At 34.1% G+C, this 60948-nt stretch overlaps 2 protein-coding genes across 2 annotated transcripts in view; both read right to left on the bottom strand.

The window, feature by feature from the left end:
* Positions 1-5952, bottom strand: part of Aspm (assembly factor for spindle microtubules) — a 54717-nt gene extending 48765 nt beyond the window's left edge. The window contains exons 1-3 of the mRNA XM_015483791.2: positions 5117-5952; positions 3346-3489; positions 1723-3187 (exon numbers count right to left, since the gene is read on the bottom strand). Coding sequence (XP_015339277.1) covers positions 1723-3187; positions 3346-3489; positions 5117-5413 — 1906 coding nt within the window. The 5' untranslated portion in view covers positions 5414-5952. The remainder of the gene's footprint in view (positions 1-1722; positions 3188-3345; positions 3490-5116) is intronic.
* Positions 5953-14378: 8426 nt separating this feature from the next.
* Zbtb41 (zinc finger and BTB domain containing 41) lies at positions 14379-58729 on the bottom strand. The gene is made up of 11 exons (XM_015483794.2): positions 58607-58729; positions 56745-57978; positions 51067-51274; positions 50288-50357; positions 48359-48506; positions 42506-42635; positions 39282-39377; positions 37659-37765; positions 36077-36182; positions 35023-35111; positions 14379-20221 (listed from the first exon to the last, which is right to left on the bottom strand). The coding sequence occupies exons 2-11, from the start codon at positions 57859-57861 to the stop codon at positions 19566-19568; spliced, it is 2727 nt and encodes a 908-aa protein (XP_015339280.1). The 5' UTR covers positions 57862-57978; positions 58607-58729; the 3' UTR covers positions 14379-19565.
* Between the last annotated feature and the right edge of the window lie 2219 nt (positions 58730-60948).

The following is a 60948-nucleotide window of genomic DNA, read 5'->3' on the forward strand; positions in this document are numbered from 1 at the left end:
TACCCTATAGCAAAGTCAATAAGCCAGGAAAATACAGCCATAAAAAGAGTTCAGGGATTACTTGGGGTTTGTAGTCATAAAGAACAACCAAGCAAGGTTCAGGCATACAGTAGGCAAAGTTAGACTGAAATACAGTTGGAATTTGCTGCATGGACAATGAAGGGAAGGAAGGCAGAGGAAGTGCTTATGTTGAACCATGGAATTCAAGCTGAATTAGGAAAGACAGATAGGTCAGAGATGAGGGCCATGGAAACAGTGGTGGATTAAAGAACTATGTGTACAGTGGGGTATAAACAATGTTGAAGTTGGGTTCTAGAGGAAATGTGGAACTTATAGAGATAGTAACTGGAGATTAAGATGCTTTTAGGAGAGCATGACCTAAGGAGGTTAGAACTAAATTCCCAGAGTATTAGAAAGATATTCTAAAATGATTTTGAAATCATAATAGTAGTAGTTTTAGATAAAGTATAATAAGCAAGATTCAAAATTTTGAGAGTGAATCATTCTCTGCATCAAGAGAGGACAGAGATGAGAAAGTCTGAAAAATGAGCTTTAAGCTATTTTGTTATTTTCTTTTTGCTTGTTTTTAAGGGAGAGAGGGGATATTAGTTTGGAAATAGATAAAAAATAAAAAGTAGATATTAGAAGATTCCAGCAGGAGCTCCAAAATCATAAAAGTAGGAGAGAATGCAGACAGAACTTGAGAGGGTTATAATGAAAGCACTGTTGTCAAGAGAAGGTCAGGCTGCAACAGGGTAACAAGGTAGGAGAATGTTTGCAAAGAAGTGCTAATGAAGAACAGTGAGTCCAAAGGATATAGAAGGATTTACAGAATAGGAGAAAGAAAACAGTTCAAATTGAGGGATGTTCAAATGAGAGATGTGTATATTTCTTAGGAGGCCTAGAATTCTTTCAAATTATCTGGTAAAATACATAGTGTGGGTTACTTTCCTGCTTGGATCTTGATTGTCAGAAGAGGTATTTTGGGTTAAAAGTGTGATGGGATTAATCCTGTCTGCTTCTGAGGCAGTGTGATAAAGCTGTGAATACTAGAAAAGGAAAAATATTCTTCTCTAAGAAATGGAGAACTCTAGGGACCTATCTTCATTTCCAATAAGTGGATGGGCAGAGGCGAAGACAGAGTAAGCTTATTAGGAGCACAGGACATGAAAAGGTCTTTCCTACAATCTTTCCGATGCTAGTATGCGGCCAGGAACTTCACTGGGCCTTCTAGTTAGGGCGTGGACTAAGGCAAGACATGTCAAATACATTCTTAGGGTGTAAAACTTAAGGAGGTACCAAAAATATCAAATTGAGATAAATATTTGGATATAATATTTTTTAAAAAACAGAATTATTGCAGAAAATTCATGAGTAAAATATCAAAAGTTTGGGCTGGGGTTGTGACTCAGTGGGAGAGTGCTTGCCTCACACATGTGAGGCATTGGGTTCAATTCTCAAGACCACATAAAAATAAATAAAAAATAAATAAAAGTATTGTGTCCATCTACAACTAAAAAATAAATAAATAAAATTTTAAAAAATATCCAAAGTTTAACAAACAAGATTGCAACAATTTCAGAAATTAGTCCCACACTATTTGTTCTGTCTTCCACTGAGCAATTTGACAAATGGAAAGTACAAGTTAATATAAGCTTATCAATAGCAGATTCACTAAACCAAAACAGAAAATACACTAGAGATTTTATAAATAATACTCACCAGTTTTCTTCTTAAGGCTTAATTTCTCTCTGTTGCTAGTACGTTTTGAGATTGGTGTTGTCATCTTTATTTTTTTAACAGTTGATGTTTTCGATTCCAAGGGAGAAAAGTGGATTCTTTTGATTTTGGGTATATCCATATGTTCTATAATAGCAACCTTCACATTTGTATCTTCCATGTTTCCATCACTTTTTCTTTTACAAGCAACTAAAGCTGTCGTAGAATTAGTTACTTCACTTTTATAACACTTAGGTTTACTTAATACTGAATCGATAATTGGAAGATGAGAATGTAAAGTTTCTGTTTCTTTGGGGTGATCTATTACTTTTTCACATTTACCTACTGTACTGTTGAGGCATCTTTTTGCTTTTGGTTTATTAATCTCAGTTTGATTGTCTCTGGCAATGGTGGTCTTCCTTTTAATAACTGTGTTAGAAAGTATGGGGCGTCTCTTATGTTGCTTATTATGGCTATAACGAGAAACATCCTGAACTGCAGAAAATTTAAGGTGAATTTGTTTTCTAAAATTGTAGTAACTTGACTTCACTTCTATAGGATTTAGTTCTTCAAAATTAGGCTTGGGTGTTTTTGAACCCTGATATTCAGGACTACATGGCAAAACTTCATTTTTTCTCCAGTGCTGAGGAGACCGGGCAATCTGAGAATTTTCATTTGATAATGATAATATTTTACATGTTTGCTGAGAGGTATATATATGTGCCATGTTATCTTTTACAAATTGATTTGGGGATAAAATAGGATTAACTGAATCTGACTCTAGATCCTGATTTGCTCCATAATTATCATTTACGAAAGAATCTGGACTTAAAATTGTTCTGTAAATTTCATGTATACTTTTGGATTCCAAATTCACAGACTCTGAATTATCTTTTTTAAGTGTATCTGATGAAAGAAATGTCATTAACCCTACTTCATTATTAGCTGTATGACTATTACTTACAAAAGAATCTGGACTTAGAAAATTTGCTTGACTTTGCATAATGTTCAAAGTTGAAGAACAGTTTGGGGTCAGAATAAGTTTACTATTCTCCTCACTTTGAAAGGAAGTTTTAGTTATGACTTCCTCATTAAAATTAAAATCTTTTGAAATGGTGGCATCTTCTACTTTTAACTGTTCCTCATTTTCACATGCAAGAAGAGATGAGTAGGTAGTAGACCGACGTACAGAAAGTGGCAAGCAAATTTCACCATGACATTCTTGGAAAGCAGGGCTAATAGGTGATATAGGTATTTTATGTTCTTCAAGGGTTAAAGAACTATTTTCTGTTGGAGAACAGGCTTCATTAATAGCCAGATTTTCACATGCCTGTAGTGGGCTCCTAATTCTGTCAACTTTTTGAGAAACACAAAATGTTTTGTTAACGTTTTGATCATTTGAAATCTTTTTGTTATAACTTGAAGAGGCTGAATTTTTCTTTTTATTAATGGTATTCCAAAGACTCCTCTGTAAAAACAAACAAAATATACTGATGAAATTAAAAACCATTGAATATTATTTTAATAAGCAATTTATACATGTTACTTCAGGCTTGTCATCAAAACAATTTTTACACATTATGAAACATTTTCTTGGAGTAAATTATAGAATGATTAAACTATTACCTTTTTCTTTTTCTGCTCTTCTGCATTTCCTAGCAATATGGCTTGGTGTTTCAGAACATCATTTACAAGAAATGTCACAATCTCTCTTATTCGGCCTTCTTTCAATGGTGTCCAGTTAACAGAAATAACTAGTTTTTCTTTAGGCTACAATCAAAAGAATACATTTTAAATGATTATGACAATATAATTAAAATAATCAAAGCATACCATACAACAACTATTATTCATGAACACTCTAAAATCCTAAAAGCATTTGGTAAGTCAAATATATTTTTCCCACCACCTGATCTGCTCATTTCATTATAATGAAAATAGTCACCAGCACTAACAGGGTTCATAACAACATAAAACTATAATAAAATCCAACTGGATGAGGGCTGGTGTCCTGGCTCAGTGGTAGACCTCTTGCCTTGCATGTGTGAAGCACAGGGTTCAATTCTCAACACTACATGTAAATCCATTGACAACTAAAAAAAAAAAATTTTTTTTTTTAAAATCTAACTGGATGAAAGCAATAGAATAGTCTCCAGATCATTTTAATTGAGTGGCTTTAAAAAAAAATTGAAATGTCTACTCCTTTATCATGTGCAGTACTTCTATTTCAAATATAATGGTCCTGTATTATAAAGATTTTGTGGAAAAAGAAACATAAAGATGATCAACTAAATTTCCTCTTTCTCACAAACTCCTCTACAGTCCACATCATAAAATTGATCTTTGTTAAACAATCTGTATGTTTCAGGAACAATTGCAGGTATCTCATACAACTGGTTAACTATGAAGTGACCAATGTCTATAAACTTTGTCAAAGTCATACGGCTAATAATTAGAACCCAAGTAGTCTGGCTCCAGAGTTTAGACTTTAACATCTATCTACACCATACAGCCTGTCCAGTAGAATCTGCCAAACCCTGACATGACAAAACAACAATAACAAACAAACAAAACCTCGGTTGTTTGTCAGAGGAAAAAAACAGTTTTTTGTTTGAAAAGTAAATCTATATAACATCATAAGCAGTTTGTAAACAAGAACTTTACTTCTACATTATAACAACAACAAAAAAAAAGTAAAGGTATCACTATACAGAACAGAAATCTAACTTTCCATAGGAAGAAAAGCAGTCATTTATAAACAAGACCAGCCAGGTTCTGAAGTGCAGATGAGCAGTGACACAGAAGGCAATGGACCTCAGATTTGAATTACTACTGCCTTATGAAGTGGTTATTAGCCATCTAGACTCCCCCAGTTAATGATTTCATGCTTTCCAAGGATCTACTCAATTAAAAGGACACATCAGTCAAAATAAGAACCAAATTTTCTCTTTTGTGGTGATGGGAATGGGACTAGTACTTTGGCCAAAGCAGGCTGTAAAAGCTATGTGGGAGGTTCTTGAAACAAAAGTCATAAAATTAAATTGAATGCACTCTTAGTGCCAACTATTAGTTTAAAAACACCAAAAGTATTTAAAAATACCCGGAACATATTTTTAAATGCCTGGTTTTTTTTGTTTTTTTTTTGCATAAAGTTTACTTAAAATGCTGTTAAAGATAAGTAGGCATGCCTTGATGCACTGTCACCGCCCAAGTAACTGAGTGCCCTAACATTATATATGTGCGTGGAAAAATGTGTGTCAAGGGCCACCACACTCTGCTTTTATTCTCTGAGGGTATTTTTGTCATTCCTTTCCCAAGCTTCATCCCTACGGAGGAAGGCGGCGGGAAGGACAGGGTAGAAAGCGCAGCCCAAGACACGCCCCGCCCCACCACATACCTGCAACACGAAACAACGCTGAGACACGCTGAAGCCCAGGTCCGCGGCCGGGAAGTGGGAGATCTCCACCTCAGCCACCTCCTCGTTAGGGTTGTGCAGGACCAGGGGCAGCGTCCGCGAGGCGCCCAGGCGGACATCTCCGAAGCAGAGGAAAGGGGACCTGCAGAAGTGGCTGAGAGACAGCGTCGGCGGGGAAGCCGCCTCCTCCTGGGCCGCTGGGTCCCGCCGCCCCGCCGGCGGCCGGCGTTCCGTAGGGCTCAGCTCCCAGCAGGTTCGCCCCAGTCGCCGGTTCGCCATGGCAGCCTCAGACCCCGACCCGGCCTCCTTCCCTACCCCCTACCAGGCTGCTCCGGAGCAGGGACCTCCGACCGATGCTGACCGCTTCACCGCGCGGCCGTGGAAATGGTCGGAGCGAATTTACCCCGCTTTGTTTTCCAGAAGCCGACACCCTAGAAATAAAAAGGATACCAACCCCACAAACTCGCAAACTCAAGTCACGGAGCAAAACTAGTCCTGCCTTTTGCCTCCGTTTAAATTTTTCGCCTCCGCCAATGGGCACCTCCGCGCTCCGCCCACAACACCAGGGGGGCCAATCAATGAGCAGCAGCTTCTGGCCAATGAAACCGCAGCGCCTCGTTTAAATGATTGCATGGGACCCGCCTGTCGTTCTTTGCAGAGGAAAAGAAACGGCACAGGTTTAGGATTGAATTTGCCTTTAGAGTTTGTAAACAGGTTATGATAAAGGAAAGATAGTAACAGCATTTCCACAGTAAAAGTAGGAATCATTGCGGTTGCCCGGCACAACCATAGATAAAACCGTTGAGTGGGCAAAATAGTTTGTCACTCCACTCATCTGATCCACCACGCCCAGAATTACATCGATGAACTTTACTTCCGCGGTTTTCTGAGCTGAATTGGAAAAATATAAAGACAATTAAATTTACAGTTTAGTAAACATGCTTATTTTAATGGCTGGCCATTGCAGAAGCTCACTATATGTACACTCTGTTTCTTACCTCCAGATACTGGGAGCAATACTAGATAAATAAAACCTAAGATTCCCAATAATCCATAAATGATGGTTTGGATAGAAAATTCTTTTTGACAAACAACCACTGATTTTTATATTAATATTTTTATAATAATGATTTTAGCTCACATATTACTGTATGTCAGGAACAGTTTCAAGCCCTTTACATAATTATCTCAAACTTGAATCCTACAAGATATCTCATGGGACATAATTATCATTATTTGCATTTTATAGATGAGGACTATAGAGCATACAGCTAATTCGAAAGTAGCAAGCCAGGATATGTATCCCTAGTTTGGCCACAGTCTTGCTTTTACCCTCTAAAATGTACTTCCTCTAAAGGCAGCAGAAACTTAAAAAACAGTAATAATGTATAGATGTATGGTTACACAAAATCTATAGAAAGAAAAGACTGAGAGGAAAAACAAAATGAGGAAGATAATGTGTGAAATTATGTTCATGACACCACATTTGACCTGAGTTTGAACAATTACCTTAATATGTAAACAAAGTTGTTCAGAGGGCTGGTGTTGTGGCTCAGTAGTAGAGTGCAACACTGTTGGCTTATATTTTTAAAAAAAAAATTAGAATGAACTGTACTGAATATTTTTTACTTGCCTCTTCCTTTCTACTCTCCAATCTTTTCCATTCTGCATTTTGCTTTAATATGCTAATCTCTATTGGCTAAACCAATAGGTTTTCTCACTTTGTGGTTTCTCATTTGCCTCAGAAGAGGAAGGTGAGAGTACTTCTCTCTCCTAATTGCTCCTCCATGAGTGTTAGCTGGCTTTCTCAATATTAAACCTCACACATAGCTTTAGAGGTACCCTTTCCAGATGGGACTTTCCCTTCACAACTTTGGACCTGAGGGTCAGAATACCATTTTATTACTAGTCCTAAGGTATTGCACTATCACTTATGATGTCCTTAGATCTGGTCACATGTTTGCAAATAGTCCCTTTATTAAAATTTCCTTGAATTATACTACATTGGAGTAGAGAACTTTGTGACCCTGATTGATACAATAGTGGCCTCAAGGAATTCTACAATTGAGTTGATCATATTTGAAGAGCACAGGCATAACCTCTTCTAGGGGAAAACATCATGATAGTCTGAGGTATGTGATGGAATCATGATTATTCAAATTATTGCTGATGGGAGCATGAAATGTAGTATATATGGAGAGCAATTCATTCAAATATCAAGTGGCAGTGACATCTAGTTGCTATGCCAACACTTTATAAATGATTATAAAGATTATAGTGTTACTTGGTTTTGCCTGGCTACCCTAGAGAGCATAGGTAGGGAATAAGATGAAAATCTATGAAACAAACAGCTAAGAACATTTTCTGAAAACAAGAGGCATCTATGAAACTCTGAAGAAGTCCCTCACTTTCTGTATTCTTAAGGAAAATATGGTCAAGAATTAAACACAAATATCTGATAGTAAATCCAAGGATTGGATAACAAATTTAACAACACTATTTAAATGGTCTACAGTGTTAATTCTTTTAGACTAGGTAAAAGGTTTTATGGAGAAGGAGGATTTCCTTGGGAATGGGTATGATGACTATCATATTTTGGATCTGGAATGTTCATCCAACAGTCCATGAGATAAAGACATGGTCCCCAGTGAGGAGCTATTGGGAAGTAGTGGAATCTGTAAGATATGGTGTTTTGTGGGAGGTATTCAGGTCATTGGGGAGCATGTCCTTAAAAGGAATCGTGGGTCTCCCATCTCTCTCTTCCTGTCTTTTGCTCACTGATCATGAGCTGAGTTGTTTTGCTCTACCACAGGCCCAAAGAAACAGGGCCAATTGGACCACAGGCCCAAAGAAACAGGGCCAATTGTTCAAGGACTGGAACCTTAAAAAAAAAAAAAAAACTGTGAGCCAAAATAATCCTGTTCTCTTTTTATATCTCACAATCTATTATGGTGGCAGAAGGCTGACTAACAGTGACATGTGGAGAATTGACAAGGCTAAGAACTGTAATCCTCTTTATTTCTGTAAACTTCCCTTTCCAGCACAGGCAGCCCCCTTCACCCTATGTCAATTTGAGGGCTTCCTTATTTTCTAAGAATTGCACCTGGAGCAGGGACTCACAAAGTCAATGTCAATTTTCAGCATTTTCCCCTCCCCATGATTGCTTATTAACTCAGATTGCAAAAAATAAAACATGGGCAGAAAAAGTAAATGTGACAACTACTGTGAGAGGAAATAACCTGTACTGCATACCTAAAGAGTTACAAGATTTTGATAGTCTAAAGTGGATTATAATGGTATTAAACCAAGGGGACAAATCTTAAGAAACAATCAGAAATAATTGTCATGGGTACACTTTGCCATTTAATGCATTGGAACAATAGCTTTACAGGGTTGGCTTTACTACTTGTGATTCATTGATTGAAAGTTGAACTCAGTAGTGGTTTACAGTGAGTTACCTACCATTTTGTAGAATAAAAAGTCCAAAGGTTTAGGAACATGGAAATGTTGTAGAACATCTATAAGTGCAACCTAGCCACCCCTAAACATACATATTCCCCCCACCTCAGAATCCTTCCTTCAACTGAGGCTTTAAGAAATGCATTGCTGTGAGACTCGAGCATTCTTGAAAACACATATGAAGAACAGCATCCTGTTCTCTATATGACAGAAATGATGACAGAGGATGCTACAATGAAAACAGCCTCTCTGATCTTCAAGTGGATGATAGGACCCACAAGTGGCCAAGACTTGTTGGTACTTAACACAGCAGGTGTGATAGAACTTACCATAATATGCCAAGGTCTAAATGGTAGAGGTATGGATTTGTGGCAGTAGCTAATTGATAGGGAATCCCTAGAAATAAGATAAGCAGTGGATTATGCTGCTGCTTGAAATATAAATGTGTGTGTGTGTGTGTGTAAATTACAACATCTATGAAGGAAAAACTGAAGTTAGTATTGTGGCGATTTAGAGCCTCTTGCCCAGACACAAACTACTTGACTAAGGAAAGGTCTTGCACCTATGAGAAAGAACCATTCAAAATGAATATAAGTATATGTCCTAAATCACCATTTAAACTTTCCTGAGAGAGAACTGCAGCCATTTATCAATGTGACTATGGATGGAGGAGAGAGGAATAACCAGACTGTGCTCTGGTTATGAAGTGATGGCTCTATCTTTCCGATACACTTCACAAAACTTAAATGCTACCATGGACCAGAGCTCATAAAAGGAGCTTCTAGACATCAGGAGATAGATAGCATCTAGGCCTGAGTCTGTTTCACAGAGTGTCCATTGGATCCATCTAGCTCCAGAATAAAAATGGGAATAGTTCCTGACAGCATTTTAAAGCTAGGTCTTAGATCCAAGAAGCAAGTGATATTATGATAGTCAAGTAGAAGCTTCTGACCATGCCTCCTCTTCCTTCCTTCTAATCCAGAGATTATTGTCAAGACTTGAGGGATGTTGGATTAGTGATTATATCCATATACCCACTTACCTTGCTAATTTTGCCAGTGAAAAAGCTAGATGGGTTACTGTCCAGGAAATTTTTTTTTTGCCCTGTTCATTCAGTACAGAAAACATGAAGCAGTTTATATTTAAGTGTTTGTATAATACTAACACTATCTTACTTCAGTTACAGTCAAATCTGTTGCCTATACCATAATATTGTCTAGAGAGACCTGTACCTTCTTAATAGTTCCCAAATGTCACACTGGACCATTATGTTCATAGCATTTGTTAATTAAACTTAGTGAAAAAGAAGTAGCCGTCAAGAACTGTGAGGGTCTGAGATTTTTATCTCACTTGCCAGTAGGAGATATGATATGCCCTAGATTAAAGACAAATGACTTTTAGTTACAGAAAATCATGAGCTAGACTACCAGCATGTTCATTCACACTGATTTCCCCTATCCCTCAAGTCTCTTGGGAGCAATGCAATAGGATTATCCATAATGGATGTCTGTATGTACAGTGGATTTTTTATAAATTGCATTATAGGGCAGGAACACTAAACTGAAGATTTGACTGTTTGTATAGCATGGAGCCCAGGCAGGGAAACACATCATCTTTCACAATTGCTCTCTGAAAACACAATCCTGAGAAATGGCCTGGGTAAAAAATTAGTCAGCGTTGTTGAAGTCTTGGCAAAATCAGCAAGAAGGGTCCATGGTGCTTTGTATCTCCCCAACGCAGCAAACACTCTAAATGCCAATAATAAAACAAACATAGGCCAGGTGGTAAGAGAGAAACTATGACAAAGCTCAGGGTTCCACTGCATCAATAAAGTATCCAAGTATCTAGTGGTCTAGGACATGTCAGGATATCCCCTCTAAAGAAAAAGGCAGCTGCTGTACATTTGTTTCATTTGGAAGGCCTCTTTAGATTTTGGAGGCACTGCATATCTTATTAGGGCATGTCTCACCAATCCATTTATCTAGTGAACTTTTTTTTTTTATTATTGGGTCCTGGAGCAAGGCCTCTGCAGCAGGTCCACACTGCAATATATGCTCCCTTGCTAACTGTGAAATGTGGCATTGCAGGAAGCCATCAATGAAATACACGAGGACCTTCTCTCAGCATGGAAGCCAGGGAGGGATAGGCCTGGAATTGGGAACTTCGCATGGCTCTCCCAATGCACATGACTTTTCCCTTCACTCTGCTAGAAAGATTCCTCATAGTAGCAACAGAGATGGGCATAACCCATTAGAAACTAAAAAGCCCACCTTTTTTTGGAAAATAACAGTCTGTAGAATCTCTTTGATGTTTCCTGATATAAATAAAGCGGCCCAGGCTCCATTTTGTCAGAAGTTTGATCCCTCTGGTCAGTTTGCCCGTCCTGCCCCCACTTTAAAACTGCTTTCTGTATTCCTTTTTTTTTTTTTTTCCACAATTGTAGTTTTCCTAGCTTTTATTTCTCAGTCAGCCCATTCCAGTGAGGGGAACCCCATTCACACTGCCTGCGCGGAACATGGCATAAAAGGCTTAAGTGTCCATGACAATCATGGATATGGAATAGAAGCTCTGGGAAATTTCCATAGAAGTATCATGGCACAAAATTTTAGGTTTGCCAATAAGGTTATGCCTTCTCTGCAAACATCTGCTATTTGAAAAACAGATCTTAGTTTTGCTACTAGATTATGATAGAGACTGAATATGTACTCATAGGATAATAAGGAACTATGTGATCCAAACTGCCTATTGCCAACTATCACCTAACACAGGATCAGCGAACTAAGTCCTGAGGCCCAAGTCTGGCCCATTGTTCTCTTGTAATAGGTTCATTGGAACACAGTCATGCCAATTAATTTACATATTGTATATGACTCTTCTACACTACACTAGCAGAATAGTCGTGACAGAAATCATATGGCCTGCATGACCAAAAATATTTAGCTTCTAGTCTTTTACAAAGAAGTTTGCTGACCTAAAATCGATTTAACAAGCAACATTCCATTATCAAGCAAAAATGACACATACCCACTCAGATCTACACAGGCCTTAAAAACACACAAGCTACACAAACAAGTGACTGAAAATTTCTATAATATATGTCTTCTATGACTTTTCTGCCTCTCAAACTATGCCTAGGTAAAATTGGAGATTTCATGAAGAAAGTAAAAACTCTGGTGTATGGAGAGATCTCTAGGGTTGATCGGATGAGAACAAAGCTATATTGTAGCTTCCCCTTAAGTATGGATGAAACATACTCTTTGAGAATTTTGGATAGTACATTTAGTAGTCTACTTCATAAGGAAGACAGTCTAAGGATTTATGCAGATTCCTGGATAATAGCTAATGGGTTGGTTAACTGGTCAAAGTTTTAGAAAAATCAATACGGAAAATTGGTGTCAAGACAGTCTGAAGAGGGGCTGGGGATGTGGCTCAAGCGGTAGCACGCTTGCCTGGCATGCGTGCGGCCCGGGTTTGATCCTCAGCACCACATACAAAGATGTTGTGTCCGCCGAAAACTAAAAAATAAATATTAAAAATTCTCTCTCTCTCTCTCCCCCTCTCTCTCTCTCTTTAAAAAAAAAATTAAATTAAATTAAAAAAAAATTAAATTAAATTAAAAAAAAAAAGTGGGTATGTGTCATTTTTGCAGTCTGAAGAGAAGCGTGTAAAAAGGCCTGCCAAAATAAGTACAGGATGTTAAAATTAAGTTGCATGTAAATGCCTATCAGAAAACATCCATGGCAGGCAAGGAGATTAAGAACCAGGTAAAAACAATAACCTTGTCCTGTGGATGTCAGAATCTTTCCTAAGGAAGGAATCCATTTGCTTATTCATGGAACCCACTTACCATGTGGCCATAGTAGCATGGGCAGAGACCAAGAATAACTTCACACATGGTCTACCCTTACCAACGCTTATGTGAAAGGCCACTGTTGCGTGCCCAACCTAACAAAGATCAATGCTAACTTCCCCCAAATAACTTCATTTTCCAGTGGCACCAGGCAACTTCCTATGGCATGTTGTTACACTAAACCTTTTATGGAAGGGGCAATATTTTTTCTCTCTGAATATACATGGTGGTACTAACTGCCATTATCCAAGGATTTATAGAGAGCTGCATCTATAACCAATGAATCTGTGACGGTTTTCAAAATATCTCAAAAATTCCTTTCTACTCCTTACTTCAAGAGGGAAAATTTGTGTCCCATGCATGTGGACTAGAACTAGTGACTCACAATGTACTGCAGAAGTGACGCAATATCATTTCCAAGATTAAGTTAGGAAAAGACTGAGCTTAAATCCTAGGTATACTCTCTCTCTTTTTGGATTGCTTTCTGATAGGGTGTGTGTGAAGAGTGGGGTGTGGGGGTTGGAGTCAGCTGCCATATCATTAAGCAGCCCTGTGGGGAGGCCACATAGTAGGAACTTAAGCCAATGGCCACGTGAGTGAGCTTGGAAGTATAGCTATCCTGTTAAGAGTGCAACCCTGATTAACAGTTTGCCTTCAACTTCATTAAAGACCCTGAGCCAAAATCACCCAGCTAAGCCTCATCTAGATTCCCGACTCTCAGAACTGTGAGGCAATAAATGTCTGTTGTTTTAAGCCACCAGGTTTGGTATCATTTGCTAGACAGCAATTAAATATTACATACAATGTTGCCTATCATCAGCAAACTCACTTTGCTGAAATGGGATTCATGCCTGGAGAATTTACTTAGTCTTGTAACACTGAAAAGCTGCTGCCTTGATAGAATTTATGGTCTATCCACAAAAGGCTGTTAAGGGGCCAGATGGAGCCAATAGTTTGTAAGGCTGGGGTACTATCCTCTGGCATACAGTTTATGCCTTTAACCAGCAATCATTTCTCCCATGACCAGAATGTAGAGTTCTGTTTGTGAGGGGTTTAAGAGGTTAGAGTCTCCACTGTCACTATTATACAGAATAACTGATTTAATTAATAGAATGTTGCTACACTTCATAGATTTCTCTCCAAAATAAACACCATAAAGCTGAGCACAGGGAGAATCTGAAATAAGATTACAAGTTTTGAGGACAGCCTTGGCAAGGCAGAAAGACCATATCTCAGTATAAAAATCAAAAAGGGCTAGGATATGGCTGAGTGGTAAAGTGCCTCTGAGTTCAATGATCAGCACCCAAAAACAAAACAAAGTGCAATATGACTACTTCAAACAAAACAGTCATTAATATATTTGCATTTAGACACTTATGAATCATTGGATTGTTTAAGGTTTACACATTTAATATTTAAATTTTATATTTAAATATTTAATATTTAAATTTTAAAAAAATTTAAAATGATATGTAATTTTTAAGAAATAAAAGTAAAAGTGTGCCCCAAGTAGTTGGTTTTCCATTTGCTCATGGTCTTTGAATTCAGTTTTACAGAGGCATGCAGAGTACTGCATTTTCCATGATGTGGAAATATAATTCAATAAAACCTAGATATACTTTATTAGGACCAAAGAACTTTCTGTTTATTTTAAATATCAAAATAACACAAAGAACTAATTCAATATACAAGACATTTCCTATTCTTCACAGAGAACTGAATTTTTCTATAAAGACATTATACTTAAGAAACATGAGACAAACAAAATATCTATTAAACTCACATTTTATACAGTTGACAATCATGAATTTTGATATTTCAGATTTTTCTTTGTAATTTTTCTTAAAAGTATCCTTAATTAAAAACAAAAATTATTATTTGAGACTGAAAACAAGTCCAAAACCACTTCTATTTTAATGTACATCATAAATCCCCTTAATTAGAACATTTATTACACAACATGGAGCAGTTAAATATCCAGATTTGTAATTTTTTTTTTTTTTGGCAGCCACACTCATCAACGGTTATTACAGTTTTAGCTATAGGGATAAGAGTGATTGTTGAAAGGAATAAAATTTTTATAATTACTTCATAGCACAGTGTACATTGTCCAACTTTAACGCAAGCACAGGTAGCAAGCAGAGGCTTAATAATGAGATGTGCACATGCTCTTTATTCAAAACACGCTTCTGAATCCCCAACAGTAATGCAAATACTGAATTTTTTTTAACCTACTTTGAAAAAAAATAAAGGTTAGGTTCATCTTTGATAACTTCTATGCTCTGAATATAATCCTTAATTTCTCTTTATAGAAATGGCTGCAGAGACTAAATTTTAATTATTTGGGGATTGTACAAGTCATAGACTTAAGATCAATACACAGCAAGTTGAAACATGAAGAGTAAGCAAAATGTAAGTACTCTCTCTCTACAAAAACTTTCTTGCTCCCATTCTCTACACAACCTAATCCTATTACTTCTATCTTACTAATGCTACTTTCAAAGAGAAAGAGCAGAAAGCATGCTAATGGTAGGAGGAAAGCATTTTAGGTTAAAAAAAAATTCAGAGGAAATAAAGGAACATCCTAAAACACTATGGACTATAGCAAGGGAAATGTGCAAAGAGTAGGATCTAAAAAATTGCCTAGTTCCTAGAAATTGAATAGAAAATTATTCTCACATTATCCATCATTCACTAATAGCAAGTAATATTTACCATTACACTACTCAAAGTTTTAGAAACTTGTTAATTGTTCCTTATTAAAAAGAATACATTTTATTTTCATTTAAAATTTGGCACTAAGTCTTAGAATATCCAAATATGACTTTAAAAATCCTGATTTTTCCTGAGTTCATCAACTCAAGTTATATATTGGTTGGGATATTGCTGCTTCTAATGGGAATCTTATCTCAAACTATCACCTCTTGTTCAGTTTTAGGCAAATTAAAATAAGAAGTCACTCAGTGCAGAACAGTGTGGTTATGGTAACTGCGTGGTTATGATTATCCAAAAAGATAGAGAGAGAGACAGACACACTATTCATTTTATTTGTCAGACTCTTCTAATAAGCATTTAAAGACAGGCCCAGGAGTGACTTCACAGCTAACTATATAGGCTACAATACAGATTTTTTAAAATGACATATAAATCATAAAAACAAATGTTCACACTAGCGCTTAGTGCCAATTTTCCTACATAAACATAAAACAACCTAAACAAGTTGTTGCCTAACCAGCAGGCAACACAAACATAAGACCCATAACAAACAAGAACTCAAAACAAAACAAAATCATTTATTAACCAGTACAATCTAGCTAGCAGAATCAACTAAGCAAGTATAACATTTTGAAAAGGCACAAAATAGTCAAGAAAAGATGGTATAAAATGACACTGTCAAAGAGCTAATGCTTAAAATCTGACTTTTCATCAATTATATTAGAATGATATGGTAAGAAGAAAATTCAGGCTTATAAACATACCAGTTCAATTGTATTGAATTTGTTAACAATTATAGAGTGAAAAGCAATGAATGATGTTTAATTATTTTTAGCCCTTAACTAATATTTTATGGTCACTCTGCAAACATGTTTGGACACTTTAAGTTTCACAGAACATTTGTAATTATTTCATGACCTACCATCACTTAAAAGAAAATCACTCACTAAAGCACCAATTTAAAACCCTACTTTTGCTACTCCTCTTTTCTCAGCAATGAATGTCTAAATTACTCAAAAGTATGCAAAAACTATTACCTTATAGTTACTGGTTATGTCTTGCTGGTATGAGGAACAAATCCTAATCTCAAATGGTATTTTAGGCTGCAAAAAATAGGTGGTTTTTTTTTTATATATAAAAATAACAACTTAACCCCCCAAAAATTTCTAAGGCAAAAATTATTTTGATAACGTAGTGTAAAAAATAAATTATTTAGCATTTGATAGTATTCACTAAAAACAACATTCAATTAAACTTAAGAAAACTGAGTATGCTTACTTATAATTGGTTTGTCAGTATACTATTCCCAGAGTATTTTTGTCTGCTTTTATTGTTATACATATAAACACAAACATTTAATACTTAATCTCAGTATTCAAACTAATTTTTTTGTTTTGTTTTTGTTTTTTCTTTAAACCCATATTTCTAGGACTTCAACTGTGCTTCTTTGGACAAATACTTATTCAAACAACAAAGAATTTAAAATTTTTAAGACTATTTAATACCTACTAAAAATCTTTGGTGCATTTAAGTCAAAACCAATTAGGTTAATAAATTTCTGCACTTGATAAATTATTCAATTTACAGACTAAGTGCTAATTGCTATCTGCTAAAAAATTAACTTAAAACAATAAATTATGTTTATAAAATAACAATTCTCAATAAGGCTAAACTTAAGTCAAAATTTTAAGGATAGTTATAAAATAAAATGGATTACAGGGTTATATAAAGGTAAACTGAAAAGAGTAGGTTTCATTTTATGCTTTTTGTGCTCAATGCAAAAGCTTATATACATTCAGTTTGCCCAAATCCATGAGGTTTTCCCAATTTCAAAATTTCTTATATTTCTGGAAATTCAAGGCAGCAGATTAGTTTTCTTTTTGTTGTTTCTTCATAAGAATTAAACTCCCTACCAGACAGGGTTACAGTTAAGTGAGGGAATGTAATCCCTGGCACATAGTAAGCCACCATTAATGCCACCTTTCTTCTTTTCCACTGGTAACTCTGCAACTTACTGATCACATGAATTTAAATGAGTCCTTTCATCTTAACCTCCGATTCTTTCTCTACAAAATGGAAATACACCATGTCCTTTCTATTTCAGAGCTGGTTATGAGGTTCAAATGAGATAATAAGTGAAAGCATTTTAGAAAACAGTAAACCACTATTCAAGTTTAAGTTATCTTCAATAATAACTAAATACAATTATACAACTGTATTTCACTTTACATAAGAGATGTATCTCAGAAAAATTCTATGTAAACCAATCCCTACAATTATACCATATATTTAAAACATTAGAACATTATTAAAAGAACCCTAAAGTAAATACCTTCAAACAGCAAAGTATTCTTTTCAATGTGAAAATGCAATATCCTCTTTTTTTTGCCACCAAATATACAATATACCATATACATACATACACATATATATATACCATTTGCCTTTTTGTGAGTCCAAATTTTCTATATTAGCTTATATATAAGGCAGAGTATATTTTTAGGTATGATTTATTTTTATTATAGTTAAGATTTTTAGTTAAAATCTTGTCAGTCTTTATAATAAAAATCATAAAGATGTATTTTTAACAGTCAATCTGAAAGACTAGACTAACAGTACCTTATAGTCAAGCTCAATCATGTAAGTACCCCAGGTATAACATTTCCACATAAAGTAAATGAGAATGCTTTAGAAAGAAGAAATAATATAGTAATTATGTCTACTGGTCCTAAGATAATTATAACTAAACCTTAATAAATGAGGCAAAACTCAGGTTGGTTTTATTATTTATATGAGCTACTTTGGTTAAATGCTTCAATTTTCAACATTTTTTTTTTTTGTTTTTATTATCACTAACATGGCAAATTTTCCTATAAAGTACCTTCATTTCTTAAGTGCTTCATCAGTTTCTTCCATTACTAATTGGTTAAATTTTATTCACTAAAAGTTCATTATTTTATTTGTGATTTTCTTATTCACAAGGGCCAGGCCAGACTTTACAGTTTACACACAAAAAAGTGCTTAAAGCAATTGGGAGTGTAAACAAAATTAAAATGGAAAACTTTGAGAACTGCTATTTTCCAGTAGTTTAACAGATAAATGGCAAATCAATAATAAATCAACCCTGTCCAGTCTAATCCTCAAGCAATCCTACTAGGAAACATTATCCTAGTGTAAGTTTAAATTGACTTGAAAATATGGAAAGTGCATATCTTTAAAGGTATTCTATAATTTCAATGTTTTCCTTCAAATTCAATCAGTGAGCTTTCACTGTTAACTGCTATTTCTTTTCTCCAAGTCCTCAACTTGTGTCTCATACAAAAATAAGAATCAAGGATAATTATAAACATTCCACTAATTATGAAAGCAAAAATAAAAATCTGGATTGTATGTGAATTTGTAAACAAGTAGTAGCTTCATTCAATTAAAGCAAAGTAGGTGCAAATTTTAGAATTTGTTTGGCATCTTTTCTAATGATTATACATGAAGTAAGTAGGTTCTTTATCCCACTTTCAATCAGTCAAAGTAAATGAAACTCAAAAGTAGTGCATTCAATTGTGTCACTAATTAGTCATAACTGCTCCTTCATTAATGAGACGAAGATATAAGCTATGACATATTGTTAATGTTCCTGAAATAAATGACAAAAAAAGTTCAAAAGGTTAACTTACCTTGAAGATATCTAGTTAAGGCTGTCATATTTTTCATCTAACACATTTTTAACTTGTATAATTTAATGCGTAGATCAATGTTTGCATTTATTATTCATAATAACTCAAGTAAAGGCAAAACCTGAATATCTGGATTATCATTTCAATCCAACATTTCTTTTAACATGCTAATCTTATATAAATTAGCTTCTGGCTTTGAGTATGTCAAAAGTCTGAAGGATTATTATACCTGAAGTTATGAATAGATGGCAAGACATCACAAATATACCCAAGACTTTCTTATATATTCAAATTCTTAATTTCAATTAAAAATGTAGATAAAATAAGTTAGGATAAGAAATTATCAGTATACTTCTACATTCTTTCTTAAACTTGTTTGTAAAATGGGGAAAGAAGAAAAGATATAAGGCTAAAGAATAAAACTTTCCACTGATAATTAAAAAAAAAAATCCCCATAATGTCAGTAGCTAATTCTGAAAAGTTCAAGAACCTATTAAAAATTAGCACTAACCATTAAAAAAATCACAAAAATGTTTACTTCGAATATTATGCCAAATTATGTCCAAATATTCATGTATTCAGTCAACAGAGACACACTGTTTTCTTGATCTGAAACTGTTCTGAGGACTTGAGAAACTACAAAAAATGAAAAAATAGCAGCCCTACTAGCTTAAAAGCCACCAGGTTTTAGCTACCATTTAGCACATAACCATCATAAAGTCTGTGGAATGTTTACTCATGAATGATGCTCATTAGTAGAAATATTCTGAACAGCAGTAGTGTTATCAAGGCCTAGTAATGTTCCAAGGTAAGACTGTTCTCTAGGATCTAGCATTTGTTCAGGTCGGACTGGATGAACTATATTTGCAGGTTGAGGAGTAAGAGTATATTTTTCCAGGAAAGCTAAATCAGCTGCACGTGGATAATCAGTTGACTGTGGCTGTGGTGACAGAATCTCATGAGAAGATGGTGGGAGTGTGGTAGTATGATGCACCAGGTCACTTGGAGTGTCAGGCATCTGAACTGGAACCAATGTTACTGGAACACACACTTCAGCAGATACATTCTGTAATATAGTCTTGGCTTCTGGTTGATAAACTTTGGGCTGGTCCATATATTGTTTTGTTTCTGTTTGAAAGATTTTATCATCAGATGAGTACTCTACCGGCAAGGACACAAGTTTTTCCTCAGAAGTACTGAGAGGATCATCAGGAGATTTTATCCCATGAACGTGGTCAATATGGTATTTCAACTTGTCTTTCCGCTTAAATGTTGCATTACAATGCTGACAGTTGAAAGGTCGGGCATCAGAATGAATAACCAGGTGTTTTGTTAAGGTTTTTTTAATTCTAAAAGATTGATTGCAAATTTGACACTTGTATGGTTTTTCACCTGTATGAAAAAAATAAAATTAATTGTAAAGTGTACCCAATTGATAAAATGATAATTTAAATTGCAAGGTTTCCATCTGCATACTTGTAAGACCTTAATAAGAACAATCATATTAAATTAAATGCTATCACAAAAAGGGATAGTATAGTAAAGTGATGAAAACAATTAGTTAAATATCAGAAAGATATGGGCTTGAGTTGTGGCTACACAACTTACTAGCCAAACCTTAAGCAAGCTAACAACTTCTACTAATCCTAGTTTCCTCACCTGTAACATGAAATAATGATAGCACCTAAATGAGAAACTGAAATAACACTGCTCAGCACTAATTATCATTTCTCACTTTATTCCCACTACAGCCTCCAAAAGTTTCGTTAAACTTATTTTCTTCTATCCAAGGAAGATAAAAATCATAACAGAAACTCTGATCAACCTTTTTCTTTGGATCAGAATGAGAAGTAGTAATAATCATCTCTAGCCCAAGGTCTAAATAAGAAAAGTTGATGGGAAAGAATTAGGAGGGTAGATCAGTTTTGAATTCCTGAGTCAAGGATCTCACACTATAGATTAATTTGCTTTTTTATATAAGGCATTAAAAATTCCTAGGTTAGCCAATGTGATAGGCAGAATAACGGTCCCTCAAAGAGGTACACATTCTAATCCACGGAAGCTGTGAATATATTATATCACACAGTAAGTGAAACTTTGCAGATATGATCAAGTTTAGGATCTAAAATGGACAGATTTATTGGATTATGGAGGTGAGTCCAATATAACTGAAAGAGTCTTAAGAACTGTCTGCTAACTGAAGAATAATGGGTGAGAGACATGTGACAAGAGAACTCAGCCCCAAATTACTGGCTTTGAAAATGGAAGAAGGGAACCAGGCAGGACCCAGGACACTAAAAGTTGTAAAAGGCTCTTAGCTTGCCACCACCAAGAAAATTAGAACTTTGGTCCTAGCCCTGTAACTCCAAGAATTCTATTTTGCCAAGAACCTCAGGAATTGATAAATACATTTTTCCTAAGAGGCCTCAGAAAAAAATACGACCCTACCAACACCTAGATCTTAGCCCAATGAACTACAAGTTCATAAATACATATTGTTTAGGCTGCTAAATCTGTGGTAATTTATTACACCATCAATAGAAAATAAATACAGGCATGCTAATATTGCAATATACAAAGGCAAATGAGTTTACATATCTACTATTACAAATGAGGTTACATATCTACTGTTACATGGGAGATTATATATATATATATATATATTTAGAAGTAGTTGGATACAATATCTTTATTTTGTTTATTTATTTTTATGTGGTGCTGAGGATCGAACCCAGGGCCTTGCAAGCATTCTACCGCTGATCCACAATCCCAGCCCCTACACGGGTTTTTTATCCTTATCTCCTTCAGCTCTCCATTTAAAACATAATCTATTCTTGTAGAAAATTAAAGAGAGAACTATCTTGGAGCTGCGAAACTATTTCAAATGATTACTTTTTAGGTATTATTGTTTAATATTTTGCAGCCCATTACAACACTGACAAACCACTGACAAAATTTATATAGATGGGGATGCTAGGAACCTGCTACCATTAGATTTCTACTTGGTTCTAGACTAACAGCATTACCAATGTTACTAGAACGAAAGTGAGACATGAAATAATACACTATATAGAGAAGTAACATTTCTGAAAAGGAAGTACTTTTTAACTATATATAGGATGCACTGTCTCTGACATTTGATTTTACAGTTGAATGCCTAGAATTAGAGACAATGACAAAATTCAGAGTGCTTTGAGAGCGAGAAAGGAAAAAAAAAAAGCTTATACTGTTAAGATGTAAGAATTATAAGTTCTTTCTATAAATCCCTGACATCAATATATGACATGCAAGGAGCATTCTATGATTGTCCTTGAAAATAAAAACACTAATACAGCATAACACACACCACCAAAAAGCATAGATTTGATTTTTAAAGATAAAAATGTGAGTTTTAAGTGTCTTCCTTTGGCATATTACTAGGCATAATGGCTTCTATGAATGTCTTCATGAAAATGCTTTTATAAATACAAAGATTTTCTTCCTTCCCTCCTCCTTTTTTTTAACTTAAAGAGCCAATTAGTTCCAGTGTACAACAATACTTTTAGAAAACTGGAACCTGATAGGCATATCCTTTGAGATATCTATTATCATTTTAAACAGATGCCATTTTCCCTAGAAGAATAAATAAATTTGGGCTTATAAAAAGACAAAATCTGTCGGAGACCAGCTCCAACAGGGGGTCTCAGGAGACGAACGGATGGTGAAGAGTCGGCGAAAGAGGGGTGGAGAAACAACACAGACACCAAAGTGAAGGTGTTGGTCCCAATCTTTACTTCTGAAGTTGATCATATATACTTTTCATTTTGGCAGGCTCACAGTACTTTGTGGTTACAAAACAGGAATCATTATTCAAAGAAACAAAATATTATGTAGCTACAATTAGAATAGAAAAATGTATCTTGGCTTATACATAAGCAAGCATTTGTACTTTCAGTTCGCATTTTGCTTTGAGCTGTTTCTGCTTAGTTAACTTTTAATAATAGTTAGAAATGTCCCAAACTATTGGCCTATACCTTGACTATTCTTTCTTGACTTACTGACTGGAACTGGTGCCATGGTTACAGCAAGTGGTTGACTTGTTATTAATTTTAATCAAACAAGAGTAAGAGCACAAACCATTGTGCACAGGAACAAGAACAAGTTGCCCAGTACCAAGCACTAATCTGTCTTCTTAACATTAATTTTTCTTCTCTAGATTTTAATTTAATTTCTCAAAAACTTCCTTGACAGGAATACTGGGAGTTTTTCATTAGACATTAACAATTTACACTCCACAGCTGAATCACTGCATTTAGAACAAACAGATCTATTCTTTAGAAGTAGTTGCATTAATTGGGAAAGTCATGTTTTTTCCTTCATACTTAATGGTCATATGAGAAGTTGCAACTATACTTATTAAAGGAATACAAAAACAAACCAGCCCATTCCCAGAAACATACTGCGCTCCTCCAGAGGATGGACGCCTTGCGCCATCCACCTCAGTAGGGCCTTGCCATTGCCTGAGTCAGGGGAGGGGCGCAGCAAAAATCCATAAAGGAAATGTTGACGTTATGGAATGTATGAAATATATCTGGGTTGTATGAAGATACACAAGTAGCAAAAGCCAAAAAGTAAGTACATGAACTTGATGAAAGGAGAAATATAGAATAAAAAAAAATATTTTTATAGTGAGATTTTCTAGAGTAAAATTATCTATTTAACAGCAATTAAACCAAGTTTTATGCATCTGAGGAACATAAATGAGAGACATAAGCAACCAAAGAAAGGTACTTTTCAGGACCTATAGAAAGGAATCTATTCACACCAGAAAAAATAAAACAATACTCAAATTAATGCCAACTACTTCTCAGTTATAATTCCAACAACCTATGACACTTTAGAATTTAAAAATGCCACCCACAGGATCAACTATCTTTAGATTAAAATTTAGTACTTAAAATGTAATGAGGGACATTTATTTCAGACTTGATAGTTTATATCATACCATGTTTCTTGCTGGAGTGAGGGGAAGATAAAAGCTCAAAAAACAAAACAAATAAAAACATAGCACAAAAAGCCTACTCTTTACAGGTACTGAATGAAGTACAACCAAGTCAGCCAGAACCCATGGGGCCAAGGTTCTAGAGACACAGGAAGTATGGAGGTGCTTTCTTCTCTCTTCAGTGCGCTTTCAGATTCAGTTTATGGGAAAATGAGGCCAAATTGCAGCCTAGGGCTTGAGGAAATCTCACTGAAATAAGAAGACAAAAGTTGGAGCTTTGGACTATCAAGGACTTGAGGGGTCAGAAGCCTGGGCAGAGTGGGGAGGAAGAAGAAGAAGAATAGAAAAATGAACCAAAATATGTGCCAATTCCAAAGATGAACATTTCCTGAGTGAGACAGCTGGAGACCAGGGGCTGAGAGGCTAAAGGACTGAGTTTCTTCAGCAGTCCCAAGGGCTGCTGAGGAGAGAGATTAGAATTCAGGACTCTTCAAAGTGAGAAAAGATACCATTCCTTCAGTAAAGACCCCAAAATATGATGAACTAGAAGACAGACCAGAAATAAAAAAAGAAATAAAGCAAGGTCATTTCATGCTCCATCTGCTGGTGAGAAGAATATTAAATCTGTGAAAAAACACATCTTCAAGAGCGTCTATAATTTTTAATTACAAAATCCAAAGTTCAATACAAAATTACCAGGCATGCCAGAAATAGGAACAGGTGATCAAATAGCAAGAGAAAAACATGGTGACAGATTTACCAAAAATTTCAAAGTGCTATATTTATAAGGCTAAGACATCAAAATCAATATGGTTAATATGTTCATGAAGATACAAAAAAGAAAATTTCACTAAGGAATTGGAATGTGTAGAAAAGAAAGTTAGAAAAATTAAACAATTGAAGATAACAATTTGATAGGTAGATTTAACAGCAAATTGGATGCCATAGAAGAAATGGTTACTACCATGAAAGCTGTATCAACAGAAAATATCCAGGTAAACACATAAAGAGATATAGGATAAAAAAAATTGCATGACAATGATATATGACAAAGTGAAATGGTCTAACATATGAATACTTGAATTCCCAGACAGAGTATATAATAAAGCTATATTTAAAGAGAATGTGACTGAGAACCTTCCTAAAAAAGAGAGACATCAAGTTGTAGATGCAGTAAGTTCCACAAGCTTCACAAAATATAAGCAACAAACTACAACAAAAAACACATGAAGTCATACTACAGTTGTTATGGTTTAGACACAAGGTTTTCCCAAAAAGCTCACGTGTGAGACAAAGCAATAAAGTACAAGAATTGGGTTATGAGAGCCTTAACCTAATCAGTACATTTATCCACATGAATGGCAGGGAGGGTGTGGATGAAGGAGGTAAGTCACTGGAGGCATGCCTTTGGGTATATATTTTGTCCCTGGTGAACACAGTTCCCTCTGCTTCCTTGTTGCCATGTTCTGAGCTGCCTTCCTCTGCCCTACTCTTCCACCATGATGTTCTGCCTCATCTCAGGCCCAGTGCTGTAGAGTTGGTCATCTATGGACTGAGAAATTTAAAAATATGAGTCAAATAAACTGTGCTTCCTCTAATTGTTCTTATCAGGTCTTTTGGTCACATCAACAAAAAAAGCTGACTAATATAAGAGCAAAACTATTGAAAACCAAAGATAAAGAAGAATCTGTAAAAGCAAAACCAACTGGGAAACATTTCTTTCAAGTGATCAACAATAAAAATAACAGTAAAAATTTCAAAAAAGTCAAAGAAGCTTGAAAAAGAGAGATGACATATTTAAAGTGCTATAAGAAAATAAATGCTAATGTCACTTTATAGCCAGAAAAACTATCCTCCTTAAGGTAAAAATAAAAACATTTTAGTTAAATAAAAGCTAAGAGAATATGGTGTTTCTCATGCAGAAGGAAAATAATTATAGATGCACAATGATAATGCAAGAAGGAATGGACAGTAAACGAAAAATATATGATTAAATCTAAATAATATTATTTATTTAAAACAAAAAGTCTTATTACTTTAAAATACCCGTAAAACTAAAAAAAAAAAAAAAACAAAACATAAAATACGCAAAAAGTACAAAAGATAAGGGTATTACAAGGTCTTTGTATTGTCTGAAAAGTGATGAATAATTTTAACTATTTTATTTATCTTTTCTAGGAAGTAAAATAGACTCTAATTTAAGACTATATATCATTATATTCAGGGTAACCATGAAATTAATAAATGCTAACTGAAAGGAAAAATACTAATAAAAATACATGGATGACAGATTTAAATTTAAACAAAAGAAAAATCACATAATTTAAAATGTATTTCTTAAATAAATGTCCTCAAAATGATTGGGATGTAAGAGAAAAAAATACATATGCCACATCAGTATCCAAAAGAATGCTAGTTAATCCTTATAAAGAGGGATATTTTATAATAATAAGTACCATTCAACAGAAAGACGTAACAAGTTGTATATATCAAGAACCTAACCTCAAAATACATAAAGCAAAAAAAAAGAAAGAAAGAAAAAGAAAAGGAAAGGCAAAGCAGACAATTTATAATGAAGATTAGAGATTTTATCACAGAATTCTCAGTAACTCATAAAAAAGAAAAAAAGAATGTAGAATGTTTGAACAATTGAATATGTTCTCAGACAAGAGTGGAATTAAGCTAGATATCTATAACAGGAATATGCTTAGAGAATCCCTAAATATTTAGGAATTGTATAAGGCAGTTCCAGATAAAACATAAGAGAAAAAAATCAGAATAAATATTAGAAAATATTTTAATGGCATTATAGTGAAAATATGAAATACAAAACTTGAAGAATGCAATGAATCAAATCATTATGTAGAGCTTTAAAAGACAGAGTAAAAAAATACATTACCAATAATGGGAATGAAAAATGGTTATAACCAAAGATCCTATAATCATTAAAGAGATAAATAAAATACCCTGAATTCTGCCAAAAGATTTGGTATTTTAGATTACACAAATATCTTAAAGTCAAAAGAGACACTGAGTTTCTGACAGCTCTATAACTATTAAGGAATCTTTAATTAGACTGGGGACATAGCTCAGTGGTAAAGTGTTTGACTAGCACACAGAGGACCTTGGATTTGATCCCCAACATTGCAAAAAATTAAAACCTTTCTCTAAATAAAATAAATAAAACTCAGAGGGATTTACCAGTGAATTCTTTCAAATATTGAGAGTATGATGCCAATTTTACACAAACTCCTCTACGTACTTCAAAAAGATGTATTATTTCCCATATCATTTTTTTGACCAGTCTCATTATAACAAAGCCTGACAGGGACATTACAAGGAAAAAAATATAGGTAGTATGTCTCATGAACATAGAGAAAAAGGGAGAAAGAAAAAAAGAAAAGAAAAAAAAGAAAGGAGGAGAGAAATAAAAGCAAGTAAACAAACTGAATTAAGCTATACAGGGTAATACATAAGGAACAGGATGTTATATCTTGAATACAACATGATGGAGGAACAAGGTAATATATCATTAACAGAGTAACAGATCGTGAATCAATCTGTGTTTATTCCAGAAATGTAAGGTTTGACATACAAAACTAAACATAACTTTTCACATTACTAAAACTTTAAAAGTCTATACAGATAGTTCAATAGAACATAATAGAATTGACAAACCACACATGTGATCACTTAATTTAAAACAAATGTATCAACAACATGCAGTGAGAACAGTCTTTCAGTAAATAGTGGTAGCACATCTAGATAACTATGTCAAAATGGGAATATTCATCCCTCCTTAATAACAACAAAAATTCAAGATGCGTAGATCTAAATATGAAGGTTACAATAAAGCTTCTAGAAAGTGACATCCAAAGTTTCAATTACCAGGGGTCAGTTTGTCTTCATTATCTGAAGTTAAAGAAGTTTGTTTCTTTAAAGCTTTCAAACCAGCAGACTACTGCAGGAGCAGAGATCCACCCCAGACCTCCCACATCAGCCCGCAGGGGACCCAGGCTCTCAGTAGGCCTGGTCCACCCCTCCTGCAACCACACCCACCACAGGACTGTCCCTCCCAAACAGCAGACTACCAAGGGAGGTCAAGCCCAGAGGCCCAGATCCACCCACACCAGCTTGCACAGGACCCAGTTCCAGGATGCAGTAGCATTCAATGAGGGACACCAACAGGGTCTGGAAGCCCAAAATCAAGTGAGGTATAGACAATCTGCATGGGTACTACAAGAATATAGGAAAGAAAGTGTAATATCTCAGATCCACACTGCAAGAAAAGAAGACACATAGACAACATGAAAAAACAAGGGAGGAAAGTGCCCCAAACAAACCAGGACACTATAATAAACAGAACCCGTGGACAGGAAAGTTGATGAAATGTCAGAGAAGGAGTTCAGAAGGTTCATAATTAAAATGATCTGTGAATTAAAGAATGACCTAAATGAGCAAATACAGGCAAAAATTGATTACTCAAACATGAGATAAGAGAGCAAATACAGGTAGCAAAAGATTACTTCCAAAGAGAGATAGAGACTCTGAAAGAAAACCAGTCAGAAATCCTTAAAATGAAGGATACAATAAATCAAATAAAAAAACTCAATAGAAAGCATAACTAACAGACTACATCACTTGTAAAAAAGAACGTCAGATAATGAAGACAAAGTATATAACCTGGAAAATAAAGTTGATCACACAGTGAAGATAGTTAGAAACCATGAACAGAACATCTAAGAATTATGGGATAGCATCAAAAGACCAAAACTCAGAGTTACTGGGATAGAGGAAGGCACAGAGTTTCAAATCAAAGGAACGCACAGTCTCTTCAATGAGATAATATCAGAAAATTTCCCAAGCATGAAGAATAAACTGGAAAACCAAATACAAGAGGCTTACAGGACACCAAATGTACAAAATTAAAACAGATCTACACCAAGGCACATTATAATGAAAATGCCTAACATACAGAATAAGGATAGAATCTTAAAAGCTGTAAGAGAGAGCAATCAGATCACATATAGGGGGAGACCAATTCATATCTCAGCAGATTTTTCAACCCAGACCCTCAAAGCCAGGAGATCATGGAACAACACATACCAAACTCTGAAAGAAAATGAATGCCAACCAAGAATCTTATATCCAGCAAAACTAAGCTTTAGATTTGATGATGAAATAAAAACCTTCTGTGATAAACAAAAGTTAAAAGAATTTACAACTAGAAAGCCTGTACTCCAGAACATCCTCAGCAAAATATTCCAAGAAGAGGAAATGAAAAACAATGATGAAAATCAGCAGAGGGAAGGATTACACTAAAGGAAAATCTAATCACAAGAGAAACCTAGTAAAGGTAAATGACAAAAATAAATAAAAATGGCTGGGAATACAAATCATGTCTCAATAATAACCCTGAATGTTAATGGCCTAAACTCACCAATCAAAAGACATAGACGAGCAAATTGGATTTAAAGAAAGAAACCAACAATATGCTAGCTCCAGGAGATTCATCTCATAGAAAAAGACATCCACAGACTGAAGGTGAAGGGTTGGGAAAAATCATACAACTCACATGGACTGCAGAAGCAAGCAGGGATTTCCATCCTCATATCAAATAAAGTAGACTTCAAACTAAAGTCAATCAAAAAGGATAAAGAAGGACACTACGTACTGCTCAAGGGAATCATACACCAACAAGACTTAACAATTATAAATATATATGCCCCAAACAATGGAGCATCTACATTCATCAAACAAATTCTTCTCAAGTTCAAGAGTCAAAGAGACCACAACACAATAATTTTGGTGACTTTAACACACCTCTTTCGTCATTAGATAAATCTTCCAAACAAAAGCTGAAAAAAGAAACTACAGAACTCAATAATACAACCAATAACTTAGATTTAACTGACATATATAGAATATTTCATTCTTCAAACGAGTGAATACACTTTCTTCTCAGCAGAACATGGATCCTTCTCTAAAATAGATCACATACTATGCCACAAAGCAACTCTTAGCAAACATAAAAAAGTAGAGATACTACCCTGCATTCTATCAGAACATAATGGAATGAAATTAGGAATCAATGATAAAATAAGAAATAAAAGCCACTCCAACACCTGGAGACTAAATAATACACTACTGAATGAACAATGGGTTGCAGAAGACATCAAGGAGGAGATTAAAAAAAATTTTAGAGGTGAATGACAATACAGATACAACATATCGAAATCTCTGGGACACGATGAAAGCAGTTCTAAAAGAAAAGTTCATTGCATGGAGTTCATTCCTTTTTTTATTTTTATTTTTTTTATTTATTTTTTTTATTAGTTGTTCAAAACATTACAAAGCTCTTGACATACCATATTTCATACATTTGAAGAAAAAGTCAATGAATAAATGACTTAATATTACATCTCAAAGCCCTAAGAAAAAAAGAACAAATCAACACCAAAAGCAGCAAAAGACAGGAAATAATTAAAATCAGAGTTGAAATCAATGAAATTGAAACAAAAGAAACGACTGAAAAAATTGACAGAACAAAAAGTTGGTTCTTCGAAAAAATAAATAAAATTGATAGACCTTCAGCCATGCTAACAAAGAGAAGGAGAAAACTAAATCACTAACACACGTGATGAAAAAGGAAATATCACAACAGACAATACAGAAATACAGAAGATAATTAGAAATTATTTTGAAAACTTGTACTCCAATAAAATAGAAAATATCGAAGGCATCTACAAATTTCTAGAGTCATATAATTTGCCCAAATTGAATCAGGATAATCAATTTCAAGTGACAAAATAGCAGATGCCATCAAAAGTCTAAAAAAACAAGAAAAACCCAGGGCTGGATGGATACACAACTGAGTTCTACAAGATCTTTAAAGAAGAACTAATACCAATACTCTTCAATTTATTTCAGGAAATAGAAAAAGAGAGAGCACTTCCAAACTCATTCTATGAGGCAAATATCACCCTGATTCCAAAACCAGGCAAAGACACATCAAAGAAAGAAAACTTCAGATCAATATCTCTAATGAACATAGATGTAAAAATTCTCAATAAAATTCTGGCAAATCGAATATAAAAACATATCAAAAAGATCATGCACCACAATCAAGTGAGATTCATCCCAGGGATGCAAGGTTGGTTCAACATACGGAAATCAATAAATGTAATTCATCACATCAATAGACTTAAAGAAAAGAATTATATGATCATCTCAATAGATGCAGAAAAAGCATTTGATGAAATACAGTACCCCTTTATGTTCAAAACACTAGAAAAATTAGGGATAACAGGAACATATCTCAACATCATCAAGGCTATCTTTGCTAAACCCCAGGCCAATATCATTCGAAATGGAGAAAAATTGAAGGCATTCCCTCTAAAAACTGGAACAACACAGGGATGCCCTCTTTCACCACTTCTATTTAACATAGTTCTTGAAACACTGGCCAGAGCAATTAGGTGAAAGAAATTAAAGAAATAACACATAGGAAAAGTACTCAAATTGGCACTATTTGCTGATGATATGATTCTATAACTAGAAGACCCTAAAAGTTCCACCAGAAAACTTCTAGAACTAGTAAATGAATTCAGCAAAGTAGCAGGATATAAAATCAACACCCATAAATCAAAGGCATTTCTGTATATCAGTAATAAATCCTCAGAAATGGAAATGTAGAAAACTACCCAATTTACAATAGCCTCAAAAAGAATAAAATACTTGGCAATCAACTTAATGAAAGAGATGAAAGATCTATACAATGAAAACTATAGAACCCTAAAGAAAGAAGTCAAAGAAGACCTTAGAAGATGGAAAGATCTATCTTGCTCTTGGGCAGGCAAAATTAATATTATCAAAATGACCATACTTCAAAAAGCAATATACAGATTTAATGCAATTCCAATCGAAATCCCAATGACATTCCTCATAGAAATAGAAAAAGCAATCATGAAATTCATCTGGAAAAATAAGAGACCCAGAATAGCTAAAGCAATCCTTAGCAAGAAGAGTGAAGCAGGTGGCATCACCATACCAGACCTTAAACTATACTACAGAGCAATAGTAACAAAAACAACATGGTAACGGCACCAAAACAGACTGGTAGACCAATGGTAAACAACACAGAGACTAACCCACAAAAGTACAATTACCTTATATTAGACAAAGTTGCCAAAAATATGCACTGGAGAAAAGGTAGCCTCTTCAACAAATGGTGCTGGAAAAACTGGAAATCCATATGCAACAAAATGAAATTAAACCCCTATCTCTTACCATGCATGAAACTCAACTCAAAATGGATCAAGGACTTAGGGATAAAACCAGAGACCCTGTGTCTAAAAGAAGAAAAAGTAGGCCCTAATCTCCATCATGTGAGATTAGGTCCCAACTTCTTTAATAAGACTCCTGTGGCACAAGAATTAAAATCTAGAATCAATAAATGGGGTGGACTCAAACTAAAAAGTTTCTTCTCAGCAAAAGAAACAATCTGTGAGGTGAATAGAGAGCCTACATCTTGGTAGCAAATCTTTACCCTTCACACATCAGATAGAGCACTAATCTCTAGGGTACATAAAGAACTCAAAAAGCTAACTACCAAAAAAACCAAATAACCCAATCAATAAATGGGCCAAGGACCTGAAGAGACACTTCCTCAGAAGATGATATACAATCAACCAACAAATATATGAAAAAAATGTTCATCATCACTAGCAATTAGAGAAATGCAAGTCAAAACCACTCTAAGATTTCATCTCACTCCAGTCAGAATGGTAGCTTTTATGAAAACAAACACCAATAAGTGTTGGCTAGGATGTGGGGAAAAAGGTACACTCATACACTGCTGGTGGGACTGCAAATTGGTGCAGCCAATTTGGAAAGCAGTACAGAGATTTCTTGGAAAATTAAGAATGGAACCACCATTTGACCCAGCTATCCCTTTCCTCAGTCTGTACCAAAGAACTTAAAAACAGCATACTACAGGGACACAGCCACAGCAATGTTTATAGCAGCATAATTCACAATAGCTAAACTATGGAACAAACCTAGATGCCCTTCAATAGATTAATGGATAAAAAAATGTGGCATATATATATGATAGAATATTACTCAGCAATAAAAGAATAAAATCATGGCATTTGCAGGTAAATGGTTGAGGTTAAAGAAGATAATGCTAAGTGAAGTTAGCCAATCTCCAAAAGCAAAAGCCGAATGTTTTCTTTGCTATAAGGAGGTTGATTCATAGTGGGATAGGGAGAGGGAGCATGGGAGGAACGGACGAACTCTAGATAGGGCAGAGGGGTTGGAGGGGAAGAGAAGGTGTATGGGGGTTAGAAATGATAGTGGAATGTGATGATCATTATTATCAAAAGTACAAGTATAGGGCTGGGACTATGGCTCAGTGGTAGCGCATTTGCCTTGTATGTGAGAGGCACTGGGTTCAATTCTCAGCACCACGTATAAATAAATAAAATAAAGATCTATCAACAACTAAGGGAAAAATAAAAATTAAAAAAAAAATTTTTAAAAGTACATGTATAAAGACACGAATTGGTGTGAATACACTTTGTATACAACCAGAAATATGAAAAATTGTGCTCTACATGTGTAATAAGAATTGTAATGCATTCCACTGTCATATATAATTAAAAAAATAAATAAAATAAGTCATATTATAAAAAGAAGTTTCTTTAAAGAGAAAAGAACATAAATATAAAAACTTTTGAAAAGATACATGATGTCTTTAAAATTCAGAATCTTTGTTCATTGAAAGATACCATTACCAGGGATGGGTTTGTAGCTCAGTGGTAGAGTGGTTGCTTGGCAGGTATGAGGCACTGGGTTCGATCCTCAGCACCAATAAAAATAAATAAATAAAATAAAAGTCTATAGACAACTGAAAAAATTTTTTTTTCAAAAAAAAAGAAAGATACCATTACTAAAGTTAAAAGATAAGTCATAGAGTAGAACAAGATATCTACAATATATACAATTAGCAACAGACTAATACAACTAATATAGAAAGAACTCTTACAAATGAATTTAAAAAAAGATTTAAGAAAATGAGAAGAATTAATTATAATAGTGGATGCCCAAATGACCAGCAAGCATATAAAATATGGGGAGGTTTGAATATCACTACTCATCACAAAAATGCAAATAAAGGCTACTTTCAAATAGTACTACACATCCATCAGGTGAACTAACACAAAATATGAAACGTTGGTGAAAATGTGGAGCAACTAGAATTCTTACACTGCTAGTGGTAGTACAAATGGACACAATTGTCTTAAAAACCTGTTTAGTAATGTCTATCCTCACTGCCAGGAATTGCAGGGTCAGGTATAATACCAGAATAATTAATTTTTTTTGCATGTTTATGCAAAAATATGGACAAGACTGTTCAAAGAACTAAGCAATTCTTCCTTCACAGTAGAATGGACAAAATAAAGTAGGGTATATTAATATGAGAATAAAAATAAACCTCTCATAAAAGTATCTCACAGACATACTTTTGAGTGAAAGCCAGATCTTGAAAAAAAAAAATGTTCTTATTATGTAATTCCATTTATATGAGGTTCAAACAGACACAACTAATTTTTATTGATATAAGTCAACATAGTCATTATCTCTGCAAGGAGGGGACAGGGAAGATGCCTCTGGGGTCCTGGCAGTATTCTACATGTTGATCTGAGGGGTGGCTACATTGACATATTAATTATAAAAACTCATTGATCTGTCCATTAAGATTTGTACACTTTATATGCTATACTACAGCACAAAGATCTTATAAAGACAATTTACCTTGGACTTAAAAGTATGAACCAAGGCTAAAATCCAATCCCAGATTTCTATCAGTTTATGCCAATTTTAACTAATGTATTACTGTTTCAACAAGACAACTGTTGAAGTAAATATATAATCACTACTCTGAGGATTACATAAGCAAAACATGTATGGATGAGAATAAGCCACATAGGAGAATAATTTTCCAAATTCTAAATAATGATATTCAAAAGTACTGAAGCTTTTAGAATACAGTACAGACTAGAAGACCAATATTGCTTATTCACATAAACTCCAATATAATGAGTAGACATCTTAATGAGGAAAATGATTTAACCAAGAACAAATATGGGCATATTTTACTCCTGAATAACCTCACCAAAGTATATATGAAGTACCCATTAAGTCTTACCTGAATGTGTCCGAAAATGCATTTCCAGACTTGATTTTCCTTTAAAAATTTTCTTACAAACATCACATTGATGAAAGGTTGCTTTATATCTAAGAAAATAAAAATGTTTGCATTTTTCAATGTAATTTTTAATAATAATGAAAATAAGTTCCAATTTTATAACTGTACATATAATTATCATATGAATAAAGCATAGAACTCTACAGAAACATGGATACTTTTAGGTATGGAGCTTGTTGCTGGTTCTTATTCCTCCAGTTATATTAAAAAATCCATAAAAAGAAGCCTTCAGATTCTCAACTGTTTTAAATCACTTTTTAATATCAGCTATTTAAATATACAAGAAAAAATTAATAGGACAAAAACAGATCAATAGTGGGCTAAAGGGAAGAGCAACTGAGTACAAAGGGTACAAATTCTGAGGTTATGGAAATAGTCTGTATTCTGATGGTAGTGATTATATGACTTACAGAACTATTCTCTAAAAAGAGAAAATTTTACTTTATGTAAATTAAAACATTAAAGAAACAAATACTGAGGCTGATTAGAAACTGCAGCAATCTCAAAATTCACATTCATCAAAAAGTTGACAATGCTCTCATCATTTCACTTTATAATAAATATTTGATATTTGCACTTATAAATCAAATAAATTTCAAGGAATGAAATACTTGCCCCTCATTTTTATCATAGACATAAAACTATAAATTACCCAAAAGTTAACTTAGTGAGCAGCATACTGTAGTGCCTAAGAGTATTTTTGAGTTAAATAATCTCAAATGTAAAATTTAATTGTGAGGACTAAGATATTTGCAAAAGAGTATTATTTAAGTCAAAGTCTATGTCTACCACCTCTTACTCCTTCAATTCAGTGAAAATAAGTAGGAAAAAATATGCCTTGCTCAATTCTTTAAGATCTATAAAGAAGCTATGATAAACTAGAAAAAAAAAACAGCTGATTAACCTATCCCTAATTAAACAAAAAGCTCTAACTCTTCCTCAATCAAGACTCAGCCTATGTAGTAATTATGAAAAATTTTACTTTTTCACTCACTTTTGCCACACTTTCTCACCAAGGTGCACACTTTTGTAATGAACAGTGAGATGATCCCTACGACCAAAACATTTTCCACATTCTTCACACTGATGAGCCTTTTCACCTAAAAATAAAGTTCCAAATACTTTGATTATAGTATACAGTTCAGTTTGTTTTTCCCCCCCATAAATAAATGACCAAACAATAAGATCACATGCTAGGAAACAAACCAAGAAAGTAAAACCACCTATTATTCTGGGCTATTTCCTTTATATTCCTTTCTTAAACATCTTTCCTTAGGGAATCTATATTTAATTTCACGAATGTAAATCCTTTATCCACTTGGAAAAGAAATTAACAGCCTTCTGCTCTAGATTTCAAATCTTACCTTTCAATGTAAAAGAGCAAAATAAATGAAATTACTTTAAAACCCAGGATATTTTTTAGTTGTTTATATAGATATATATGTCTAGATGTGAAACACCTCAAATGAACATACATTACATTGAAAAGAGGCTGTTTTACTATTTATAAAAAGGACCTGAACATTTCAGATCTTTGTACTTTGCTTTTGAAAGATTTTCATCTGTGGGATTTCTTACTTTTGCAATGAGCCAAAATGCAAATGTAATGAAAAATCCTAGGTGATTTCCTATTTTTACATTTAGCTACAAATACTTGGTCTTTAAAAATCACTATCTCAGCTGGGTGTGGTGGCGCACATCTGTAATCCAGTGGCTAGGGAGGCTGAGGCAGGAGGATCTTGAGTTCAAAGCCAGCCTTAGCAAAAGCGAGGCACTAAGCAACTCAGCAAGAACCTGTTTATAAATAAAAATACAAAAAAGGGCTGGGGATGCAGCTCTGTGGTCAAGTGCCCTGGTTCAATCCCCAATAGTAAAAAAATAAAAAAAAAATAAAAATTACAAAAAATTGAAAATAACTGCAATCTGCCTCACTGATATGATTTAAGAAAATAACTATTATTTGTTGTATACTTTATATTTTAAATTATGCTTATTAGAATAATCACCTGTTCTACTGTGCTCTTAGAGATGGCTCTTTCCCATTATTGTGCTCACATAGTTGACTCTCTTAGAACTTCCTGAACATCAATCTAAGAGGAAAATATGAAAGAAATCCCCAGAATGTACAAATTATAAATACAGTATAAAGATCTGAAATTGATCAAGATTATTAAAATACTCTTTTTCCAAAGATGCTTTCAAAATTTAGTATAACATAAACAATTACAATCATTTTCCTTTAAAACACCAAAATTTTGCTAACTATTTCTCAAATACAATCAAAGTGGGAAATATTATCACAGTTTCTTCCGTTAGGGATGTGACAATAGCAATAATTCCACATATCACCATGATATGCAAATTCAAATTTTTTGAGAATTTGTTTAAAATTAAATTTTAAACTATACTTTGTAGTCAACAAAGGGTGACCAAATATATGATTAAAATTTCAGGGAATGTCATAAAATTACTTCTCTTTTAGATGCTTCTTTCAGAAAATGTTCTAAAAAGAACATTATGATGTTCTTTTTAGGTATTAAAAAATTCTGAAAATAGAAAAACAAAATATAGCCTACCTGAATGTATTTTTTTGTGCTTTGTAAGGTGGTCATGACGAATAAATGTTTTTCCACATTCATCACACTCATATCTTTTGTCATCATGATGTACTCGTAAGTGAAGCCTATAAAGAAAAAAAAGTGCAGACCACTGAAACTGATGACAAATACTTGAAAATGAATAAATAATGAAAAATGGGCTGTCTACCCAACCTCCTTCAGGTACTATTTGTCTTTTATCTGACTTTCAGAGCCTTTCTCAGTCCTCTGTTGATTGGCCCCAGGGTTCTATTCATCACTTCCAAAAAAGCATTTTAACATTTGCACATGCTTAAACCACTTTTGGATAATATTTCTTCCCAACCTGTTAGATCTTAAATCTATTTCATGAATCTACCAAATATCTGGGGTTGTTATCTGACTGGCCAAGTCTTAGAAACATCGAAAGGAGGAATATTACAGGAATAGAATCAGACAAATGGAATAACTGTACAAATGACTAAACACATGATAATAATAATAGCAAATAACACAGCAAGTAACTGAAGATTAGTACTATTCCAGAAGACAAGTGATACCACTTATAAATTGATAGTTCAGAATTTATTGTATTATAAAAGAACTCAACATTATGAAAATTACACTTTACCACTCTTTGCACTAGTTGAGGAAAATGGAACTCCTTTTATAGTCATTCAAACACAGATTATAAAGGTTTCGATTATTAAAATTGATTTAACTTGAATTCTTCTATCCCTACAATCTATTATATATACATACAATGTGTGTGTGTCTATACACACACACACACACATCTTATCTTTTGTCACATATACAGTATACATATATATATATATATATCTCCTAGTAAAATGAAGAGCTTTCTCATTCAAGTTGCCAAAATAAGTGTTGATTCTACCATAACTAAAATCAGTAATCTAACTGGACTGCATCTAAAGGAAAAACAATCTATCTAAATTTAAGAGGAAAATAATAAATGAAAGTGTAAACACTAAAGCCTTACAACTAAAATTCTAGAAACCATTCATAAAATTAAAATGATACAAGCATTTCCAAAAAGCAGTTATATATCTAGAAAAACATTTTCATAAACTTCAAATGTGGTCAGAGATTCATTCATAAAATTGAGAATTCTAGAGTTTTAAACTTGCCATGTTTTTATACTAAAGATATTCTTGTATAATGAAGAATGAAGAAATAGAGCTGGGAACGTAACTCAATGATTTAGCATTTGCCTAGCATGCTCAAGGCCCTGGAGTGGATCCTTAGTACTGCAAACAAAAACAAAAGCAAAAACAAACAAACAAACAAACAAACAACACCAAATTTGAAACAAAAAGGTTCCAAATAAATTCTCATTCAAGGAAAAATAGATAAATATTAGAATAATAACTTAGTATAAAACCTTTAGTAAATTTGGCAATGAGGAAACATTTAATAATATTCTTTATGAATCCTTTAAAATGCAAATAAATATTAAAAACTGTAGAGAACAGAAAGCTTTTTGTACAACTTTATATATCATGTTTAGAAATATTCAACAAAAAACATTATAAGAAATAAATAAAATGGAGATGTAATTGTATCTTACCTCACATAGGGAAAAATAGCTTTATTTACCTGTATGAGCTTCCATGTCGAAAACTTTGTCCACAAATACTACAAAGATGAGGCTTTTCTCCACTATGGATTCTCAAATGTTCTTTCAAAGTAGTTCTGTGTTAAAAATACATAAATTTAAAGTTTTATTATATACCCATGTATATAACTACAAATTTCCAGAAAGATTAATAGAATGGTATACAAAGCTAGAGATATAATAGCAATTCTTTTTCCTACAATATTTTTACTCTCAGCAGTACACAAATATGCTTTTCATGTCTTTCTCATTAAAAATAAATTAAAAACACTGATTGTGGCATTCTTTGTTATTGGTTGCTTACAGATTTAACTGTACAACTTAAGCACACTTTGAAGAAGTGTAAGTAAAAAATGCTCAATTATCACTACTGAATTGGGTAAAACGTATGTGGATTTTAGTACAGAAGGTTGAAAATATTTAAGGAATTCAGTTTATCAGTTTTTCCTTCCAAATGTGTGCTCATTACTTGTTAGATGTTTTAAGGCAAAGAAAACAATACAGGTGTTACTGAGTTTCAGGTGGTGATGTATAAAAGGAATCTATATAAAGGATATAATTTTTGCTCTTCCTAAGTCTTCCAGTCCCACTGACCTGGATGGGCTAGTGTGTAACCATTACAGCTCCAAGTAAACCACAATCAGCAGTCCCTGAAATTCTAACATTCAGAATTTCCCCACATACTAACATGCTAAGTAAACATGGACATGTTATTTACCAGAGGAAAGGAAATGAAAAGCAAGTAAGACTTGCAGGCTTTTAGCTGTCAATAGTAGTTTGTTTTTAATTTCAGTCTCATTAAAAGGCTTAATATGAAATGAAAGTCAAGCTCCACCAGCACCAGCAGATGGTGCACTTCTACAAGGACCACCAACACTTGACAAGTAACAGTTCCAGCACTGAGGAAAATACCCCCCCAAAATAACCAGACCCCTACCTTCTAAGTAGTTATAGTAAAAAGATAGAAGAATTATCTTTGTTTTTCTTTTGGCTTACTTTTTATTTTTACAGAAATACTATTAGTAGAAAAATTAATTTATGCCCAAACAATAGTCTGTATTTTTCTATCTATAAATGATTTTATATAATGTACTAAAATGATTTTCCTATACCTCCATCATATCCATCTATTGTTTTAAGAAAAAGACATTTCTCACTGCTTTAGACTATGAAACTTTCACATCCTGAAGAGTGTATAAAATTTATATGTACTGTTTAAAATAGCATTAAGTTCATGTGCAGATTAAGACTTAATGCTTCTCCTTAATCTCATTTTTTACTCCCTCCTCAGACATAATTATTCCCTTTTTGTTGTTGTTTTATTCTGAGGATAGCCCCAAAATAAAATTTCTGTGGAAGAAATTAAATATCCTTAATTAACATTAGCATACAGAAGTTCTAAAGAGAGTGAATAGAGGCAATAAACCAGACCTCCTCTAGTATTCTGTTCTCCTAATTAAAAGATAAAAATGCTAGCAAGTAATCTAACCAATGACAACCCTCAACAAGTCTTAGACCGCACTAATATCAATATGGACTACCCATTGCATATGTCACATATCTGACATTTTGGTATTTTCATGTACTATCCTCCTGTCAATGCCCTTTGCTTGTCTCCTATGTTAGAACTTTGTTTTCCTGTAGCCCTTGTCTTCCCCTTTGTGAGATTATTCTTGCATTTTGGTAGTACACACTCTGTATTAGTTCATGAGAAATAGGACATTAAAAGCTATTTTTTAACACCATGAAAACGTGTCAAATTCTACTCTCAGATGCAAATGTTTTCTTTTAAGAACTGTAGGATGGGATTATTTTTTTTCCAAATTTTCAAAGTACTATTACATCATCTTATTTCTAGTGTTGCTGTTGAGAAAACTCCAAGTAATTCTATTCAATGTATGTGACCCTACCCCACGAAAAGCATATAACTTTTTATAGTTTCTTTGTCTCTGGTGCTCTGAAATATCAGTGATGTATATTTTCATCTAATGACCTAAGCATCTGCTGGGTCATTTCTATCTGGCAATTGATATTCTTCAGTTCAGGATATAATCTTGCATTATTAAAAATAAATTTCCAGCCCTCCATGTTATTTCTATTCTTTCTGAAAAGAAAGATGCTAGATTTCCCTGATCCTCTAATGATCTCATCTTTATTTTTTATATTTTTGTACCTTTTTTCCTTCACTATTTATCCTTTAGCTCTCCAATTGATATCTATACTCTGGCCATCATGCTTTGAATTTCTAGGAGATTTATTAAGTGATCCTTTCCTACAGTATCCTACCCTTATATAATGGATTCTGAATCTTCAACTGGGAAAACAATTAGTAATTGTTTACTTAAAAGAAAAAAGTTTTCTTCTTTCTTCATAATCTGTTTCCTTACAATCCTTTTCCCACCCCCTCTGTTTGTGCTGTAATCTATTTTCCATGTTAAAGGTTTTCCTCTACATCTTATAATCTTTGACTATCTGCTCATGATTCAGTGATAGGGACAAGATATTAGCAGAAGAATCCCTAGGGCTTACTCCTTTCAACATTCACAAGGCATTTAATCATGTAACATTGTGGCATATTCTAGTCCTGCAATCCTCTTTTGGGAAAAGGGCTGATGCCCAGCAGAAATGGCACATTGGGTCTATGGAAAAGAATCTAATGATCTAACTTTGAAAACTTTCAAAGTTTTTACTCTAGTGCTTTTGATCTGTCTCTCCTTCACTAGAGAGTTCCAGTGGTACTCAATACTACTAGTTCCTATACCTTGTGTGGATTCTGTGACAAACTAGGCTTTTTCCATTTCCCATGGTCCTTTGGGATTTGTCTTTTCTTAGATGTACTAAGTCAGTTAGAAGTGATTCACCTGCTATATAGCTTTCAAACCTGAGCTGCCATGTTATCTTTCTCTTCTCTTTGTAGCTTAATGTCTTTAAAAAGCAAACATAATGCCTTTAATATATTTTAGTGGGATTTCAAAAACAAATGAAATGTAAGTTAAATCAATCATCTAAACCTGCAAATCCTGGCTCCATATCATTAGCTACAATATTTCATATAATTTCTTCTTTTTTCTTTATATTTTAAACTAAAGCAGTATTCAGGTATTTTGTGTCTTGAGTTACTCTACACTTCATAAGCCAAATTCATAATAATTATTTTTTACATAAAAGTGCTAAAATTTGTCTGTGTATGCAGATAAATCTTCACCTTTCTCGTACTGATTTTCCACAAATAAAGCAAGTCCATTTTCTTTTTCCACCATGAGTACATTCTATGTGGCGTTTCAAATTTCCAGTGTCATTGAACTGACGTCCACATATATCACATGGAAAAGGACCTTAAAAAAAAAAAAGAAAAAGAAAGAATAGTATGCATTCAAAGACAGATACTAAGTTAAATTTAGTAGGTGTGCTATACATTTATGCCTACCACTATCAGTGCATATGTTATAATATGTTACACTTATTGGTTCATAGTTTTTTTTTTCTTTTTCTTTTTTAGATTGTTATTCCTGGAAAGCAAGTGACAATCATTTCCACAGTCCTAGAATCAAGTAGAGGGTTTGTTAAGTAATAGACATGATAAATGCTGAATGAACTAATGTATTAATAAATTAAAATGGCCAGTTCCTAATTCCTAATTTGAAATCAAGCTGAACCAAATGAAAATGCCACGTACTAAATATCTGTGAAAAGTAGGTAATAAAAAACTTTGAAAGGATAAAAAACTTTTTTTTTTTTTTGGAGGGTTCACAATTTGGAAATACATTGCTGTTCCTAATAACAAGTTTTTAGTGATACTAAGTAGACTTAAAATATTGTGGTACATTTCTATTTAGTCCTACAAAATTAAACCCAAATTTGCCATAGTAATATTGACCTTTGCTGGATTCCGAAATTCAACATGATTTTATCAAATATACAACTGGTGCGAATAAGTTCCACTCAATGGCAAGTTCAAAGGAAGATAAAGAATGTGAAAAGGGAGGGCTGGGGTTGTGGCTCAGCAGTAGAGTGCTCATCTAGCACATGCAGGGCACTGGGTTCGATCCTCAGCACAACATAAAAATAAAATAAAGGTATTACATCCAACTACAACTAAAATAAAGTATTTTTAAAAAGAATGTGAAAAGAAACACAGTAGTTACAACTCAAGAAAGCTGCATATTGGCTTTGAAGTCTGGTACTTCACTTCCACATCATGCCACGCCTATTACCCCATTAAGTCCCAAGTTTTCAATTCTGTGAACATATTACTCAAATATTATTTCAAAGTTACCTTAAGTGGTATATTCGTTGATAGGTTTACATTTTTATAGGTGTCCTACACCTATAAAATTGAAATCTTGGGACAAAATGGGTTAACATTTTTCTCCTAATGAATGTCAACTCTTATTAAAAATCATATGAACTGGGGCTGGGGATGTGGCTCAAGTGGTAGCGTGCTCGCCTGGCATGCGTGTGGCCTGGGTTCAATCCTCAGCACCACATACAAACAAAGATGTTGTGTCCACCGAAAACTAAAAAAAAAATAAATATTAAAATTCTCTCTCTCTCTCTTTAAAAAAATCATATGAGCTAACTAACCATATGTAAAATATTTGTTTGAGCACAGTGTTATAACATAGTGATTAATTTAATTGTTTGGCTATCCATTACATTGTAATTTAATTTGGAAGGGATAATATACCCAGATTCTAACACAAAGTTAATCATATATTTAGCAATTATTCAATAAAAATTTATTACCTAAATGTTCAATGTACTTCCCTTGGATATTTTTCTCAGTGAACTTTAGTTAGCAGGTTAGCTAAACCTTACTACCTCGTAAACTGGAATACCTCTCCTAAATATATGCTGAAGCATGACAGAAAAATAACCTTTTGGGTTGGAGATGTGGCTCACTTGCCTGGCATGTGTGAGGCACCGAGTTCGATTATCAGCACCATGTATAAATAAATAAAATAAAGGTCTGTCAACAACTAAAAAAGAAAAAGAAAAAAAAAATAACTTTTCAATAAGCCTGAAAATTTTTCTAGTTCAATCCCTTTATAGGAATTTCTGTAAACAACATTAACATCTGCCCAGTTTGACATATGCTTATGTACTAGGATGCTTTCATTGATGGGAAAGTAACTATCACAAAACAATTACTTTAATTTGTAAGTTCTAATGCTTAATAAATAATTGGTAGTAAAACTAAACTTGTATCTTAGAATTTCCACCCAAAGTACTTAAAATGTTTACTTACTTACTAAGTCATTTATTTAATAAATGTTGTAATAATCAGGAACAGGAAAAAGAGGCAGAAGCAAATATATTGGTTACACAATTTACTAAGTTTTGCTAGGATGTTTCTACAAAAAATATTAATAATTGTTTTTCATTTCAAAAAGAAAGAAAGCCCAGAGAAAACTATTTTTCCTGGTACTAAAGTCTAAAAGAGTTTTTCACATACAACTTCCAATTATGAACATGTCTCCAACTACAGATTTAGTAACTACAAAAACTATTTCCATATGATGATTCCTTAGAATTTCTCAGATGAAATACTATTAAAGAACAATTTAGCAAAGGCAACTTGGAGAGGGTTAGGATAGAAAAAGAATTCTGTATAAACCAGCTTTGTGTACTAGAATCACAAAGATTAAGTATGCCTTATTGTATGATATACCCTTGAAAGTATCTGAAGAGAGAGGGAAATTCTCTTTCTCAAGATAAAATATTTCAGGTACTTCAACAGTTTTTTTAATGACGTGACTTTAAGATCCTATATCACCAAAACTACCCTTCTCTATATTTGTCAATATCCAAAACCATTTATACTAATTCTGAAAAACACATTTATTAACATAGTTTAACACTATACTGATTTTTGTCAGTCTATTTGTTTACACTGTGCCTTTGCCTAAAAAGCCTTTGCTATTAAGCCCATCTATAATATGAGGAATTTGGATCATGTACCATCACGTTATGTTTTTTCAAGACTCATTCCCATGAGTCTACCATTTTGTATTTATTCCTAATCTTATTTGTTTTGACCTATTTCATAACATCCAGAATTTTTTTCTTTTCAGTATCAGACCTTATACATGCCAGGCAAGTACTGTGGCACTGAATTATATCCCAGCCCTTTAAAAAAAAAATTTTTGAAAAAAACAGGATATCATACTAAATTGCCTAGGCTGAACTTGAACTTGCAATCCTTCTACCTCAGTCTCTTGAGTAGTTGGGATTACAGTTATGTGCCACTACACCCAGCTTTATTTTTTAATATATTTTTATTTTTAGGTATATTAAGTACCCCTGCCAGCTTTATGCCATGTGTAAAACTATTTACCTGCATTGTTTTTATTTACTGTAAAGAATTCTTACTTATGTTAGTAAAAACATTAAATAGGATAGGATAAAGGCCTCCCCCTGGGGTGACAATAATTTGTTTTGGGGATTAACTGTCAAAAATTTATCAAACTATACCACCATCTAGACCATGGTCTCCACCTTGGCCATGGCATGAGGCAAAAAAAAAAAAAAATTCATCAAGTACAGTATTTCATTTCACATATGCTGTTTACACTATTCCTTGAAAAATGAGTGTTTTATACAATAAAAATGTTTCACCCCAACCTATTCAATAATCAAAGAATGAATTATTGCCAGGCACAGTGGCATGTAACTGTAATTCAGCAGCTCGGGAGGTTGAAGCTGGGGGATCAAAGACAATCTGAGCAAATTGGTGAGGCCCCAAGCAACTTAATGAGATCCTGTTTCAAAATAAAAATAAAAAGGGCTAGGGATGTGGCTCAGTGGCTGGGTACAATCCATGGTACAAAAAACCCCACAAAATTGTTTATGACCTTGAACACATTTGCTACCAAAATAAAAACCATCACATTTACTAATGTGTGGGAACTGCAGCATATACAGTACTCCTCCAAATAAGTATAACTTTCTTTCATTAATTTAATATCCAAAGTTCACTAATAGTGATTCAACAGTCTCCCCAAATGAAACAGGTAAAAAATCTAACAGAATGAGTAGACATCTACATGATTTATGATGTAAAAAATCAAAGAACAACTAAATAAATGGAGATATAGTCCATAATCAGCGACAGGAAGACTTGATATTGTGAGGATGCCAGTTCTTCACAATTTGACCCAAGAATTAATGCAATCCCAATCAAAACCCAGCAAATTATTCTTTAAGTATCAACAAATTCTCGTGTTTATATATCTAGGGGGAAAAAAATCCAGAATAGCCAACACCATATTGAAGGAGAAGAACAAAGTTAGAAAACTTACTTCAAGACTTAACTATAAAGTCAAGGGAGTATGGTATTGGCAGATGAAAAGACACTTACACAAACAGAACATAATAGAGCCCAGAGTCACATAAATATGATCAACTTATATGACAAATAAATGAATGCTACACAACTGAGAAAACTGGTTACCATATGCAAAAATTTTTTTAAAATTAGTCTAAACATAAGCCTTAGAGTCTTTGCAAACATGAACTTGAAATGAATCACAGACCTAAATGTAAAATGTAAAACTATAAAAATTCTAAGACATAGTGGCAAAAACCTAGATGACTGTGGGTTTGACAATGGCTTTTAGACATGACACCAAAGGCAAATCCACCAAGGTATTGATAAGCTGGATTTATTAAAATAAAAAATTTCTTCTGTGACAGATACTGTTAAGATAATGAAGACAAGTCACAGATTGGGAGGAAATACTTTAAAAGAAATATTTCATAAAGGACTATATATATTATCCAAAATATACAAAGATCTCTCAAAACTCAACAATAAATAAAATAAAGGACCCAATCAAAAACTGGGCCAAAGGGCCAGAGATGTGACTCAGTGGTAGAGTGCTTACCCAGCACATATAAGGCACCACATAAAAATAAATAAATTAAAGGTATTGTGTTCATCTACAACTTAAAAAAAATTTTTTTTTAAAATCGGGCCAAAGATCTAGTAGACATCCATCACACCAAAGGTATGCACAAATAGCAAATAAACATAAAAAGATGCTTTACACCATAGGTAATTAGGAACATAAATTAAAATAATGAGATACCACTAAACACCTATTACAATGGCCATAATTCAGAATACTGACAATACTAAATTCTGTTGTTATAGTTACCATTTAGAAAGTCCTCCAGAGGCTCATGTATTGAAAGCTTGGTCCCAGTACAGCAGTGTTTAGCATTGGGGTTTTGGAATATGATCGATCATGATTCAGTGGATGAGCCCATGAAAGGATTCCTAATTTGATGGCATTTTGGGAAGGTGGTGGAAACTATAGGTGGTCCCTCACTGGGGGAAACACGTCACTGGGGGTATGCCCTGGAAGGATATATCTTGTCCCTGGTCCCTTCCTCTCTCTGCTTCCCAACCAATATGAGGTGAGCAGCTTTGCTCTACCATGCCCTTCCACCATCATGTACTGCCTCACCACAGGCCTAAAACAATGGAGCCAGCTGAAAATGGGCTAAAACCTCTGAAACCGTAAGCCAAAATAACACTTTCCTTCTTTGGGTCTTTTTTTTTCCCCCAGATAATTTGTCACAACAATGAAAAGCTGACTAACAGATACCAAGGATGTGAAGCAACAGGAATTCTTTCATGGCTAGTGGAAATGTACAATGACACAGCCACTTGGGAAGAGAGATGATGGTGGTTCCTTACAAACCAAGTATAATCTTACCATTCAATACAGTACTTATGCTGCTAGGGATTTACCCAAAAGAATTGAAAACTTATGTCCACACAAAAATTTGCACACAAATATTCATAGCAACTTTTTTCATAACTACCAAAACTTGGATGTTCATAAATTACACAAATGTACTATTTTGTTGGGCAATGATAATAACGGGGATGTTATGCATATGTGGTGGCAGGGGGCATAATGGGAAATAATTACTTTTAAAAAATAGGCACTTTTAGAAGAAAAAAGAGTACTTCAATAGTCCCCTCCAACATGATGTAATAATAATCAATAATTGCCATGGGTGCTTTAAAAAAACTTAACTTCCTTACCCAGATGGAACTTTTCCTGATGCTTCAACCGTGCAAACCTTGATTTAAAATGTTCTTCACAATAGGTACACTTAAAAGGTTTATCTTGAGAATGTAAAATCATATGTTCTTCCAAATGTGGCCTTCTTGTAAAAGATTTCTTACAAATCTAAATGAATGTATATAAAATGCAAGGAAACCTTAATTAAAAACTAAAATACNAAAAAAAATATATATATATATATATATATATATATATATATATATATATTCAAGTAAGAAATTTCTACAAACAGAAAACTTACCAAAAGTACAATCAAATTATGTGAAGGAAAAAAACTTTGGAGGAATTACTCCAAGGAATGATTTTGTATCAGCTATAAAGCTAACTGAGTTTCAACTCCTTATATGTTTAATAGAGCTATAAAATAATTTTACTTAATTCTAGACAGTAATTTCTTAATTCAACATATATTTTAATTCTTAATTTCAATATATAGTTTAAACAATTTATGTATCGGGAATAAAAAGGTTTTATCAATGCTGCCATATATTTGATTTGAAAAATGAACAAGAAATCACAGAAAAATAATTTCAAAATTTTTCTCTTGAAGTGATCAGAAAGAAACACAACTCTTAAAGAAATGTAACATATATCAGAAATAGAAAAAATATATGAAACAACAATGTAACATAAAGCACAAGGCTAATTCACAAAATATATTTAATTTTCACAATAATCCTATGAAGTAGACATAATTATCAATATCATCATTTTATAGCCACAGAAGATAAACTTAGGGGAAGACATCATCTTATGTAGATTCGAATAACAAATTCAATTTCTAGCAACAGAAATCAAAGAAATGGTGAGAATACTGAGAATTTTGCTATGTATATAAATTAAATCCTTGTTATAAAGAAGAAAAAATAACAATACAACATATTAAACATATTCATCTAAATACTCAAAAAATATTTCAGGAGTGTAACAGAATAAATTTTCCTACAAATTCCTTGCCACTGAAAAATGAAATCTAATTCCCCTCCCCTTATATTTGCCCTGGCTGTATGACTCGTTGGATGATGATTTCTGTTGTGGAAGTTACGATATGTGACTTCTGAGGCTAGGCTCTAACTTTGCAGTTCTTACTAGGCTTCTCAAAACACACAGTATAATCAGTCTTAGAACCCAAATACTATACAAGAAGGAAGTTGATGTAGTCTAATAAAAAAGAAGAGGAGACTCTAGGTTATTGGTGCATTCCTGCTGAAATCCTAGTTGTCAGAAAACACCAAGCTGCCAACCAGGTGATTGAGTCACTTTGGAAATGGCCCCAAACCAAACCAGTCCAATCACCACCTAAAAACAATCACCTAAAAACAACTGAATGACTTCAAATGATACCATGTAAAACAGAAGAATTACCTAGCAAAGCTCTGCCCCAAATTTGGATTCCTGTCCCACAAAAAGGTAAGATACAACACAATAGTTGTTTTAAGTACACTAAATTTTTAAGGTGGTTTATTATGCAGCAACAGATAACCACAAATGGGTGGGAGTTGGGGGGAAGCAACTCTAACACTTCAACTGTGCAAAAATAATGTCATAGATGATATACCCAACTGTAAATACCTGGTATAGTGATTTCAGTATCAATAAAAACTAGGATTTCTAATCAGATCTACCATCCAAAACTAACTCACCAGGATTAATTTATAAAAACCACTAGACTAATTTTACAAAAAAGAAAGATACTAAAAGTGAGATAAGTTCAGTTATGTTGCTTTAAAATCTAGCCTAGCATGAGCAACTCCCCCACACCAAAGGACCTGGGTTTGATCCCCAGCACTGCAAAACAAACAAACAAAAAAACCTAATCACCTTTCTTTCCCAAAAGGCAACATTATATTTACTTTGTATTTCTAATACAAATTAAAAACCCTTACATCACATTTCCAACTTTCACTCTTAGTCTTCTTGATGGAAATAAATTCTTGTGCATTTTCAGGATGAAATCTACCAAAGAAAAATAAAAATTATTAGGAAAAGATGATACTAGTTAAGTCAATATAACATATAAATCCACTAACTGTAATTATAAGAATCAGGCACTGATTTTTTTCTTAAAGTGATAGGCATCTCTGGTAAGAATATAGATTATCATCATGATTTTTAACAAAGTTATACTTAAACCTCAGTTTATGCAGAAATAAAAAAAAAATTTAGCCATATTTTAAAAATATTCAGGAACCCTAGCCATTTATAAATAACCTGCAAAGTAACTGATTACATTTTTTTACTCCACATTTCAGTAAATTTATTTTTTAGAGCTAATATGCAATACAATATTAAATATTTTCTCACAATCTTTCACACATTAAATATGTAAAGCAAATTCTTATAATTCTAAAACCACATATTTCTGAAGACATTCTTATCCAACCCCAAAACAGAAAACAACATAATCAAATGCTCTACCTTAAAACCTGTTACAGACTATATTCCTGTTTCAACATCAAAAAAAAACTTATCTCAATACCATAAACAAAAAACATGAATGAATTAATATTTGCCCTTCTTAATCTGTAGTCTGCAAAATATTAAGCAATGAAAGAATTGGAGATAAGCATTTTCATAGATATTTTTAGTTGACTATTTTTAGTTTACTACATGCTTACATTAGAAAGCACCATATTGTATATAATAGAAGCAAGATAATACTTGCCTCTTAACATGCTTGGCTAAAGTCTTCTTGCTTGCATGAAGTTTATTACAATAAGGGCACTTGTGCTCCTTCTTATGAAATTCTGTTTCATTACTGTGCTTCTTTCTGTGAACAGTTAGGTTAGACTTTGTCGAATAACGCTGGTGACAAATATCACACTCAAAGGGCTTCTCACCTGTGTGTACACGGGTGTGGCTTTCGTATTTCCCTACCAAAAGAGAGAAATTAAAATTAAATTGAGCACATTTGCTACATTGTGAATGAAATCTGACAGTGGAATAAAACGTCATGATTTAGCAAAGTTAAATATACACCCAAATCCTCAATTTCAGAAATTTAAATAATTCTCAGCCATTTTGCTAAAACATACCCTCCCATTTATACATGTATATTAATAATCAACATCTACCACTTCCCCTACTGTGTTCAAGAAAGCCAGAAAAAATTTAACCTTTTTGTATCCAAGTTAATAATACTTCATGGGGCTGTAAGAAAATGAATTAATACACAGATAAAACTTAAAGCATTCTAGTATAAAGTAAGCACTATAACAATCTGTTATTTTTATTATTATCATATGGATTATATGGATTGTTAGTCACAATATGGACAAGTAGGTATACTTCAAATATAAATCTGTAATTATGATTATCTGTTATAGATAATTATAACAGATTTGAGTATGTGCTATAATAATAGATCAAACTAGGGTTTCATCTGACATCACTGAAAGGACTTTGCTTTTTCCACTTGCCACTACTAACACTATCTAGTATCTCGGTTTTCCCTCTGCCACTTCTAGGGCATACCCTCCCATCTACACATGCATATAAATATCCTATCTCCACTACTTCCCCTACTGTATTTAAGGGATCAGATCTAATGCTGGACGAGGACAGGAGTCACTAGATGGAATTTTAGAAAAGTTTTATTTGATTATGAAAGTTTTCACATATCATTTTTTTTGAACTGATAGGTTTTTTTTTCTTTTGTTTTGTTTTTGTGGTGCTGGGGATTGAACCCAGAGCCTTATGCATACAAGACAAGCATTCTACCAAACTGAGCTATATCTCCAGCCCTTAGTTTTAAGATTATGTAAATACAAACTCATGGGAAAGTATGTAAAACAAATTAAGAATATACATCTGATATTTAAATGATTAATGATGTGTTTTGGGGGAATATTTTTTAAATGGGGATTAAATGTGCATGTCTAGTACAGATTCTTAAAAAACAGAAAGATAATTTATCAACTTCCTAATGCTTAAATCTCATCTGTATTAGCAAGTGAACAGGAACAGTAATTTCATATGAAGAACTGCACCAATCTTTATTTTCTATGAAAATACAGATGCTATATTAGATTAGTAGCATTTTCCTTTGTATTTAAAGAAGTTTTTTCTTGTTTTCAAATAAAAAATTAAACCTAATGTAGCTAAATATTAAAACTTTCAAAATGGCAAATTAAAAATAAAAACTATTTTGACTATAAAGCTTCCATTTTCCTACAGACCAGGAGACTTAAGATTTAAGCAAGAAAAAGAAAATAGAAAATTAAACTGAAATAGCCCAAATTAGACAAATCTAATGATCTTTTGAAAATATTTTAAATAAATTCAGCAAAGACAAAAGATCAATGAAAATATAGAAACTTAAATAATTCATCATGACATTAAAATCTCAATAGTGAAAACACTATGCTTAAGTTATTAATTCAAAGTTTATGCACATAATCACTGCAGGACCTATTATAGCTTAATGAATTCGAATTTCTGAATAAGAGAAGAGAGAAAACCCTGAGAAAATGATGGATTCAGAGGAGGTTTATCTAGGTTTATCTTTAGAGGCTAATGGGGGAAAACTTAAGTCTCCAAATAAATTTCATGTTTAAAGCAACTGGTAGGGGTGAATGTATGTGTGTGTGGGGGGGTATTCAACAATAATGTATAAAATCTAAATGTTCACTCAAATTTAGTGAAGTTTCAACTTAAAAAATAGTGTCACTTCAAGGAACAAATCTGTCCTGGTGTTCAGAATTTATTTCATAATATGGGTCATGCAAAATTATCACTGTCAGAATCTGCATGCAGTTTTTGCAAAGAGACGCATCACCAAATTAGTTCATTATACACACACTTATGTATATATATATACACACACACACACACACGTAATACATATATATAATATAAAATATTGTTAAACATTAAATTGTACCTTGAATCTATTCATATATCATATCCTAAAAAATATGTAATTAAAATACTTGGCATTAGAGAATTAAGCCATTGTTATAACTCTTCTTTAAGAACCAAGTGTAATCTTTGTCAGGATGGACTATAAAGTCACATTCAATTAAAAAAGGGGGGAGGGTGTTAAAAAACATTTATTTTTAAATTCTAGAAGATACTGTGAGTTTAATCCAAGGAAAATTTTGAGTTCTGTCTAGGAAAGATAAATTATCCAGATTTTCTCTTGCACCCCATATGTCATCTTGCTATTTTTGCTTTTTTACCCACTAGGATTTTAGTATAAGGGAAGAGGTCAAAGGACTCTTATTTGCATGAAAATCCCCTGAGAAAAGGACAGCTGGTAGCCTAAGGAATGATATAACAGGATCAGCAGTCTTACTCCAAGCAACTATTAAATATATCAGAAAAGATAAGAGATCCAAAGAAATGGAATCAATTTATTAAATTATATACTGTGGAGCTAATGGTTCCAGCAGGTTTCAGAGCTTTTCATCTCTCATAAACCCACTCCAAGGCAGCCAAGTTAGAAGCTGATAAGAAAGCTTAACTGGCTTCTTACAAGTTCAATGTAAAGAGAGGCACCAGCCTCTCAACCTAGTTTTAAAGAAAGCAAGTGCTTACTGAAAACTCATAATTTAAAATGACCGGATATATTACAAAGGATACTAGCCAAGAATAAAATGCATAAGCTTCAGATTCACAATTGAATGAAATGCTTAAAATAACAACAAACATTTATAAATTCCATGAAAGGAATAAGTGTGATATGAAAAGGATGACTGGAAGGTAGCCCTTGAACTATTTGGGGGATGCTATGGTAACACACTTAGGATACATCTTCTACATATTCTTTTTATTCTATCCATCACCAATCTACTTTGTCTACATTCAGTAAATCACTCTGCTCTACCCTCATCCACTTTTCATTCCCAAGCCCCTCATCTAGTCCAAGCACTGATGCTTCTAGTCCTCTGCTACATGCTCTTTTTTTTTTTTTTTTGGTTACTGGGATTGAATTGAGGGGCACTTGACCACTGAGCTACATTTCCAGCCCTACTTTGTATTTTAATTAGAGACAGAGTCTCACTGAGCTGCTTTTGCTGAGGCTGGCTTTGAACTCATGATTCTCCTGTCTCAGCCTCCTGAGCTGCTGGGCTTACAGGCGTGTGCCAGAGCATGGCAACATGCTCCTTCTTGTCTCCCAAACTTTCTCATTCAGTCTTTCCTTTTCCAAACTGAAGTCAGCATCTTTCTAAAACTACTAAAGATTGTCATTTTCTTCATCAAGTTTTTTTCACACAGTTTTCATCAGATAAAATCTAAACTCCTCTGCCATTCAAATACAAGGCATTCAAAATCTGACCTCCACTTACTTGCCAGTCCTCATCTTCTATCAATTTTATTAGGCTCCCCTGCCCATCTTGAAACCAGACAAACTTTAGCAATTTCCAGAATCAACATCCCTTAATGCCTTTACACATTGATCCTTCTGCCTTCAAAATTTCTCCCTATTTCTTAAGTCTTAGCTCAAATATCATCGCTTTTGGAAACCACTCCTGATTGCCTGAGTCTTCTGTATTTATCCTCATAAAATTATCTTTTAATAATTATTATCATATGATCGTCTCTTTGCATGTACACATCACGTTCTAAGATTCTTAAGGACAGGGAATATATCATTTCCTATTGGTTTATCTGTGTTTGGTAGTTTAGAGGCTCAGTAAGTATGTAACAGCAGCCAGAATTCCTTGAACACATACATTTTGTACAATAGTTTAAGTGATTTCCTAGAAATATCGCATTTAATCCCCATTATAACCCCAATAAGAAGGTACTATGAGTATCATATTAGCATCGTCTCACTTTATGAGAATAAAGCATAGACAGGTTAAGTAAATCACCCAAGACTTGAATTCAAAAAAACCTAGGCAGTCAGACATTACCATAGCTTATGTTTATAGAATTTGGCAGAATTAATGCAGATTATTATATAGTTTCCCAGTTGTATTGCAATCCAGAATCCCTCTCTAAGAAAGTATCTCACAGGCCTAGTGTGTTGGATGGGACAATTTAAGATCTATGTGCTGGATCTATAATGCATGTTTTAACTGACCCTTGCTCACTCATCTCCAAGTGAAATTAGGTCAATTAAAGTAGATACAGGAAGCATGTGCTAAGGGTACAAAGGTCAAAGATGCAGAATCCATTAGAAAGATGAAATGTTCTCAGGTACATAAACCCCCAAAAGCTGTTCTTTCCTAAATACATACATTCTTTTAACTTTGTTAATTCTCAACAGCAAATATCTAGCCTGACTTTAACAAGTGTCTTGTAATGAGCTCTCCCGATTGACTGAAAAGTTATTTTATTCATGTTGGCATAGAGCTTCACAATAAAAAATTAATAAATAATTGCCAAACTGGATTATCAAAAGTACTCTGATTCACAGATAATGTATTCAAAAAGCATTATAAAAAGCAAAAAGTTACTACTTTAATGCCTACTGTATGCTGTAGCTATATTTTGATAGCAAATGATTAATACCTTATAAAACCAATTTCCACCTATATCAATAACATAATAATTCAAAAGTATAATACACCTGCGAACATATTAAACAAACTCAGATTAAATTCATTATGTTCTTATCATTATGTGTGGTAGAATATATTTCACAATTTCGTAACTTCAATTTACACGTAAATAGCTTAACTACTACAATTAAAGAGTATGCATTAAATAGTTTATATGACTTCTTTAAAAATTGCTTTACTAGCAAATATCTGACATCTCAAAATTAAATATGCACTGACATAAAACCTCAGGTTATGGACCACATTTCCTACATACTCTTTTAAAAGGGAAAATTTTGATTTATTCATTTTTATAATAATTCGAATTAATAACTAGGGTAGTTCCTAAATTATCTATCCAAAGTTATTCAATTACAGTATAATTTTATTCTTCACTATAGTCTAATTTAAAACATTTCTAATTCTAAAAAGTACTAGAAAGGTGTCTATATTTACAACTTATTATCATGTACAAAAGGAAAACAGTAAACAAATTACTAAATATAATCCAATTACATTTTCTGTAATGACTCAAGTTAGCACTCATCTTCAAAACTGGAATATAAATCAAAGCTGTTCATGATAATTATTGATTCTCTGGAGTCTTTCATATTAAATACATGAACTAATAATCTATTACCTATTAGGACATGACAAAGAAAAAATAAAGGGTAATATAAATACTTAACATGATTCCTGAATCACAACAAATTTAAAATAATAGGATAAAGCACACAGTGAAAAGAAAATTATCTTCCCTACTTAAGCACTTTTTATTTTCAAACTTCAGTTTCCAATTATTACCTTTAAATATCCATGTAAAGTAAGTGATAAGAAACAAAAGTTTTCTTACCTATTCGGTCAAATGTTTTATCACATTTAGGACATTGCAATATTTTTTTGTTACTGTTCTGAATGACTACTGGAGTTAACCCCTCGTGAATGCTTCCTACAGAATCACCAGCCTCAGGTTCCTCTTCTGCATCATTATCTTTTTCACTTTGTTCTTCAATGTCAGAGTATTCATCTGACATTTCCTCCTCTAGTTCATCTTCTTCAGCATTATATTCACTTCCAGGATCCTCAGAATCATTTTTATCTGACTTTTCCTTATCAAAACTTTCTTGATTCAAATTGTCTGACCCATCACCACTTTCTTGTTCATCATCACTGGTGTCATCAAACTTAACAGGGCACTTCCGATTCCTTTTTGATCTTCTTGCAGAAAAACTTCTCTCCAGCATTTTTAACCCATGTTTTTTCCCTAACAAAAGGGACCTATGAGTTTTAGCCAAATGATTTTCTAAAGACTTTTTGTAACAAAAATGTCTACTGCAGAATTTGCACTGATGATTATTTGATAATCTTCCAGTTAATTCATTTAGTGTTTCTTCTGGTGATGACTTTTCAGTTAGCTCTGATTGCAAAGCGGCAACATTTTCATTATTTAGCAGCTTTACTGCATCTATAATGTCCAAAAATTTTGCAGCCTCTAAAACAAGAGGTATTTCATATTTGTACACAAAAAATTCTGATGTGTAAAGAAATTCAAGCAAATGCTGAAAAACTGAATGTGTTACGTGATCCAGAGTGACAACATCAGTGCTTGGATTTTTGCTCAAACAGGCATGAAAATAACTACTGCCAACAGCAACGACTACTTTATGTGCACTAAATTCTTTTCCTTCTACTATGATAAGTAAATCACAGAAAGATGGTTGTTTCTGTCTATCATCATTTAAATACTTTAGCAAATTCTTATTATACTGCAAAGAACTCAAAAGCTTTCTCTGATCTGGAGAGGGAGGAAGTTCCTGATAACAGTGCAGAGCTTCAGTTGTAGGTCTCTCTGTAGAGTGAGTACAGGTCACTTGGTCACATTCCACTGCAACATTTCCTTCCGAAGAATCTTTATAACCAAGATGGATCTTCTCGTCAAGATTTGAAGTAACCTTTCTCCTTTTCTTCATTGCAGTACAGCAATTTCAGAACAAGAAACTTCATAAGTGTCTTAAGAGATTCATAAAGGAAAACTAGATTGTCTTGGACAACAGCTTCTGGACAGGGGTGCCTGAGGGTTTCATGGTCTGCAAAAGTAAGAACCATGTAAAATAACTCCAGGCAAAGCAACCTTAAATCAGTCACAGGCATTTGTCAGCTCCCTCCTAAATTATAACTAAGTTACCATCAAGTCACACTCACATTCATTCGTGGCTAAGATTTTAGGGCGGAGAACAAGGAGGGCCAGGTTAGAAAAGACAGCCAACAAAAGAATAATTTTTAAAGGAAGCCAGAGCACACCTTCCAGGCCTGATTTACGAACAGGGTGGAAATAACTGGACAGAAGCGGGAGAGTTCTAAGATCCTTGACGATGGAGGTTGAATGGGGCTGCAGTCATGTTTTGGGGGCGCTGAAATAGTGACAATAAGGCCGTCGCAGCCACGAAATCCGAGTCTTTCCATTAGCATGCTTTTCTATGCGGGGCAAGGCACAGCTATTCAGAGACCTAAAGCGTCCCTCTCCCAAAACCACCCGGCAGGAGACGGCCCCAGAAGGGGCTCAGAGCAAGAAGAGTGGGGTCAAACACAGGGACGACTAAAATAAGCAAAAGAGCCTTTCAAGGCCCGGGCCAGGTGGAGAATGCGCTCGCCTACCAGAAACCCGTTACCCTTCCCACCCAGTATCCCTAGGCAAACGCCCCACAGATTCATTACCGGGAACCCAGGGCTCCCCCGCTGGCTCTAGCCGCTGACTCCACTCAGGGCGCGCTCGCTCCAGCGCCTACCCACTTCCGGGTTCAGCCACCCACCTCACCCCCCTCCCCGCTGCTCCTTCCCCTCCCGGAGTCTCGCCGCCTCCAAACCACCGAACACGTCAACCGCGCGCGCAGCCTCCAAGCCGCCCAGAGCGACGGCGCGCGCCCCTGCGCGAACCAATGCGCACGCGCGCGCACCCTTCCTTACGCATGCTCGGGGTCGGTTCCTCTGCCGCTTTGGGAACACTGGTTACTCCCCAGATCCGTTACTCCGGGTTTTCTTGGTGGCTGGGTGGCCACCCGTGATTGAATCCTCGAAGCTTTGCTGCGGCAGGGGAACGCAAGACGGGAGGTTTGATAGGGACTTGGGAAGAAATTGGCAGAGGCGCAATAGTACCGACGTATTTTATTCTCACTGGTGTGTTTAGTAGTTTGCAACCAACCAAAGGGCGACCGCCGGAAGCCGGTCCCAGCACACATGCTGGCAAACGCCTAACAAACCGAGATTGACTTCGCTTGGTTGTTTTTCTGATTTAAACGGCAAGACTTAAATGCAGTTACTCCTAAGATTGCGATTTTTAAAAAACTTTTTTTCCCCCTGTACACAGAAAAGGGCACATGTAAGTGTACAGCTGGTTGGAAAAGAAAGGAAGTCAAAAGGGGAAAATCCCAAAGGACAACTTTGCTCTGAGGGATTTCTGCATTTTTAATAAAGCCCCAGGTGGGCTGGTATTGCTGGTCTGAGGGTCACTTTTTGATTAGTATAGTCCCAGACCTTGAGATTGTGCAGACGTAAGGCAAGACAAAAGACCAAGACCAAATGAAATGGGGGTCCCAATTCTTAGCCCCTATCTACCCATCAAGTATAGAGCTGAAAAGGCTACCCTCTCTGTGGAAGAACAGGTGGAGGAGTCTCCTACATAGAGGATGTGAGGAAATGCCTAAGCTTTGGTCAAACACCCTTTAGGTGGTGTTACGAAGTTATATTTTAGATGGTGGTTAACAGGCAATTCTGTACACTGGAGTAGATGACCCTCTAGTAATACCAGTTGAAGCCTTCAAGAGCAAATTCAGGTTTGCCAAAGAAGCCATTTTCCCTAAGAATTCAACTTAGAAACCTTGTCTGGGTTTTCAGCCTAGGAGAATTCAGACTCAAGACTGAAATCTCATCTCCGTGAACTTCCAGCCTGTGGGGCCTGTCCTATGATTTTAAATTTTCTATCTCCCACAATCATGTGTGAATCAGTTCCTTCAAATAGGTTATTATATCTCTTCATCCTCTTGCTTCTGTTTTCCTGGAAAACCCTAACTAATCCATCAGCAATGAAAAAAAAAAAAAGAAGAAGAAGAAAGAAAAATTAAAAACAATGCCAGGAGATCCACATCCTTCAGGTGCCAGAAGTTTTTGTCAAGAGTGTGGGGAGAGACCAGAGGCAGGAGGTCAAGAAAAAGGGAATCTTCACATACTAAAATTTGAAAGAATGTCTTCCTTTTGCTGATCTGTCATCTTATCCTTTAATAAACTGATTCAGAAGTTTATTTCTGATAATGAAAATGTTTTCCTTCATTTATTCAATTGAAAATCCATAACACAATTACCTTGTACCAGAAATGTGATATTTTCAATAAACTTCTTATAAACATGTTTTTAATAGCATCACAAATATGAAATACCTGGAAATGAATTTAACAAATTATATTTAATGTCCATACACAATTCTTTACAATAGGACTGGCAAACTATTTACTGTCAGAGACCAGCTATAAAATATTTAGTTTTTCTCCCACTTTTTTCCGAATTTTCACAAGCCTCTAAAAATGTAAAAATTATTTTTATCTTGGGCTGGAGTTGTGGCTCAGTGGTAATGTATTTGCCTAGCATGTGTGAGGCACTGGGTGCGATTCCTAGCACCACATAAAAAAATAAATAAAGGTATTGTGAACATCTACAACTAAAAATATTTTTTTAAATTATTTTTATCTCAGAAACCATAACAAAGCAAGCCATGGGCTAAATTTGATACATTAAGAATAATTGTTTTCTGACCAACATTTTTAAAACACCTCAGAGAAATAACCTAAAAAACTGAAGAAATATCCTTAGTACCTTGTTCTGCTATAATAAAATACCACTGACTGGGTAATTTATAAACAATAGAAATTTGTTGTAGTTCTGCAGCCTGGAAAGCCAAGGTCAAGGCACTGGCCCTTACTGTCTGGTAAGGGCTTTTTTCTTACATCCTCACATGACAGAAAAGGGGAGAACACTGTTCTCAAGTAGAAGGACAAAAATGGGCCTAA

This window comes from Marmota marmota, unplaced genomic scaffold (assembly GCF_001458135.2).
Source record: "Marmota marmota marmota unplaced genomic scaffold, marMar, whole genome shotgun sequence".
NCBI classification, from domain to species: Eukaryota; Metazoa; Chordata; class Mammalia; order Rodentia; family Sciuridae; genus Marmota; species Marmota marmota.

Coding starts and splice junctions, on each gene's coding strand:
- Zbtb41 (XM_015483794.2), bottom strand. CDS start 57,861: ATGAAGAAAAGGAGAAAGGTTACTTCAAATCTTGACGAGAAGATCCAT. Junction 48,507..50,287: donor GTGAAAGTTGGAAATGTGAT/GTAAGGGTTTTT, acceptor ACATTCATTTAG/ATTTGTAAGAAATCTTTTAC. Junction 42,636..48,358: donor TCAGGAAAAGTTCCATCTGG/GTAAGGAAGTTA, acceptor TTTTTTTTTAAG/GTCCTTTTCCATGTGATATA.